The 72,089-nt window shown below is 42.8% G+C and overlaps 1 long non-coding RNA gene across 2 annotated transcripts; it reads left to right on the top strand.

Moving 5' to 3' along the window:
- Positions 1–11,686: 11,686 nt before the first annotated feature.
- On the top strand, positions 11,687–69,373 carry LOC118529728 (uncharacterized). 2 transcript variants are annotated; one of them, XR_004914266.2, is made up of 5 exons: positions 11,687–11,825; positions 53,989–54,110; positions 57,602–57,809; positions 63,478–63,616; positions 69,286–69,373. It is a non-coding gene; the product is annotated as an uncharacterized LOC118529728 (long non-coding RNA). The 2 variants fall into 2 exon arrangements; XR_004914265.2 differs by lacking the exon at positions 11,687–11,825 and adding an exon at positions 45,794–46,010.
- Positions 69,374–72,089: the final 2,716 nt, after the last annotated feature.

The following is a 72,089-nucleotide window of genomic DNA, read 5'->3' as shown; positions in this document are numbered from 1 at the left end:
GTGAAGAGGGGAGCCGATTCTGGGCAAGCAGCGTGTGCTTTCAAAAGCAAGCTGTATGCCGAGTGGCAGCTCCCCAGGTCACTTTCTCTAAAACAGCTCGGGCTCCAGGGAAACAGGAGACTTTTTAAATAACTCCAGCGCTATTCAGCCAGGATCTTAAACTCCTGGACCACAATGAGAAAAAGAAGCTGTTTGTTTCAGGTTGCCCCCAGGGCTAGGTAGACCGCTCTAGTAGGACAGCAGGTTTTAAAAAAGAGCCAGAATATTCCAGCTAATCAGGGAATAGCTTGTCGGCAAGTGGGAAAAAAAAAAATCTTTCAATAATAATATTATTAATAAAGAAAAGCCAGAGAGTTCCAGGAGGCTCTGATAACAAAGCACAAATATGTTACAATTTTTGGTGAAAGGAACTCAAAATAGTTTCCTCCCTGGTTTCCTCGGCTTGTGAGTCTGCCTTTTTCTCTGGCAGCTTAGCTTTATCTGTGTTGTGTCAGTTCGATTTGACCTGTGAGGGAAGATCTTTGCTTTTCATTTCTGCCAGCTGAACGAGTTTCTTGCTGGGCAATGCTTTCGCTTCACCCCTTTTAATGGTTGACCAGAGAGATAAGTGCCAGGGGTGAAGGAGGGAACCGTCTTATTCAGAAACCAGAATTATTCCAAGAGTCCATTGAATGGAGAGGCCTGGCTACGAGTCTTCCTTGGATCTTTCCTATCTTGGCTTTTATTAGGGACTGGGGGGCGGGGGAGGGGAGGGTACTGAGGACTGAGGCTGGGTGGGGGGAGGGGAAGCAAGGAAGAGACCATGTTTTTTTCTCTTGGATATTGAATTTATCTCTCAGGTACATGCCGCAGTTGCAGGGAAAAAAAACAGCTATTTAAAATGTCCTAAGCAGACGGGCGCCTGGGTGGCTCAGTTGGTTAAGCGACTGCCTTCGGCTCAGGTCATGATCCTGGAGTCCCTGGATCGAGTCCCGCATCGGGCTCCGTGCTCGGCAGGGAGTCTGCTTCTCCCTCTGACCCTCCCCCCTCTCATGTGCTCTCTCTCATTCTCTCTCTCTCTCAAATAAATAAATAAAATCTTAAAAAAATAAATAAATAAAATAAAATAAAATGTCCTAAGCAGACCCTCAGATCCATCCCTCTTAAATGTTACAATTTTTTATCTTTACTAAAACCCTCAAAACTTTTTTTTATAGACTAATTTTTCTGGGAAGTCAGTGTACCCTATAGTCCTGATCTCTCATTTCACATCACTCTTATTAAATAAGGGACATGGGTTCCTGGGGACAGTTAATACTCAGAAGGTGTGTATGACTTGTTCAAGATAAAAAGGAATTGAGAACAAAAACTGGAAGTGACTTAGAAACCAAATCTATATTTAACAGAACAAGTGACTTTCCAGAGTGTACCCAGCAGGGAGGAAGCTTTAGATGTGGGGAATCACTATTATTAATCCCACTGTCATGTAGGTCATTGAAGGTGATGACCTATTTGACTCAAGAGAACCCTGAGCCAGTTTATTTCCTTACCCCAGTCCTCTTGCCCCCTGGTCAAATCAAGGCTCAAGCACACCATGCTGCTTTTAAACAATTTCACTGATCTGACTTAATATTTCTATTTGCCATCTTGTAGTACACGAACAAACAAACAGATAAACGAAAGGCCAGTCTCTGACCCATCTCTTTTGCTCGTGATGTCAGTCCCTTCTTCTGTCTTCCACTGAATAGGAAGCAGGGTCTCCGTCAGCCATTTAGTCTTGGCTGTACTTGGCCAGGACTGAGTGCGGGAGACAGAACATGACTTTGTACATTTCTTGACAATTCCTTGATGGACTGTATTTCTTTAATCTTTCTGTTTGGCTCCATATCTTAGCATGGGACCTTATAAGCCAATATTTTGGTCTCTTTATTTTATGATTCCTCTTAACTTCCTTTTGATCCAAATGGAGAATGTCATGGGATTAAAACCAGTAGGGGTTAAGATGAAAACATCAGTTGTAGGACCTGGAAGAACTTGTAATTTTAGGTAGAAAGCAACAGGAAAAGCTTGCTGTGGAAAAAAATAACAACAATCCCAGAAAAGTTATATAATGGTTTGATACTTGTGAAACCGTAGCAGTGGGAATGGACGTTCTGCTGGGAGAGAAGGTTATTGGCCAGCAAATAGGAGTGATGGATAATTCTTTATTTTTCACTTTGTCATTTCCTCTAGCGTACAAGTCAGAGTAGTAACATGCTGGTGGTGGCTTCCGTTGAGAGAACAGTTTGGGTTTTTTCCTACCTCGTTCTTGTATGAAAAGGTCACTTCCTACCACTAGAGGTGAGACTATTTAAATATGCTATTCTCTTATTTTCGGTAGTATATCTATGATCTTTCCAAATGATTCATGAAAAGTAAAACATTAACATTATGGGATGGGGATTTTTCTTTCTTTCCTTTTTAAGGAGTTTTAAGGGCAGTGGCTCCTGATTCTGTAGTGTGACTTTGGGTGGATAATTACTACAGAATACTGCAGACCTTTCTTCTCCCCGTAGGGTGATTGATTTTAACCTTTCTCCTCTGCCAAACCTTTGTTCTGTGCATGACATTTCAACCCCCACCACTTCCTATGTTCTATTTTGCTAAAGAAAATTGCATTTTCTATTTCTGGATAAAGCATGGTTGTTTGTGTCAGTCAATTTAACACAATACACCAGTTCTTATTTGTGCAGAGGAAGCACTAATAAGATTCTAGCAGGAGATGGGTCCTGAGCCCATGACCAAGGCTCCTGTTGGGCCCGGAAGACGGAACCCACAATAATCCATTACTGACGAAGCTACTTAATGGTGATATAGCACCTTTTTGTCTCAGAGACCGCCAGGTAGTATGAAGTCCCGTTTCCTGCCCTATGCACTCATCCTACAAATGATTCGTGAAGATAAGAGAAAATGGTTGTGTGGCATAGTGGAAAGGACAGGCGTTCTGGAGAGTCTAACCTAACTTCTGATCCCTGCTTTGCCATTTGCCAGCTCTGAGGCATTAAACATATTACATATCCTTTCTGAGCCTCTGGTTCCTCATCAAAAATGGGGATATGGAGATTGTTTCTAACTTGCAGGGTTGGTGGGGAAATGAAAAAGGGTAATGAACACAAAGCTCTTAGCACAGTGCATGTTCCATGGGAGGTACTCAGTGAGTAGCTATTAGAATGAGATCGCTCCTATAGGGAGGAACATATTGCGTTTTGATGAAGTCAGCTGTTGAGTTGTCTCTTGGTTAAAAACATGGTTATAGACCTCCCACCCTTTTGTTCCATAGAGTAGATCAGCTGTGGGAAAAGTTTAAAATATTCAATTTCACTGCCATTTATGTCATAATTCACTTCAGCATTTCATGAATCCCTGCTAGGTGCTCTGCACTGTTCTAGATGCCTAAGTCAAGAAGTACGAGCAAAGAGGCAGTCTGATGGAAAGGAGAGAGCACAGGGCCTGGTGTAGGTAGACATGGCTCCATACTCCGGCTCTGTAGTTACTATGTGATTTCGACAGGTTGTTTAACTTCTCTGAGCCTAGTTTCTAGATCTCTAAAATCTGGATAATAACACACACCTCACAGGGCTGTGATAATAGATATAAAGCAGTTATAATCAGGGGTGATGCTCAAAATGTTTTCTAACCAGCATGGTCAGGGCACTGACGAGTCAGAAAGCACCAGCTGTAGAAAATCTGTAAACTGGTACGTAGAGCTTCTACGTGGAATATGAGCCCTGCTCTAAGTCCTGCTAGAACGGGGCCAAGAATGTGGTAGGGAAGAGCCCAGGTTTTAGTTTAGGGGTTGGGAGTTGTTTTATATATATATATATATATATATATATATATATATATATATATATTTTTTTTTTTTTTTTTTTTTTTTTTTAAATTCATGAGAGACACAGAGAGAGAGGCAGAGGGAGAAGCAGGCTCTCAAGGAGCAGGGAGCTCGATGCAGACCTCAATCCCAGGACCCTGAGATCATGACCTGAGCCGAAGGCAGACGCTTAACCATCTGAGCCACCCAGGCGCCCTGTTTATATTTTTTATTTTCTGTATATTATGATGTTTTGACACCTTAAAACCTTTCTGGCTTTTTTATTGACTAGCTCTTCAAAGACTAGCCAACCCTTCGAGATGGCAAAGGGTTCAGCCTCTGGGAGCATGCCTCTGAGCAGCTAGCCCTGCCTTGCCTTACCTGAGGAAACCCCAATAAAGGCTCTGTCCTAGACGTTCCTCTCCCCGTGTCTAAAACCTGGCATGTTCCCCATGACTCTATGCGGCATGCAGTGCCTCCTTTTCTAGGACTTGTGAGTGTAAGACATCTTGTTTTGCTGAGCCTCCCCCGTGTCTCCTCTTATGGCCGGGCTTCCATCACATAGAGCACAGCGCACAGGAGTGGACAGGGAGACAGGGTGATGATTGCCATATTGTATGAAACATGCTCTGATGAGACTCCATACAAGGATGGAGAGCACAGTGTAGGGAGCCCCCGAGTCTAGCTCAGGAGGGATCCAGGAGTGATTCGGAAAGAAGAGAGAACATCTGAACTAAGTGTTGAAGGACATACACGAGAGTGTGCAGGGCTGAGATAGCCCCATGCGGAGGGAGAAGCAAGCACCACAGCACGACAGTGCACAGGGCTACGACGGGTTACAGCATGTGTAGGGAATGGCGGGCTCGGAGAGGGCCGCAGGCGCTGGGCAAAGGATAAAACTGGAATGCACATACGGACTGGAGCTGGAAGGACCTTCCAAGCCATGCTGTTGGCTATGAGAAACAGTTGCAAAGAGGGAAACCCGGGATAGAGAAAACCCAGTGAGCAGTATGGCTGTGTTGGTCAGTAAGAGCTCGGAGGACCTGAGCAGCAGAGGGGTATCCCAGGCACGGAGATATGCTAGCCACGGAATAGGTAGAACTACGTCAGTGACTGGATACAGGGGTGAGGGGAGGAAGCCGCTGAAGACAACCCTTGGGACTTCTACTTGAGTGACGGGTGCATACAGGGATCCCAGAAGAGGGACGGGTTTTAGGGTGAAGTGCTTCTCTGTTGTTTCTGCAGCTGCATCATTCCCCTACCTACCAGGTCAAGTAAGGCTTGCTTCTTTCTTCTGGTTTTTTTTTTTTTTCTTTTTGGTCTCACAGCTGTAAATATTTCATGCCAGTGGCCATGTTTCTGTTTTATTTTGGGAATGGCACTTTAACTGGTTTTTCAGTTTAAACGACTCAGGAACTGAAGGGCCATTTTTGTCTTCAGGGATATGTTTGGTGCTGAAGATGGTAGACAGTTGGGTGTGGGTGAGGACAGATAGCGCCTGAGGTCTTGCAGCTTAGAAGTAACATCTTGTCGTTTGAGGATAACACTGCCAAAGGTGCGTGGGTGTATCTTTGAAGAAACAAAACAAAAAAAGCATGACCAGCAATCTGATCTATGCTAGGTGTCTATAAAAATCATTATTTTAGTTATTGCTTTAACTCTTACGGAACTGCCTTACTGGCCTCATTGATGGCCCCATTGTTCAAAGTGAACTTCCCCCCATTGCGTTCGGGGGGTGGTTGGCCAGCCTGTCAGTTGATTTTTTCTTTTTCTTTGGCACGGTCCTGTTACACCGATTCATTTAGAATTTTGCTTTTGTGTTTCCTCTCCCCACCATCCTTGGCAGTCGCTGGTACTCACCCCCCCCCCCGGGGTGATGGAGCACAGCAAGCCCCTGGTCCCCCTGTTCCAGCAGGCACATTTCAGAGCCAGGACGGCTGCACAGAAGCCAGGCCGTCCTGTCTCCATGCGGCTCTGTGGCACTGAACCGATTTCAATGTGACGATGGATTTATAAGACAATACCTTTCTTATTGTAACAGGTGCCTCTCCAACTTCTTGATTCTAAAGAGGTTTGCAGTGTCTGGAATTTCCCTGACAATGTGCTTTTCAGGTGTCTTAAGTTTCCAGTTTTTAAAAAAATCTGAGAACCAGGCTGTTTACATCCATCATATCATTTACTACTGTAACAATGACTAGGGGCTACATGCCTGAGCTCTTACATGGATTAGGCCCCATGCTGAGCACTTTACCTGGATCATCTGAGCTCCTCTTCACAAGAACCCCATGGAGTAGGACATGGCTACCTCCCATTCTCAGATGAGGAAATGGTCACTGGTTCAGGCTCACTCAGTTCTGAGTGGTCAAGAGTCCAGCCGTGACCCTTGTCACTGAGGATGTTCACTCCCAGCTATCCCATTCTACAGCCCTGCAAGATTAGTAAACACAAATGCTACCAATTTTATTTATTTTATTTTTTTATTTTTAATTTTTTAAAAATTTTATTTTATTATGTTATGTTAGTCACCATACATTACATCATTAGTTTTTAGTTTTTTTATCTTCCTTTATTATTTTTTATTAAGATATGTTAGTCACCATACATTACATCATTAGTTTTTGACGTATTGCTCCACGATTCATTGTTTGCGTATAACACCCAGTGCTCCATGCAGTACATGCCCTCCTTAATACCCATCACCAGGCTAACCCATCCCCCCACCCCCCTCCCCTCTAGAACCCTCAGTTTGTTTCTCAGAGTCCATAGTTTCTCATGGTTCATCTCCCCCTCCGATTTCCCTGCCTTCATTTTTCCTTCCTACTATTTTTATTTTTAACATATAATGTTTTATTTGTTTCAGAGGTACAGGTCTGTGATTCATCAGTCTTACACAATTCACAGCACTCACCATAGCACATACCCTCTCCAGTGTCTATCACCCAGCCACCCCATCCCTCCCACCCCCCTCCACTCCAGCAACCCTCAGTTTGTTTCCTGAGATTAAGAGTCTCTTATGGTTTGTCTCCCTCTCTGGTTTCATCTTGTTTCATTTTTCCCTTCCTTCCCCTATGATCCTCTGCCTTGTTTCTCAAATTCCACATATCACTGAGATCATATAATACTTGTTTTTCTCTGACTTATTTCGCTTAGCATAATACCCTCTAGTTCCATCCACGTCATTGCAAATGGCAAGATTTCATTTTTTGATGGCTGCATAATATTCCATTGTATATATACACCACATCTTCTTTATCCATTCATCTGTCGATGGACATCTTCGCTCTTTCCATAGTTTGGTTATTGTGGACATTGCTGCTATAAACATCGGGGTGCACGTACCCCTTCGGATCCCTACATTTGTATCTTTGGGGTAAATCCCCAGTAGTGCAGTTGTTGGATCGTATGGTAGCTCTATTTTCAACTTTTTGAGGAACCTCCATACTGTTTTCCAGAGTGGTTGCACCAGCTTGCATTCCCACCAACAGTATGGGGGAGGGTTCCCCTTTCTCCGCAAATGCTACCATTATTTTAAAGAAAACGAGACTGAGGCTTAGTAAGATGTAGAATCCAGGCCCCAGGTCCCTCTGACTTCAAAGCCACGTTGCTCTTCGAGGCACTAGGTGCCTCTGGTCAGACCTTGTGAACAGAGCATTTTTACTTTCAATGAATTATTTTATCGCCACCTGACCCAGAATCCTGGGATCTTCAGAGTGAGCTCAGGAAGGTGGCATTGCTTTCTGGTGTGGTAGCACGTCTGGTCTCACACCTGACTGTGCCACTCTTTCTCACCATCGAGGGTAAAAAGTACATAAAATGAGAACATTTGCATCATAAATTATTAACTGTTAAATCCCAGAGTCAGTTTGGGCTGACAACATTGCTCTTTCGCTATGTACCAGGCACCATTAAGACCGAGACGTGGGAGGATTTCTGCCTCTTTCTTCGGAGTTTACAGTCTTCAGAGAAATACAGGACAGCTATTTATTTTTGTATTTATGCAAATTATATATACATATACAATGTTAAAACATAAAAACAACATATGGTTTAGAAGCATTTCCGTCAGTGCTCCAGGCATCTCCCGATACAGAAATAGCATGGCTACTAATAACATAGGGTCCTCAGCGGATAGAGATCACAGCCTAAGCCACGTGCAGAATACGAGAAGTGAGGGGCTCTTCTGGGGATGGGTGCCATTGCTGTACTCCCATTCTAGTTTGCCAGCTTCATTCATAATAAACAATTGCATGTTAACGACGGTTGATCAGTGGTTAAGGGAAGAAACCTAGAAAGAGGAAAACTCCCTTGGAGGATCCAACCTGTCCTTTGGGTTGAAACCAGCCAAAAGCACTGATCGGTTTCTTGTAGAGCAGATTTCACACACTGGGTGGAATTTGAGGCTCACGCTTATGGATCAGAAACAGAGGACAGCATAGAACCAGCTCCTTATGAGCCTAATCACCTCTCTTGCTAATCAGGCAGAAAGGATAAAGCATTAAAGAAAACTGAAGAGGGAAGATAAGGAAGAAAGGAACTGAGAGTTCTCGGGGCTCTATCTATGTGCCAGGGTTGTGGTTTCCTACAGTCTTCTCAACAACTAGGTGGAGCAGGTACTGTGCATAATTCTTTGTTGTAGGTGGGAAAACCTAGGTTTCAGAGTTTAAGGGATTTGCCCAAGATCATGCAGCCAAGGGGTGGTCTCCCAGAATCTGTGTCCATCTCTTTGTGATGCAAGGAAAAGCTGGTTCTTTTTCCAGCCTAGCAAAAAGCTTTCCTGAAAGACTGCAAATCACTGCCAAATGGCATTTGCAGTCTTTGGGCACACCCTGCACTGATATTTGGCAAAAACCGTGGAAACCAAAGGTGAGCAGTATGGCCAGAGCATGGCTGGGGGCTCTGTAGTTCTCTCTCCTTTCAGGTAGCTGGGCAGTAAGCGCGGTCCTCGCTTTCCACACCAGGCTTCATTTGTTCTTTTTACCACGATGCAGTCCCAGGGCCTACAGTGCAGGAGGCAATTAATTTCCCCAATATTCTCTAATTGTTGGCATGGACTGAATGCAGCCAGAGAGAGTAAGCCAGGATCGCATCAAGGACTTCTGCCGGTGTCTGTGCGGAGGGATGTGCAGTTGCCATAGCAGCAATCAATCTGCTAAATAACTGGTAACATAAACTGATTCAAAGGCAAACACTGATTTGGGTCAGGGAATGGCACTCTGTCAAAGACAACTTCCCTGTGACTTCTGAGGATTTTTTAGCTTTTATGGATGGCCCTAGAAATGCAGAGTGAGTACGCAGATGCAAGAGGGGTGTGTGCACCTCAAGAGGTGAGCAATATGCTGCTCGCGGGCAGTTAGAAGGGGAGATTCCGTGGAGCATGCTGCACACAGCCCTGTGCTGCGTCTCAATTCCCAGAGGCTGAGGACCAGTAACACAAATGGTAGCATCAGTTTATTTAGTTCTCTCGATGCTTTCTTTTCTTGGTCTTTCTCAAAAGGACAGGCTATTTCTTCTCGGCCACCTGCATGGAAAGGATTGTGGGGTTCTGATTCTGTTTTGTATATTGTGCAGTGCCGCTAATTATTTTTAATCCAACGTGGAAACTGGGTCTTAAGGCAAGAGGACTTGGCATTCCCAGAGATAGCATGGACCAGTTGGAGCGATTTAGGTTATCGTACTGAAAGGGGAAAAAAATAAATAAAAGCTGTTTTTTCTTTTCTCTGGTTTTTAAAACAGTACCCAATAGTCTGTTTTCTCCATTTTGATCTAGCTTTTGGGTAAACTTGGCTAGGGAAAGAGCATATCCGGTCTAAAAAAAAACTAGGGATAGCAGGTTGTAAAACAGAAAGCACTGCCTTGATCGTCTGTGTTGACTTATGGGCCCTGGCACTTTCTAGCTGTGATCTTGGGCATTTCACTTCTATCTTTGTGGCCTCCGTTGTCAACAGTATAAAACAGGGACGGTCACAGTGATGATGATGATGAGGGTGATACCACATAACTCTCAGTTGCCTAGAATACTTTTTAGAGTGAGACAGAGGTAAAAATTGCCTCACAAGCGAAAAAAGCAAAGATGCCTGTAGATTCCTTTGCATCAGGGAGTCTATTCCCTCATTCAGGTCTCTTGATTTTTTATTTTTGCTATTTTGCTTAGAGGCTCTGAATTAAATGTTTAACAGAGGGCCTGGCATGTGGCTGTGGTTTAGTAACTGTGAGTTTCCTGTTGAAACAAAGCCTGAAAATTACTAGATAATCCTTCACCTTTATTTTTTTTTTTTTTTTTTTTTTTAAAGATTTTATTTATTTATTTGAGAGAGAGAGAATGAGAGACAGAGAGCATGAGAGGGGTTAGGGCCAGAGGGAGAAGCAGACCCCCTGCCGAGCAGGGAGCCCGATGCGGGACTCGATCCAGGGACTCCAGGATCATGACCTGAGCCGAAGGCAGTCGCTTAACCAACTGAGCCACCCAGGCGCCCCAATCCTTCACCTTTAGATCTTGTTTTTCGTCACTAGACTCAGTGCTGCCGAGGAGTTTGGGCCCCAGGAGCCTGGAAGGAGGAGATTCAGGCTCCCCTTTATATTTTCTGTTCCCTCTTTCTGATTCTGTGACAGACAGTCAGGAGGTGAGGCAGGCGCTGTGGGCTGCATTCCCGTCTGCAAGCCTCACCTTGCCCAGAGTGCTCAGCCACTGAGCTGGGTCAGGAACGTTGGCAATGAACTGTATGCAATGTGCAATTTGACTCTGCTGCACCGGCCGGAATACACCTCCAGGAGCTGAGCAGGTGAGTTCATTTGGGGGACCCTACTGGTTTTCAGCCTCTCAGCGGAAAGGACAGCGATTTCTGGGGAAAATGTAGTCTTCGAGGCAGCTCTTTTCGCACGGACTGTCAGTGGGTTATAAACATCATACAGGCAGGGCTGGGCTGCATTTTGAGCTTGTGACCTGCAGGTGAATGTTCTGCCCATCCCTTCCAATCATTCTTCCCCATGAGGTGGTATTTTTGCATTGACCTAGAGCCCGTCTACTGGTTTTCTGTGCATGGCACTGCTGTAATTTGTGGCTTCAAAATAAGTGCTCAATTTTTTTTCCGTGTATGGACATTGATTTTTCTTTTTAAACCTGGAAGGCAAGGGAACCTGTGCCTGCTATCTGAATATCTCTAATTAGGCTACTTGTGCAAATCTACCAATTGACTTTAATAGATTGGATCCAGTTCTGCAACTGTCAGAGGGGAAAGGAGATTTCCTTGCCTCTCTAGTTATCTTCTTACTCTGTCTAAATTCAGACAGATTTCCCAAATTTGAGATACTCCCGCAGGCAAGCGTTGCCGAGAGCCTGAAAGCAGGATTTAATCATAACACAGGTAAATTATCTCTGCCGTGAGAAAATCAGAGCAGTAAATGAAATGTGAGTCTACTTCCCTAGGAGATCATGTATGTTATAGCACCACACCAACCCACTCCTCTGATTATAGTTAGAGTCGAGGCTGACATTCAAGCCTTCCTTTTTTTTTCCCCCTTTTCCTCTTTATATTCCACTGAGCTTTGTTTACTTCAGCTTCCCTGTGTTCTACCAATTAAGGCCAGAATTGCCAGTTAAGACAAAATACATAGGAAAGAGAGGAGGCGGTGAGGAAGTGGACAAAAGCAATGGAGAATAAAGTTGAAAATTGCTCATTTCTTCCTCTTCACATCATTCTCCTGGCAGCCATGTTAGTAGAGGAGAGACAGAGGTTTGCATGATGGAGACCCAGTAACTTACCAGGTTTGAATCCCTGGGCAGTCTTGAGTACCGTAGCGTACCCCTTATCTGTGGTTTCACTATCCACCATTCTGGTCTCTGTCGTTTCAGCACCCCCCCCCCCAGGTCAACTCTGATCAGGAAGCAGATGATCCCCTTCCTGCGATACCACCAGAAGGTTGGTGGTAGCCTAATGCTGTGTCATGGTGCCCACATCATTCCCCACACAGGCGTTTTATCATCTCACATCACAAGAAGGTGAGTGCAGGACAAGAAGATATTTTGAGAGACTGCATCCACATCACCTTTATTACAGTATTTTGTTGTAACTGTTGTATTTTTTTTTTTTTTACTAGCTTTTGTTGTCGCTCTCTTACTGTGCCTAATCTATCAATTTGGCTTTATCATAGGTACGTACATAGAGAAAATAACATGGTGAATTATAAGGTTCCATACTAGCCTCGATGTTAGGCATGCACTGGTGTTCTTGAGGGTATATCCCATGGATACCGGGGGACTTTTGTAAAACTATGTAGGAGGCAAAGTTTATTATGTGAGCCTGTCCTCTTTCCATCTTACAGTGGTGCTGCTCAAGTTCCAGGGCACGCCTGGGCTCCTCCACGTGCAACATTACTGGGTAATATTTAGAGAGGTTTACTATGCTGGCCACTGTTCCAGGTGCTTTCAGTGGATCATCTCGTCATCATCTTACAAAAACCCTAAAAGGAAACTCACACCGTCTTCATTTATAGATGAGTAAGCTGAGGCAACAGGAAAGTATAGGACGTATCTGAAGGTCACACAGTTACCGAGTGGGACTAGGATTCAAATCCAGACAGTCTGACCTGGGAGCGTTTTCACATTAATTAACATATTCTGTGTTCATTTTAGAACACCTGGAAAATATTTTAAAAACCTAGAGAAGGGGGCGCCTAGGTGGCTCAGTTGGTTAAGCAGCTGCCTTTGGCTCAGGTCACGATCCCAGCATCCTGGGATCGAGTCCCACATCCGGCTCCTTGCTCAGCAGAGAGCCTGCTTCTCCCTCTCCCTCTGCCTGTGCTCTCTCGCTCTCTGTCAGATAAAGAAATAAAATCTTAAAAAAAAAAAAAAAAAAGACCTAGAGAAGGAAATAAAACCATCTGAGCCTTCGACTACTCTGATAAAACCACAATTACACCATTTTGTTGCATTTCATTCCATTATTTCATCTAAATATACAAATGTACTTTATATATATTGCTGAGATCATGCTTTAGATATATGGTATCTTACTTTTTTTTTGCAGTCAGCCTTCTAGTGAACATTTTCCCATGCTATTTTTTTTTTTTTAAGATTTTTAAAAAAATTTGTTTATATGAGAGAGAGAGCATGAGCAGGGGGAGTAGCAGAGGGAGAGGGAGAAGCAGACTCCCCACTGATCAGGGAGTCTGATGCGGGGCTCGATCCCAGGACCTTGAGATCAGGATCTGAGCTGAAGTCAGATGCTTAACTGACTGAGCCACCCAGGTGCCCCCTCATGCTCTTGTTATAAGTTCTTCTCTTGGAATTAATCCTGTGTAATTAACCATTTCCCTATTGTTGGACACGTAGGGTATTTCTAATATCTTCACTTTAATGGTGGAATAAAGGCCTGTTTTGCTTCAGGGGAAAAAATGAATCTTTTTAAAGTATAAAGGCAGGAAGGAGTGGCATTTTGGGGTCAGAAAGTCCTTTGATCCAGATTTATTTTCCTTTTTCAAATTGTCATTTTCACTATTTACATTTTCTAAAGCTTCGATTCTTCAAGTCTGCTTTCCTTTTACGACTGTACTCATAGACCAGAGTAATTCAGCCTTAAGATGGACTGACAGTCTGTATAGCAAATCTTATTCAAAGGCTACAGTGGGCTTCTTTTGATGGCATATTTCTTGGTTTTCTGGAAAATCTTTAGTGTTCAACTGTCTCCAGTTACATTTGTGCTGTACACCCCAGGGAGCTCCTTATTTTCAACTCAATCATACACCTGTTGTTTGATACCTGTGTGTGTGTGTGTGTGTGTGTGTGTGTGTGTGTTGCACTGGATATTCAACTGGCCAAGGGGAATGAGCCCAGTCACACACAATTCTCATTGAGGACCTGTGAGTCTAGCCAAGGATGAGCATGAAGAGCAAGGATTATGACTCTAATGATTAAGTGCTGTGGTACATATGGTTAACGGTCGTAAAGGGTTATGGGAACGCAGCTTAAGAAGCATGCTTCCCAGGGAGAACAGATTTCAGCAAAAGCTATGAATAAATGAGATGAAAGCTTAACCTGGAAAAATGATTACGAATTTTGGAGGCAGATAAGGTAGGCGAAGGGCACACCTTACAGAGGGACGATTATTCGTAAGCCCCACAGAGGTGGGGCTTGTTCAGGATACACATCTAATGCAGGATGGGTCAGCAGAGGATGGATAGTGGTTAAAGAGGAAGGCAGGAATGCATCACGGAGAGTGAGTTGCCAGCTCGAGGGGTTTTGATTGTATCTGTAGATGTCGGTACACGGATGAGGCATTTAAGCTAAAGACATGATCTCAACTCTCAGGAACTCACAAGCTCGGGATGGGCATCTCAGGTACCCGTTGGGCTACCCTTATTCATCTTCCCTTCTGTCATCTTCCTGTTTTATAACCTCATTCCTTTTAAATGCCCTGGCCTCTGGAAGGTCATTCGAAAACTTGACAATAGCTGAATATGAAGTTTCTCGACTCTCACTGTCCAGTAGAACCATTTCGGACATCTGCAGTTAACCCATTCATGGCCTGCAGCATTGTAGCCTACTCTGGAGGACTCGGGTTCCTTTTTGCCTTGGGTATGTATTACTTAGGTTTGGTCAGCTGCCGTAAAAACCACACCCACAGCTCAGTCCCTTAATGCACTTGCTCCCTCCCATTTTAGTCTAAAGCAGACCAGGGCAGAGGCGTGTGGAGGAGTGGGATGTCTGTGGTCTGTGCAGTTAGTTGTTCATGGTCCCAGCCTTCCCTAGGAATTCCATTCATGGTTCACTGGCCAAAAGTCAGTCTCAAGGCCAAACCTGATCTCACAGAGGCTGGGAAGGTGGCCCCCAGAAGAAATGATATCTGGTTTGCAATTCTTCGTGTGAGATGACAAGGTCTGAACTTGTGTGGAGTTACCATCCCAGATGCCATCTCTGGGTGGAGCGGTTCACTCTTCAAGTGGCCCGTTACAGTGTACAGGGATAGGACTATAGTTACGAAAGTCTTTTGCTTCTAAGGGAGGCATCTCCAGAACTATAAGTCAGGCTTTCTGGTTTGGGGATAGCCCATGCTCACAGCTCTTTAATAGTTTATGAAGTTTAGCTAGTTCAGTTTGGGCTGATAGTCTGGCATATGTGCCCAGATTTTCTTTTTCTGCTTTTTTATATGGAACTTATTTTTTATCTTTGTCCCTACTTGGTAAAGCTCTTACAGAGTAAAGGTGTTTATGCCTTCTCCTTTCCCTCTAATGGAGAAGTGGTGATTGTGAATCAGCATTCAAATTGTAAATGCAAAATAGAATATTCTATCAAAATAGTTTTCTCTCTTAGTTTAGTGCCATCTTAGAAGGTAAATCAGAAGCTGCTGAAAGGCTGAAAAACCGTAAGACAGTGTGCTCAGACTACATTTATAATAGAAGAAACTGCAAAAATTATCTTCAGTTTGATTTTATTTATCTTTATAAAAGTGTGACTCTGTTGTGCTTTTTGTTCTAATCTCTGTATATAACATTTGCTGTTTTCACCCTGTCCCCCACCGAATGGATCAGTCTGTCATATAAGGCATATTCTCTTCTGTTCTGTCACCTCTACACCTGCCTTATTTAATTCTATGCAATCAGAAATGTGTTATGGAGAACATCATTAGCACTGCCAGCAGACCAGCAATGAGGCAGCGTGTGTGTGTGTGTGTGTGTGCGCGCGCGTAAGATGGAAGAGATGCTTCTGGGTAAGGAAATACATTTTAGTTTCAAATTACACAGGAACTGCTGTAAGCCCCAAAGATAGGAGTTAGAACACAAAATATATTTTGTTAATATCATTGACAATTAGTAGGTATTTTTTTGGTTTCTCCCTTTATCCCCACCACCCCCTCCCCCTCCTTCCCTGATAGCCCATCCATCAGTCTAGGACATTCAGAGTAAGAGACGAGGCTCTGGGCAGCCCCCTGGCCACCAGGTGAACTTCCTCAATAACTTCCCCAACTTCAGATCTCAACTCAAATGACCCTGCCTTGAAGAAGGCTTCTTTGACCAGGGAGGCAAGGCTTGGTGCCCCTGCAGTCTGCCTCCTTAGCATGCACATTCCCTGCCCAATACTGATCATGCTGCATTGCATCATAGTACTCTTACAATTATCTTCTGGGAAATTATCCACTGTAATCGTAGCATCTAGCACAATTCCTGGCACAGGGTTAACAACCAAGATCTGAATGAATAAATGAGTGAATGAATGAATGGTGTAAACAGGAGAGCCCTTAGAAACAGGCGCACCTGGATTTCTCCTGTAATTCTTCTGGTTCATAGCTTTAGGTTTGTGGGCAATTAATTGAATCTTTTTATGACCCAGTCCCCAGAGCTGCACAGTAAAGGAGGTAGGTCCTCATTGTAGGACCTACTTTGTTGTTCTGAGGATTGAATGAGCAAGACCGTGTACATACAGGAGAATTCCCATCCCGAAGATACAAATGTAGTGTCAGTTCTGTCATCCATGGAGAATGGTGGAGGACTTGGAAGAGGACAGTGACAGAATGAACGTTGTGCTTTGTGAAAGATGAATCTGGTGGCGGGTGCAGAAGAGATGAGGAAAGGGAGTAGAGAAACTGCTGTGCGATTCTTCGTGTGAGATGACAAGGTCTGAACTTGTGTGGAGTTACCATCCCAGATGCCATCTCTGGGTGGAGCGGTTCACTCTTCAAGTGGCCTGTGAATGTGACAACTACTCAGTGAGCTGCGTCACTGAGCTCTTGGCCATTTTGCCAGCAGGTGCTGACTTGGGTTAGTCAGGCTCCCAACCAAATGAAGAACAGTGACTCACTGAGACTCTTGTAAACAATGAGTTTATTTTAAGGATATCCTTCAATTGAAACAGGAAGGCTGTGGGGATCCCAGACAGTTCTCTCCTTCTTGACGTTCACCACTTTACTGTCGTGGTGTGTCTGCTTCTCTCTGTAGACTTGCTCTTTTATTTCTCCCTGGCGACTTTCTAAACTCCTCGAGTCCAAATCCCACAGGGCAGCTCTGTTTGTCTCGGTCACCATAACCCATGTAGAGTGTATTTTGTGCTAGACCAGCTCATGGGTTCTCAGCGTGGCTGAGAAAGAACATCTTTTGGGTCTTTTCTCTCCCTGACGATGAAGGCCACTGGGGTAAACTAGAAAGGGACTTGGGGATGGTAGATAGCATGACTGGCTCGCCCAGATGGAGTAGTTGAGAAGGCAACACAACTTTCCTAATGCTATTGGAAAAACTGATCCTATCTGTTAGCATGAACATGGGCCTGGTATAATGGTGGGGGCCCAGTGACATAAGCAAGGAAAGGAACATGGTTTCAGGATCATCTGAAAGAACAGGCAATAGAAGATCGTCAGACAGAAGACTCCATGAAAAGTGCATTTAGTAATTTAAGAAATAATTATTGGTGCCTTCCATGTGCCAAGCACTGTACCAGGTGCTAAAGATACAGTAGTGAACAAGCCAGAGTCCCTGCCCTCATGAAGCTTACCCTCTAGTGTGGGAAGATAATGAAAAGGCAAGCAAATAAATCTGTGATATAATTTCAGGTGGAGATAAGCCTATGAAGACAAACGTAGTGGCATAAGGGTCTCCTGGATGTGGTGGATCACTCCCATTTACTCTTCCTCATGAACACAAAGATAGACTGTATTTTCCAACCTCCCTTGCACTCCAGCTGTGACTATCTGAGTGCGTTCTAACCATTGAAAGCTGGGAAGACATGATGTGTGCCCCTTCCAAGCCTGACCCATAAAAACCTCCCACTTGTGGTCCTCTCTGCTCTTCCCAGTTTGGCTGGCTTGGAAAAAGACAGCACCTCGGGCAACCCTGGGCATCCTTTGTTAAAAATCGTGGAGCCATGGGATGGGATACCTGAATCACTTCGTGGAAGGGAGCTTCCCTGCTGGACGCCTCCCTTATTCGTTGTTACGTGAGTGAGAAATCAACTTGAATTTTGTTAACCCAGTGGTTCCCTTAACCAGCAGTGTCAGCATCACCTGAGATCTTGTTAGAAATGTAAATTCTTGGGCCATACCCCATACATATTGAATCAGAAGCTTGGACTATCTGTGTTGTAACAGGTCCTCCAAAGGATTCTGATCCAAGCCAAAGTTTAGACCTGTTCTAAACCATGGAGCTCCTGGGGTTTATGTGTTACACCAGCTAGCATTATCTTAACTAATAGAATGATTCGAGTGGTGGGGTGGGGTTAGTAATTTGAAATGGAGTGATCATGGAAAGCAGTTCTGTGGGCTTGACAATCAAGGGAAGGAGGGGCCACAAGAAGATGTGGGGAAGATCATTTTAAGCATTGGAAAGCAATCGCAGTGAACTTGAGGGAATAAGTCTGGCGTAGTTGCAGAACAAAAAGGAGACTGATATGGTCAGAAAAGAATGATTATGGGAAAAGGGCAGGAGACGAGATCAGAATGGAAAGCTGGGACCAGATCACAGTAGGTCTAAGAGACCATGGAAAGCCTTAGATCTCTTCTAAGTGCAGTGGGATTTATTTGTTCAACCAATTTTTTTTTTTATTGTGGTAAAATATACACAACATGAAAGTTTACCATTTTAAACCACTTTAAGCATACAATTTAGTATAAGCATTAAGTGTATTAACAATACTGTGCAAACCATCATCACTGTTCGTTTCTAGAACTTTTTCGTCATCCCAAACAGAAACTGCACCCAGTAAACAATAGTTCCCCATTCCCTGTTCCCTTCCAGCCCCTGGTAACCTCTCTTCTACTTTCTGTCTGTATGAATTTGCCTATTCTCAGCTCCTCATGTAAGTCGAATCGCATAGTATTTGTCCTTTTATGTCTGGCTTATTGCACTTAACATTAGTGTTTCAAGGTTCATCCATGTTGTAGCATGTGTCAGAACTTCCTTCCTCTTTAAGGCTGAATAATATTCCATTGTGGGGCTGTATCACGGTCTGTTTATCCATTCTTCTCATGGTGGACACTTGGGTCCCGCCCCCCCCCTTCAGCTATTGTGAATAACGCTGCTATGAACATCAGTGCACAGTTATCCGCATGAGATTCTGCTTTCAGTTCTTCTGAGCCAACAAAATGTGTGTGTGCTGTACTGCTGTGTACTGAGAGCGAGGAGGTGCACAGGGTCTGACCTGGGCAAGGCACTCATTCAGGTTATTAGGAGTCAAGTAAAGATCAGTTGGGATCTTTTGGAGTGGTAAGGTATGCTCATGCCGTGCACCTCGGAGGATCGCCAGCTCGTGTCTGGGACAGTCTCCCAGAGGAGGCAGTGCTGACTCAGTCTGAAAGAAAAAACAGAAATGAGGCAGGTGAAGAAGAGATGGAGGGGTGTTCTCGGGAGAGGGCAGAGCACGGAAGCTGAGGCCCGAGTGTGTAATCCGCTGGAGAAGCCCGGGCTGGCTCAGGGTGCATGAGGCACTGAGGGTAAAGTGGGGGCGGCAGTAGATGAGGCTAACAAGATAAGCCAGGGCCTGGCTGCAGAGGGCCTGGCAAGAGATGTTAAGGAGCCTGACAGTAATCCCTTAGGGCAGTGGTTCTTAATCTTGACTGCACTTGAGAATAGCTCAACAGCTTTCAAAAACCTCCAGTGTGGATCCTGAATTCCACCCCCATACATTCTGGCTTAATTGGTCTGGGCTGGGGCCAGGACGCTGGCACTTCTGACATTTCCCCAGGTAATTCCAGTGTGCAGCTGGGGTGGAGAGGTATTGCCTCAGGCAAGGGGAGAGCTTTTGGGAGGTTTCAAGCAAGGGAGTAACAAGATCAGATTCTTTCCTAACCGCCTGCACATATTTCAGTGTAAAGTGAATTTTATGGCTGATGAGGCCTCCTTGGGGAAAGAGGCCCTTCTCTGTTCTCTGCGACTCAGTTTGTCCCACTAAACTTCACTAAAATGAAGATACTCCTTACATACCTCAAGCGCTATTACAGAGATTGCATTTCATCCCTGCTCAGAGCAGATGGGGAGTCTCGGTCCTCTGGTCAAAGGTGACAGCAACCGAGGAACCGTAGGCGGGGGCCCTTGATGCGCAGGGTCGCCGGGCGGCCATGGCCAGGGCCACGGGCCACGGGCCACGGCACTGCGTTCACCTGGGAAAGACAGCAGCAGCCTCCCAGTCGGCGTGGCTAAGGCTTCTCCTGAGCAGAGCGCTGGCCGGGGGTCGGCGGCTTCTCTGGCCTTGGCACTCTGCTGGGATCAGAGTCTTGTTTCCTTAACGGGAGACTTCCTGATGAGCGGGATGAATTTACAGTTTGTTTGACTGGAATGAAAAGCAAAAGCTGATGCAGCTGTGCGTGATAAGGATGAGGGAGCGCGAGCGGGACGGCACCTGCCCGCTTACTTCATCACAGGCTCCACGCTGTGGCAGCAGTCCTGTGCTGTTTGCTTGTTTCCATCTCTTTCTGGAGCACGAATCCCATAGCAGAGCCCTTCACCTGCTCCCTTCCACCCCTTCCCAGGAGCGGCGTGCGTGACTGGGTTCAAATAACAGAGTAAGAAACCTGACGCTGCGTTGGATCTTTTCTTAGGACACAACAGCCCTTGATTTGGGGGGATGGGGGTGTCTTTTTTTCTTCACCTTTACCACCCCTGAGGGCCTGAACCATGCCTGTGGTCACTTTGCGCTTTGAGCCCATTAGGTGGACAAAAGAAAGTGTGTTCGGTTGCCTGAGGGTCAGTTAGAATCGATTGTGCTGGGGGGTGGGGAGGAATGAGGATGAACCTGAGGAGCCTTGACACTGAGAGAGAAATGCAGGGGGGCAGTGGGTCTCTTAGAATGCAAGTTAACAGAAAGATCTGGCCACTGTCCTGTGTGGGGGACCATTTTATGTTAAAGTCTGTCCCAGAGGGGTGAAACTGCAGTCCTCTCCTACCCCATTGATAGAGCCAAGCTTGATGTGAGGTGGGGCACCCAGAAACGTCGGCACATTCGGAAGCATCCGCCAAAGTCTTGCTTGCATATCCTTGACACTGCATTCTGAGGTCACACGGACAGTTGACATCGTTGCACACCTCTGCTCTATTCCATTTCTGTAGGCAGTTGAGTAGTTGTCAATTGGAGGGGGGGAGGGCTTCTAGATCCAATAGCCTAAATGTTAAAGGGTGCAATGTTTTTGTTCTCTCCAGATTGGAAACTCACCTTGTTAGCTGGATTTATTTTTAGGTTTGGTACCATTCTTTCCCAATAAGCTGGTTCTCCGTTACTTTAAAACAACACCACGGGGTTAATAGTGCATTCAGGGCAAGTGTTTGAGCCTGTGGCTGTCTCTGGGACGGTCCTGGAGCCTTGGCCCAGCAGGGGGCCCTGTGATTCCCAACCTCAGTAACAGGGCCTGGCCATGCATGCATGCTCAGATGACGGGCCATCTGTGCCCTGCCTTGCGCCAACTCATAAAGTACCTCTCTTTTGACAAATTAAAGGTGAGGAAGCCTCAGGCTTCCTAGCTCCTTGTGAATGTGGAAATCAGTCCCTTTGAAGTCCGGTGAAGGTGAGGAAATAAGAGAAAGTGTACCCAACATGTCTCATCAGTTCCTTCATTGAACCCTTGTGAGGCAAGTATTTGTATCCGTATTTTACAGATGAAGGAATGAAAGCTTCACATGACTGAGTAACCTGCCCAAGATCACACAGCTAGACTGGAGGCACCCAGAATTCAAAGCCAGGCATGAGTGCTGGGCTCTATGCTTGGGTTTCTCGAAATGTCAGCTATTGACTTTTGGGGGTGACAATTCTTTATTATCTGCTCTGTGCCCTGTAGGGTATCTAGCAGGATCCCTGGTTTCTATTCTAGATGACAGTAGTACCTCATCCCCCCACCCCAAAGGTAACAACCAAAACTGTCCCTAGACATTGCCATTTGCGGGCAGTTGGTGGGCAAAATTATCCCATCCCCAGGTGAGAACCACTGTCCTACGTTAATATGTACGTTTTCTCAATTCTTACAACAACCCTGTACATCAGGTACCATTTCCTCTTCATTTTTCAGATAAATGTTCAGAACCTACAGAAAGTGTGAGTTGACCAAGGTCATACAGCTTGGATGAGTAGGTTGGGAATACGTAGCATCTGAGTCTCTCCTTTCTCCCTGGGTACAGAGTGTTGGATCCTGTATTAAGACCAGGCAAGTGTAACACCAAAGTCATTTTTTCTTTGCCACTTTACCAGGCATTTGGAAAGTTTAGTGTTTGTGGAAATAAACCAGAGAGCTTGTTAAAATTCATATTCATGATAGATTCAAATCAAGTAGACCTGTTGGGGGGGGCACCCAGGAATGTGTATTATAAAACACACCCACCGCGATTTGGGGCTGCTGTGGTTCAGGGAGCCTGAATTGAGATACACTGAACACTGTGATTGGCTGTGTTTGAAGTGACCCTAAGATAAAAACTGAGGAGAAAGAATGGAGGTGATTTGTGGAAGGGGTTTGGGATGAGACCTAATGTGTAAGTACTTTGCAGAATCCGGTTTAATTGCCAGACTTGGAGGGTGATGAATGTGTGTAGTACTAAGTGACCCGCAGTGCCGGCTGGGATAAGGGGTATCTTCTAGACCTTGCGATGATACGTCCAATGCTTCAAATCCCATCCGCCCCCTAATGTTGAATCCCAAGGTTGAGTGGGCTGCCTCGTTTGGAAGCAGTGCATCCTGAAATTCTAAAAACGGTTACAGTTAAACAAAAACAGCTGTGTCAATTTCCAATTTCCGCTCTATTCAGATTCACACTCTGCCTCCTCTCTTCTCTCAGAGGCTCTGGGAGGGACACGCATGCGCGCACACACACACACGTCCACACGGGCACGACGCGCACGCACACACTGTCGCCTTTCTCTCACTCACACTTGACTTCATTTCTCCATGGAGAGGGGACGTTTCTAGTTTTCCAAAAAGGAATCACAATCAAGAGAAGCCACAAGAGCCCAGACTACAATAAAATGCTACAATATGCTTTCAAGCTGGAGCAACTAAAAAGCTGGGAAGGGAAGGCGGCAGCATAATGCCTATTTTTATCTTCAACTATCATCTACCCACTTGTGGTTTCATAGCTGTCAGGAGGCAGAAAAGGACACGTAATCAGCCCACCGTTCTCTGCTCGCGTCCTCCATCCGTATGACACAGATGTGGGTGTGTGTGCACATACACAGACATTTTACAACTGTCAGAGGGTTCGCCTGAACTCACACTTGAGGCCAGGTGGTTTTTTTTTGTTGTTTGTTTTTTTAGAACCTGTCCTTTTGTCCATTATTTCTTGGCAACCAGAAGGTGAAAAGCAGGAGATTAAAACCCATTCTCTAGATGTCAGAGGCTAAGGAACTGCTACTTACTACTAGTATTATTTTGCTCTTTCTGCTTTATTTGTATCGCTGCCTTCGTAGTAGAAGAGGAAGTAGTAGTTTGGGGGTTGATTTCTGCGTCTGTTGTCTATTCTTTGCTATTTTCGGTGGTTACTGTCCTGTATTGCTAGCAGAGGGTATGGATGAGGTTGCTCAGTGTTCCTAAGCGTCCTCACAGATGAGTCCCAGGAGTGACCTCCTTTATGGTGTGCGGGTAGGATTTTTTGAAAGTCTGATGCCCTAGCATTTTCCCTTTACTTCCTGGCAGATAAGGGCCTTAAAATCTTCATGGAGAAGCTCCTTCCCACCCCCTGACCCCCAGGCTTCCCCTTTCGCTGTTGCAGTGCCATCTCAATGTAAATGGAGGAGCCGGGAGTAAGTTTGGTGCTAATTCTTCAGAGTCATGACACCGGGAATTACGTGGAGCTCAATCTGAGTGCTGCCCTGCCTTTTATTAGCCACGTGAACTTGCGATTGTTGTTGAATCTTTCAAGGACTCAATTTCGTCATCTGTGAAATAATACCTTTATTGGGTCGTAGTAAGGTTCAAAGTGTGAAAACACTCTATAAACTCCGTTGTGCCAGATAACCGCTAGCTGGCTGTCATGAGCGTCAAGGGCGGCCGAGGGGTGGTCCCACCTTTCCGAGAGCTGAAGTCACAGGAATCATCTCAGCTCCCTGGGGCCCCAAACCAGTTTCTGCAAATGAAGTGCTGTGATTGTCGAGTGTGGTTTTTGCTCCGTGCTTTACCCCCGGCCTGCGTGCAGGGCCCGGCCCGCGCCACACAGTCAGTTCTTTGTCTGAGAGCTCATTAATGCAGCCACCCCTTGCACAGAAGAGCAGCTGTTGGGTGGCGTCTAGCTCACTGAGCGGGACACACAGGTACTGGGGCTGCGATTAAGCATTTGCAAGACGACAGATTGCCTCAATGAAGTGTCCATGTGCTTCTCCATGATAATGCCTCAGGTTGAGAAAAAAAAAAAAGCCAGGACCCACCAAAAAGCGTTCACAGATTGGAAAGTGCACAGTTTGGGGGTGTTTAGCACTTCAGCACATGCTCTGTGACTGTGCATTCAAGGCAACACGTCAGAAGAAATTAGTCTGCAGCAGGCCACATATGTCAGCCAGCTGGTGGGGGCCCATGCCTGACACCCAGGCTCGGGACTCCGAAGAAAAGGCTGCTTACCTTAAAAATGCCCTTGAGTTGAGCATGTTGGCGAGATTGTCCAGGCTCTCCCGCTCCGGTCGGCTGTTGCTGAGTGCGCAGCACGAGTGTGGGTAAGGGAGAAGTGGGCAGTACCAAGGAAAAGAAATGGAACCCCGGGGCGCCTGGGTGGCTCAGTCGTTAAGCGTCTGCCTTTGGCTCAGGTCATGATCCCAGGGTCCTGGATCAAGCCCCGCATCGGGCTCCCTGCTCCGCGGGAGGCCTGCTTCCCCCTCTCCCACTCCCCCTGCTTGTGTTCCTTCTCTCGCTGTGTTTCTCTCTGTCAAATAAATAAAATCTTTAAAAACAAACAAACAAAAAGAAATGGAATCCCGTGTCATTTACTCGGAGTTAGGCAGTGAGAGATGTGCGCCGCACATGTAACACACTTAAGATGACAGTGCTGTCAGGAGGGCAGAATGGATATCTGAATTTACAGATGGGGAGCTCAAAGCTCAGAGACGTCACGTGGCTTAGAAGTCCTCTAAGGAGAGAGTCCCCCCACAGAGGTCTTTGAATCTGGAGTGTACTGACGCTCCTTCTCTTTTATGGAGCACGTGCCTCTGAAAGGGATGAGGTTGATTTCCTTTTTGAACACACATCCCAGTACTCACATACTTGACCGTCATCCTCAAGGCAGAAACTCTGACAGGCGCTATTCTACGACCAGTGTTCACGTTCAGACCTTGTTGGGTTCCTGTTCGGGAACGTTCCTTCCTTCTTCTAGAGACTGAATAACAGTGAGTTATAGCCTCTTGCAGGTGGGTTTGTCACGTGGTTGAGAGAGTGATTAGGATTCCGTTGTGAAAGTCTAGGCAGGAGATGAGCTAAGGTCAAGGGCAGCGGTGGTAGGGGCAAGGGCACACGTGAGAGAGAAGGAAAAAGACGCAGTGAGCACTGTAATAAGAGGGGGAGGGGAGGAGCGTTCCCTGCTTGGGAAGTGGTGTGGACGGTAGCACAGCTTCCTCAGTGAATATAGAAGGAAGAGGAACAGTTTGCTTGAGAGAGTGGGGGTTCGGGTTGGAAAGGGATCAGACAGAATGTGCTCCATTTAAGACTACAGGCACACTGCTCTAGGCTTGGAAGTCAGGAGGGAGTTCAGAGCTGCTCTTAGGGTTTGCAGTTGCTCAGTAAGTGATCAGAGGAACCATGTGTGATGGGTAATGTTGTGTGTCAGCCATACTGGACAAAGGGATGCCCAGATTGCTGGGAAAGCATTATTTCTGGGTTCCTTTGTGGAGGTGTTTCCAGTTGAGATTAGCATTTGAATCAGTAGACTGAGTGAAGATCACCCTCACCAATGTGGGTGGGCACTGTCTAATCTGTTGAGGGCCTGAATGGAACAAGAAGGTGGAGAAAGGGCGAATTCTCTCTCTCTGTCTCTCTCTTTCTGTCTCACCCACTCCACCTCCCTCTCCCTCTTTCTTCCTGACCTGGGACGTCCACCTTCTCATGCCCTCAGGCATTGAAGCCCCTGGTTTTCTGGCCTTCAGATTCCAGGACTTACACCAGCTGCTTGTACCCCCACCACACACTGTCCCCCTATCCAGGTTCTTAGGCTTGTAGCCTCAGACTGGGAGTAACATATTAGCAATCTGCTTCTCAGACCTTCAGACTCTGAATCACACCACCAGCCTTCCTGGGTCTCCAGCTTGCAGACAGCAGAACGTGGGGCTTCTCAGCCTCCGTCACTGCATGAGACACTTCCTATAATAAATCTCCTCTTATCTATATCTGTATCTATCCTGTTGGTTCTGTTTCTCTGGAGAACCCTGACTAATGCTCCATGAGAGCAGATAACGATGGGGAGAGTGAAAAGTGAAGAGAAAAGAACACTGGAACTTAATGCTTTAAAGGGTGTGAAGAAGAGGAGGGATGTTAGTGACTCTTGAGTAGCATCACCCCAGTTTCAAGCATATCCTTGCAGACAGCTTGATTGAAACGGACGTAAATGTGTGAGAAGAGGAAGAGGAACGTGATCATATTGTTTAGGCCAGTCCTCTCCTCCAGGTTTGGTCTTAGGAAGATCGTCCAAGAAGGCGGGCTGATGCCGAGTGACAAGTCAGTTGCTGACAGGCCTGTGTGCACAACACAGACACATGCACAGTGCACCCCTCGGCCGCACAGTCAGATGACTTGGGCTACACAGGCTGAACTCTGCTTTTTTTTTTTTTAAGATTTTGTTTATTTTAGAGCTAGAGAGAGAGCCCACATGTGCGAGCAAGGGGAGGAGCAGAGGGAGAGGGACAAGCGGACTCCCTGCTGAGCACAGAGCCCAACACAGAAGTCTACCTCACAACCCCGAGATCACATCCTGAGCCAAAATCGGGAGTCAGACGCTTAACCGACAGAGCCACCCAGGTGCCCCTGAGCTCTGCTTTGAAGGATAAATTTGGGAGAGAAAAATTCAAGCAAATGTTCCATCCTGCTTTGCCTCGCTCCCGACTAGCCTCAGTGTGTGGAAGGAAGGAAGACTGACATAGAGCAACAAGAGTGAGGCGTCAGCCGTGGCAGCCAGTCCTCCTCTTCGGCAACGCTCAGAGAGTTCTTCCTTGTGCTGAATTAACTGTCTCTTGCTTGGACGGGGATGTCATCTCCCTAATCTGTGCGGATTGCGTATGTTATCAGGGGCCGGTGCTAAAGGAGCTCAGACGGGAAGACAAAAGGCAGAGCGAGACCTCAACTCTTTTTTTTTTTTTTTTTTTTAAGATTTTATTTATTTATTTGAGAGAGAGAGAGAGAATGAGAGCGAGCACATGAGAGGGGGGAGGGTCAGAGGGAGAAGCAGGCTCCTCACTGAGCAGGGAGCCCGATGCGGGACTCGATCCAGGGACTCCAGGATCACGACCTGAGCCGAAGGCAGTCGCTTAACCAACTGAGCCACCCAGGCGCCCGAGACCTCAACTCTTAAACACCCATGCACACTTGGGCAAGTGACTTCAGTTCTCTGTGCCTTACCTGCTCCATGTGAAATGAAGGCTTTGGACTGGTTTCCTCATTTTGTCCCCACTGAGACGTCAGACAACATGTGTGAGGCTTAATAGAGCCTGTTCACACATGCACACATACAGACCTCTTCATACATCTGTTTCACAAACATCCCATTCTCACTAATCTGAAGTTACCTACACAAGGTCACAATAAGGCCGTGGTCTCTTTATTCGCTGAGTCACAAAGGATCTTACCTCCACCTGTTCCCCAGATTTTCCCCAGAACACCTCCCCACCTCCAGGCTTGCAACACTTGTGGGAAGGAGTTCTCCTTATTTGTTGCCTCTTTCCAGGAGAATTGACAATCTGACGCAGCCCTTAAGTCCACAGCCATCAATGAGGACATCTGGGCAAGTAATGAGATTCGTGCCGGAACCCGGAAAGTGCCAGGCCGCATGCTCCTGCTTTCCCAGGGTCTAGCTTCAGTCCCCGGAGACCTAAGTGTACGCCTCCACAGCTTCTCTTTGTGGACGTGGCCCTATCAACCATCACGTGTCATTTCCAACCTCTGACCCCTTCACACACTTTCTTTCAGCCACCCTGGCCTCCTTGCTGTTCTTGACTTTGCCAAGCATCCTCCCACCTCAGGGCCTGGGGACTTCGTATGTATTCCGCACGGAGTAATAGCTACTCTGGTCCAGTATCACATGGTAGCACCTTCATTTCTCTTAGGTCTCTGCTTACATGTCACTTCCTTAGAGAAGCCTTTGCTGAAGACCCCATATAAAATACCAACCTAAGTATCTTGTTTTCATACCTGGCTTTATTTTCTTCATGGTATACCTGACGTTGTTCTCTTTTGGTTATTGGCTCTCTCTGCATGCTAGAATGTGAGCTCCAGGGACTCAGGGATATTGTTCATCGCTCTGTCCTCAGCACCTGGAACAGTACCTGGCCCAGGGCAGGTGGGTAATACATGTTTTTCAAATGAATGAAAGTCTAAGTGAGCAAATAGGGTGCATGTGTGGCTCCAAGAGTTGTCTCTCTTGGTGATACACTCTTTGACCTCATTCGTGTTGTAATTGAGAAAGAAAAGAGTCCTATTTTCGTGGAGTTTATATTCTAGTGGTAGAGGCAGATTTTAAAAGTATGTACAGTCTTGGGGCACCTGGGAGGTGCAGTTGGTAAGCATTCGACTCTTGGTTTCCACTCAGGTTAGGATCTCAGGGTCATGAGATGGAGCCCCACATTGGGCTCTGCACTCAGCAGGGAGTCTGCTTAAGATTCTCTCTCTCCCTCTCCCTCTGCACCCCCCCAACTAAATGAATGAATCTTTAAAAAAAAGTATGTACATTCTTTAATTTCAGATGTCAGTAGGTGATTTGAAGAAAATAAAGCAGAGAAACGGGAACACGTGGCTGGGTTGGAATGACGGAAATTCTCTTACGTGGGGTGGTGAGGAAAGGCCTCTGGGTGAGTGAAGAACTGAGGGAATAGCAGGTGCAAAGCTGCTGAGTTGGGATAAGTTTAGTGTATTTGCGCAACCCTGAGCCAGCGAGGCTGGAGCTTAATGCATGGTAAGGAAAGCACCAGGTGCCTGGACGGGGGGCTGGAGGTCCAGTCATGTAGGATCTTGCAGGCCCCAGTGAGGAGGTTAAGACTTTATTATAAGGGTCATGAGAAGTCATCCCTGGAACCAGGTTGGCAGGTCAGAGGTGGTTCCCATTCCAGGATACACAGCATATACCTTGCCTGTAAGTCCACTGAACTTGCCACGGCTCTTGGGTCTGGTCACATAATCAAGAGCCCTGCCCTCTGGAGAATTTCCTTTCTGAGGGCGCATGATGTCCTTTTCCATCATCTGCTTTTGGTTACAACGAGACAGGCCATCACACGAGTTTTTAAATAAATATTTTTGACATTCACCTGGGAAGAGTCGAAGTCCCAATCCTCATTTCCCCCTTAGCACCAATATGTAAGGAGGGAGGTGATACTTCAGTGTCTATAATGCAGACCATGCTATTGAACTGCCAAAAATACCAGTTTGTGCTCATATAAAATGTTCTTCATCTTTCTGGATCTCTCTGGCTCTCTCAGCTCTAAATGTCTGTAGTCTTCTGCTTTTCTGGAGAAGACCCTTTCTACTTCCTGCATTGGGTTTCTAGTATAGGATTGCTTACATTTGTCTACTGGTTCAGCAAATTTCCATGATTTCAAGGCACTAATAAGAACTTTCTGGCACAGGAATTCTAGAGATGTCCAGTTTATGGAATCTCAGGTTTGGAAAAATCCTTAAAAGATTTCCACCTTTAAATGCTGTTTCTAGTAGGAACAGGTTATTGGGGTAACTGGGTGGCAAGTTATTACCATTTTGCTTACTTCTTAAAATCTTGTTATGCCTCTACTTTCATACTCTTTCAAGTGGTTGATCCAGATCCATTGCATTGTAGCCAACTGCCCAGTGGCACATGGGGCTGAGGTGGCCTGGCATTAATCCAGAATAGTGGCAGCTCTCTCAAAATCTACAGGGGAAAAATTACCATTTTAGAGAAAATAATTTCCTTAAAATCTTCTCCCAAAATTCATTCTTAAACGTTGATGCCCGCGACCGCTTGTCTGGTAGCAAGCAGTGGCAGATGACCAAGGAAATGAACAAACAGCAAATGAATATTAATGGGAAAATTCTGAAACAGTTGATCATGCCTAGTTTGACAGCTTGTTTCTTTGTGGACATGTGGGCTCCCGGTTCCACATATAGAATTTTTCTCCTAGTAAAATTGTGCGTGCTTCATCTGATGGAGCTCTCACTACGGTGATATTTTAAGGTGGTTGGCAGAGCAGGGCGTTTTGCAAAGAGCATTCTTTATCCTGGGTTCTCCTCTTCCATAACTTTGAGAACCATTCTGTTTTAGCGATCAGCTGAGGTCTGTCTCTTAGGAAGTCCCCAGATCAGATTCTGCCTCTCAGTCACCAGAACTTTAGAATGTTTTTGCCAGTTTGTACAAGGCTATGTGAAGATGTGGCTACTTCACAGCATCCAGGGGTGGAAGTCCATGTTCATTTACTCATGTATTCAGCAAACGTGGCCTCCACTGTGTTGTGCTGAGTTGTCAGCTTGAAATCACCTTCATGCACCCCTGAGGTCTTGTGGAGGAGAAGCTAGGAACCGTATGCCCCAGGATCCCCTTCCCTATGCGGTTCCAAGTTGGAGTCTGCCAATGAGAACTACCCAGGTGAGATTTAGGAGATGGGGAGAAAAAGAGGTCATGTAGGTTGGCAGTTTAGGCAGATGCACGGACAGGTGGCTGACTCAAGCCTTAAAGAAGTTTCTGGCAAGCTCCTGTGAGTTACCTGCTTTGTGCTCCAGTCAGTGGAGATAATGTGACTATTTCTGAGTCTTTGATTGAGTGTCGCCAGCTGATCAAGGCAGCAGGGGCTTCCTGGAGGTTCTTGACTTTGCAATAGCTTCTTGGGAACCACCTGTTTTCACTGCTGCAGGCAGAGATTTTCAGCGATGCTTATCAGTTCTTTGCCAACTGTTCCAATGATTGTCCAAGCTTCTGAATGTCTATATTCAAACCCTGCCTATTTGGAACACTCAGGAGATTGGAAGTTTAGATACTGGGGTGTGGGGTTGGTCCTATCAGCCATTTTGACTGCTGATGACCTCCACAGTCCCACAGGATATCATCCAATGGGTCAGATCCATCCTTCGACCAGCCTAATAATCCTCTTTGGCAGCACCATCTTTGTGAAAGACAGTCTCTTGCAATCACGTAAATCTCGAAGGACTGGGGAAGACATTCATCTGCTCAGATTTGACATCCTTGGACTTATCAGACCCCCCTTGAACCTGTTTACATTTTCAGTGTTACTAGCACTTGGGAAATAGTTCCACTTGCCTTCCTTTATTTTTCCTTTTAACTATCAGCTTTCAAGTCAAACTTGGCTGGTATCACTTTAACAGTTCTTTTGAGACTCTGAGTTAAATAGAAGAAGCATGGGCAAATCAAACTTTTTCCTAAGAATATACTCTTGCCCAGTATCTGGGTGAATTGTGGGACTTAAACCCTGATGTAACAGACATCCACAGCTGCCTCCAAGTTCGCTCAACGTGCACTTGATCATATAAAAATATTGTCATCTTAGCTGTTTCACAGAGAAAAAGCAGCATAGAAGTTCAAACAAAATAAATTTTAAAATAGATGGAAGCAGACTTGAGGGATTAGTTCTGTCGCTTGAATGTTTAATGGATGTAGGTAGGCTCAGAGAGCCAGCTGGGTCCGTCTCCACTATCAATGAATCCTGCTGAGTGGGGACCAAGGTCTCTGGTGGATCAGCGTCCGGGATGGGCACTGATGTTGGCATTTACCTCCGTCATCTATGCTCTGTGGCTAACAAGCCCCCCTCTCCTGATCAACACACTCTTGACATGTTAAAACATTCCGCCAAGTTGTAGTCAAGTCCTATTTTATTCCATATTTAAGGCCAGTGTTCCACTGTTGGATCACTTTTACGGCTCTACCAGTTTTAAAAATGTTGAAAAGCTTTCTTACTAGTGGGCAGTCACTGCTCTGAGTCTTTGTTGTGACAGACTTGGTCTGCATCCTGTGCTGGCCACTTCCAGCACTGTGACTGTGGGCACTTGAATCTCCTTGGGTCTTAGTGCACTCGTTTAAAAATGGGGATAATTCACTGGGCGTTTGTGGAGATCAAATGAGGTAAACATAGATGCAAAACACATTATGCTGAATTGATAGCTAAAACAAAGCCACGAAATAAGCAACTTGCTCTTCAAATTTCGTATTTTAGGCAGTGTGAAGAAGAGGCTGAGCAGGTGCTCCTGGCCAGTGGCATTCTTTATATTGTGGTATTTTTCTGTTAGTTCCTGGGATGGACTTTTTTTTTTTTTTCCTGTATTAGCGTACTGACTGAAGGCCTTCATGTGCTATGAAGGTCATGTCCCAGGACAAAGGAAATGAGATCCAGTGCTTTCCCTTACCACTTCTAGGAAGAGATGACCAAGGAGAATGGACTTTTTATTCCTGTCCTGTGGCCTGGAAATTGTGCTAGGCCTCTTCACTTTCCCCAGTGCAGCGAATCCTTGCCAGTACCACAGAGACACATAGTAAGGCAGGTGTGCAAGCTCTTCCTCAGGTGACCCCTCCCCCAGTCCCACAGGCTGTCTTCCATGGCTGTTTCTGGAAATCAGCAATGGGAAGCGATGCCCTTTTAATAGTAAAGGTTGCATCAGGTGGTCTTCTGAGTGCCTCTTGAATAGTGAAGCTCTTTTCCCTGTACTTTAATGTTTACAATATATGATCCTTGTCTTTAAAGTCCAGGTGACAAATAAGAGTAACCCCAAAGGCCAGCACAGGTTGCTTGGTGGAGGCTGCCCATCTATTGTGCTTTCTTAGGATTCTAAGGCTACAATTAAGGCCTTGATTGATTAACAATATCTGTAATGGGTACGGGAAGGGATAAGCACACTGTATCTATAATGCATTTTCCTACCCTATTTTATAGTCTCTTTGATTCTTGTTCAGACAGTTACTTTGTTTTTTAAGGTACAAAATGGCAGACTGAATGAATTGGGGGAGCTTTTCTTAGGAAAACGATAGAACACAAACTAAAGAGATACCCATTCCTAAGCAGAGTGTTTTATGATTTCAGATTAGAGGGTATATTGTCGTATGCGCAAGATGGTGCTTATGTCCAAAGGCAATGAAAAGAAAAATATGTGTTTAAATGTACATAATCAATATGCCCTAACTTTTACCTCTTTCTGCTAAAGTAGGGTATATATGCCTAAAATTTGCAGTCTTTTTTTTTTTTTTTTTTTTTTTTACTTTCCTCGGGGGTATTTGCATGGTGTTCTCTCCCACAATGGGGTGCATTCATTTCTTCCTTTCCTTACGTCTGTAGCCCTCTGCCTACACTGACGTGCTGGGAAGCCACTTAATGGTATCTTGCTGCTATAGGTACCCATGGGAGAAATTGGATGTTTGTACCAAGGATGCCATCTCCTGATGCTCCAAAAGTGTAAATCCTCCAAGGCCGGTAGAAGTGCTCTTCAGCGGGGAGACGGCCCCCACCTTCTTCTGTCTGTGTCATATTTCGTATCCTGTGCATTAAGGCAGCACTGAACCTAATGAACCCACAACTTCTGCTTCTGCTTCTGCTTCTGCATGCAGACCCTATCACACAGGAGACTAATCACCCAAGGGACTGGGTGAGGTCTAGAGGCCATGCTAGGCTTCTGTCCCATGGGTGTGTCCACTGTATTTCTTGCAAAACTACTGGTGCAAATTTCCAGTCGATGGGTCTGTCTCCAAGGGACATTAGCACTTGGACAGTTAGAGTTCTTTGATGTTTTGGATCATGAGTATTTCGTGATTTCAGGTTTTCTTTCTAATTCCTCACAGCCATTTTACTTTCAAGTAAAATGTGGGTTCTTACATAGCATACTGGAATATCTGGAATAGCTGGGGTGTGGAGGGAAGGTTTGGCATTTAGATTAGACAGTCTTCTTTCAGATTTCATTATATTCCCTTTTGTTAATTTCTATAATTTGTTAATTTTTTATTCATTCATGTATTCAACATTTATTGAGCTGCTCTGATGTCCCAGAGAATAATACTGAGTCCTGAACTGATAAATATGAATACTACAATCTTTGCCTTCAGAAGGCTTTCACAGTTTTGCGGAGAATGGGAGATAAACGTGAACCTGAAATGCTATCGATGAGTGAAAAATGGAAACATGAAAGCATTTTATGTCTAGAGAATAGCCCTAGGGAGGAAAAGCTTAATCTCAGGCAGATGAGGGAGAATAAATGACTTTAACTTTGCCACCCAGCCCTGGACGCCAGTCTTTATGGGCTGGTGTGGACTTCACCCAGCTCACAGAGGCATCATTAGCGAGCACTGGACTGCCAGTACGGCTTAAAAACGAAAACAAATTTAACAACATCCTGAGCTGGAGGAAATCTTAACTGAAAACTGCAAGCAATAGCTGCCTTGGCATAAGCTGTGTGGAATCTTAAAAGGGAGCAGGTTTTGAGGCCAAGATTTATGTTCAACAGCTAATGCTTTAGAGACAGAGTTATATGTAGAAAAGCTGACTGTGTTTGTCCCTTATGGATGCAAATAGGCACATCTGTAATCCAGGCTTTATTTATTTATTTATTTATTTATTATTTATTTATTTATTATTTTTTATTTAGATCCTGACCTATTACAAAAGGTGAGCGTAAGCCTAACCCAGAGTACCAAAGAAGGGTCTGTCTCCTCACCCCATTGCAGGACTGCAATATGGGAAAAGAGGAACAAGGACCATGAAAGTCAGTTACCAGCTCGCCCCTAACTGTAGGGGTTGGTTAGCTGTAAATGTCAATAGTCCTAATGAGGACTGTGGAGTAATTTGTTAAATAACTGAGTGAGCATGCCAGTCAGAAGCTGCTGGATGAGCGTGCAGCATCAGTTAGAGACAAAGGAAATCGCTTGCTTTTCTCTGCATCGAGTGGGCCCTTGGAGGCTCAGAACTAGCTGGTCCAAAAAAGCAGAGAAAGCAGAAGAAGGATAGGGGGTAGATGAGACAACTCAGCCTCCTGGAAGTCTCAGGGGCGGTAAAGAAAGAGACCCCTCGCTCACGCTGGGAAAACACACAGGACCTGAGCTGAGGGTGGAAAGAAAGGCCCGGGGTCCCCAGGGAACTTGACAGAGCGCATCTGACAGCCAGACTGAGTGACCAGCCTCACCATCTGCTCCCACACGTCTCCCCCCAACAATGGGGACTTCTGCAGACCTTCTGCCCCCTCCCCTCCCCCACCTGCAGCATGCATTTAAATGAGGCCCCGCAACTGGGGTGGGGGGGGTGGCACTCCCATTGTGATCTCTCACACCAAGGGAGCCAGCCTAGCGCTCAGAATGGGAGGCCTGAGGGGGGAGAGGTTAAAATCTCAGCTGCCCAGAGAGATGATTATGGAGCTGCTCCCAAATTAAGCTGCTTCACTGCTGGTACTTGGGCATGTGTTGGGATAATTGTGCTTGAATACTTAATGCTTGATTGACTTGGCTGTTTTGTGTTTGACCATATTTTGAAATGCGATCTCACTGTTGGGGTAGGCAATTAGCATCGAGCCCACGGGGTTGGAAAGAGTGAAACTGAGTTGCTTCTATGGTGATTTCTGCTTCTTTCCTGGATTCAGCACAGAAAGCTGAGTGTTCTGCTGGGGCTCATTTGCCTATATTTGGATCATCTGGAATTTTGATCTTAAAGAGGAAGTCTCTTCATCCTGAACGTCAGTGTGGCTGCCAACTTTGATCTTTGCGCCTTTGGTTACAGCAGAGAGTTTTGCCTCCATTCCAAGTGACCTTTGTTCCGGTTCAGCAGTGGAAGAATGAAATAGGAGAGGAGAAGTCAGGGCTCAGGAAAGGGAGATTCTTGCCGGCTATTAGAAAGGCGAGGACAGAATGTGAGTGATAAGTTATGACACAGGATCCAGAATTTCTACATGGCAGTCTGCTGAGTGGCTTTGGTGCCCTGTCTTGTTCAGTTCAGTGGGTATGTCTTAATCATCTTTGCATCCCCAGCGCGCAGCACAGAGCCTGGCTTTTAGTAAGCATTTGGTATTTATATTTGTGAAACAGGTATATTAAAGCTAGCACAATTTTTAGGAAAACAGAGAAGGGCAATTAGCCAATTTTTAAAAAATCTGTTTAATTTCATTTTCAAATGCTAATCTTGAGCACCACTCAGGCTGTGTCCCATATTATTGGAATAAAGTGTTCCAGTTAAGAATTATAAAAGGCAGACAATGTATCTCACAGATTCAAGATCACTTTTGGGGTATTTGACGCTACTGACTCCCTATTATAAAGGAAGGCCAGGTTTCTACGCATTGAATCCCATTAAAAGCAGCACAAGTAGGTACTGATTTATTTAAAGAGAAGAGGAAAATTAACTATGGAATAGTCAGATAACTTAATGTGTCTCACTAATTCCTTAGAGGAAGGTGTCCATTCCATAAATGAATGCATCACAACCCATTTGTTGAGTTTTATGAGAAAAATAAGAACCAAGGACTAATTAAATGTATTATGAAACCTAAGTATCGGGTATTTATAGGACAACTCCCTGAGTGCAGAAACTCGTGGGCTAGGTCTAAGGCCAAATGTTGATATATGCATGCGGTTGCAGTCTCTGTATTGCCTTGGACCTCTGAGGACTAGGTATTAGTGAAATGAAAGGGGTCACTGACTTTGGCTCAGGGGTGTGAAGTTCAACAGATCTGGGATATACAAACTCCATTTATTTGTAAATTGACCATGAGCATCCCTTAATCAAGGCAGGACTCCTATGTTGTTCTCATTGTTGTTACTGTTTTGAATTAAAAATGAAGAACGATTCTTGGATTTGCATTTGTTCTGTGTTCTTAACTCATGAAAGACTTTTTCCTGTCCTGGATGTTTAATCAACTCTTTCAAAATCAGTTATTGAAAAAAAAAAGTAGTTATTGATACTTCTGTTTTTGTTTCATCTGTAAAATTTCGATTTTAATAGTACCTACTTCGTAGAATTGTTGTGAAGATTAAATAATATATGGAAAAAGCTTAAATTGTGTCTGTCACCTAGTATTTACATATATTTGCAATGATAACATTTGCAATTATTTGAGCACCTTCTTGTTTGTCAAGGATGCCGTCTTATTCATATTTCTTTTCTGTTTAAGTATGTATGACTCTGCTTAAGAAGACTGTAGACTTCTCCAAAAGATAGTGCAGACAAATTTATTATAGTAAATACTTTTGTAAGGTCACATAATGAAGTATAATAATTCTCAGTCACTGCCCTAAATTTGAAATTCTAATTATACAATTATCATAAATTCCTAGCAGCTGGGGAGTCTGGGTTAAGTATTAACAAGGCTAAGTATTTTAGTGCATCACGTAAGGCAGAATAGAGTAGTGAATAAGCAAGTGGGTTTGAATCTTGGCTCTTTCAGTTATTAACCTCTTTGAGCCTTGAGACTCTTGTCTTTTAATGGAGTAATAATACCTACCTCACAAAACTGGTGAAAAGATTGAATAAGATAATATGTGTAAAGGACTTAGCACAGTGTTTGGCCTATATAGAGAGGACCCAATAAGTGAATAAGTGATGATGATGATGAAGACGATGATGGTGATGATGAAAGCTGTGATCATTATCTTAGGTCACAGAAATTGGAAGGTGGGCCTTTTTTTTCACTCCTCACGGGTAAACGGCATTCATGAGAAGCTTACTGGGGACAATTTGGCATCTTAGAGGATATGCCATGGTTTATTGCCAAGAAGCCAGAGGACATGGATTGGAACTCTGGAAATGAATGCCAGGCTTCCAGTCCCTCTTGGACGGCTCTACGGAGCTGAGGATGGCTTTGCTGCTGTGGTAGCAAAGGATGATCTCCTTCTATGCCTACTCTCTGCCCCCAGGAATCACAACTGTCATCAGAATATAAAGGCACCATTTATTGACTTCCTTATATGCGCAAGGACTTTATTTGCATTATTTTTAATCACCGTAGAAAATCCAATCTGCAAGCTAGATGTTATCCCAATTTACAATTGTAAAAAAAGTCACTTAGCCAGTGGGTAGCAGAACCAAGGATTCCGGTGGGGTCTTTCTGACTGCGAAACCTGAGATTTCACCATTGTTTTCTGGCACACGTTACCACCTAGCGCCATCTCAAACTTTACCCTTAACAAAGGTCTCTAAAAACAGTTATAAAGAAACATTTAGGAGAATAATTTTTTTTCTCAACTTGAGTTGTGTTTCTCTTCCTCCCCTACAGAGTACAAAATTATCAAAATCCACACATATACACACTTGTGAAACTATAGTGCGAGTCACTACTCTGAGTGGTGTTACATGTAGTTTGGCTGCAAGAAAATGAAACTCTGCATCAGGAAATGGTTCCTAAGACCAGTATTTTTATTTTTCACTTTTTTGTATAAAAGCAGATTCCAATGAAAGAGTGAATCCGAAAAAAAGTCTCCCAACCACAGATAGTAAATACGTATAATATTAGTTCAGTGTTCTAAAGAGGTTGCTCAAGGTTGGTCACACAGCAAGTTAGTAATGGAATCAAATTGGAATCTACCCCTTTGGATATTCTTTCCAGCACTTTTTCTTGATACTTCTACAGCTTGTCAGGCATTGGGGTTGTAGCACAGAGAACAACTTTGTAAGAAAAATGGATTGTGGAGGGAAAGTGGTTAACACACTCCCGAAATGTGTTACCTGAAGAGGGTGTCTAATTTTTGAGCCCTTTTGGAGGCAGCCCACATCCTTAGGGCTGTGTATCATGTGCATAAACAGCGTATTTAGCTCCAGGCCACCGCTCAGCCCTGAGCATACACTGGGCATGTTGCAAGGACCATTCATTCCAACTAAACACCTCTACAGGGGCAGGTGATGTAGCAAAATGTCCCTGGTGGCCTCCCTCTTTTTCTCTCGTGGTCCTCTGACTCCTTTTGATATACCTACTAACCCTCTGGCAGGCTCTGAAATCCTGTTTGTATGTTTTGTTACTGAACAGTTTATTTTCACATGAGAACTATTTTTACAAAATTCTACAAAAACTTACCTGCTAATAGTAATCACCTGTGTTTGTATAGTTCATTCCATTGAATAAAGTATCCACATATGCATTATTTTATTTTTCTTGTTAACTCTGCCAAGTGGACCACACATGTGGGTTATCCACATTTTACTACCATTGTAAAATGGGGTTGGAGAAGTTTTTTTAAAAGACTTGCCCAGAGTCACACTGGGTAGTCAGCAGTGGAGTCAGATCAAACTTAGATCTTCTGAGACCTAACAGGGCATTCATCACTGAGATGCATTTCTGCAGACAGTATTTTCACTTCTAGAAAAGATTGAAAAGTGCTTAATGTAAAGACTCTGGTCATGTAATTTCAGGCTTTATGACAGAAATAAGGCAAAAATAGACTTTGGGGGGCACCTCTTGCTTCATACCAGGGAAGCCTAAAATCTTTTTTTTGAAGATTTTATTTATTTATTTGACAGAGAGAGACACAACGAGAGAGGGAACACAAGCAGGGGTGGTGGGAGAGGGAGAAGCAGGCTTCCCGCTGAGCAGGGAGCCTGATGCGGGGCTCGATCCCAGGACCCTGGGATCATGACCTGACCCGAAGGCAGACACTTAACGACCAAGCCACCCAGGCGCCCCGGGAAGCCTAAAACCTTAATGAAGGAAGGTCATCGGAAGCATTCCTTCCTTAAGGTCTTATCCCACAGTAAACGTCTGACAAATTTTTATCTTCAGAAAGAAGGAAATTTTTTCAGTGTCAAGGTTAAACAAAAATTAATGTCAAGCCAAAAATACTCAGTATTTCTCCCACTTACCATGTTCCATAACCTCTTTATTAGAGGATTTTAAGTTCTGAGATAAACCTTAACCACATGAATACATACAGTGAAATTTATGGGAAATTCATAAGCAACTAACATGAAACAGTGACATTAACTACTGGTCATATGTTGTGCATCTGTGGGTTCCCAAACTCGGGAATTTCCTGGGTGCAATCTGTAACTGGCCCTGGTCCACAGAGGGCGTGGAGAGGCCTTAACTGTGGTCAGTCCTTCTGGCCTCAACAATACCTTACTCTCTAAGGCTGAGTCCTTGAAGCAGCTCCTAATGGGGGAGTGGCAGGTGGACCGTACATTCCAAGGACAGGGGAGGGGGTGAGGAGCCTCCAGTTGCCTGGGTCCAGCTCTGAGGTCATCTGGCAGTCATGTCCTTTCAGGGACCTCTTCCAACAGCATCGTGTCTGCTGTGGATCCCTTAGAAGATTCAGTTGCCTAACAGTTTCTCAGGTTCTTTGGAAAATGAGGGCCAGCCCTATAAATACTCTCTGGTGGATACGATACCCTGGTTGTTACGAAGCAAACAACTTGTGTACCTTGAGGAAGGAAAGGTGACGTAGCCATAATCGTAGGTTATATAAAGTTAATAACATAAAAGATAACATTGTTAATAATTGTTTATAGGTTTTCATTTGACTCCAGAGAATTTGTAATTGCTTGTAGAAGCATTTTTATGAAGGCTGCTTTAAAATTCTTGTCCGGTAATTCTAATACCCGATTACTGTCAGTGTTGGTGGCTGGCGATTGTCTTTACTCATTTAAGTTGTGATTTTCCTGGTTCTTGGTATGATGAATGGTTTTTTATTGTACTCTGGACATTTTATTGAACCCTGGATATTATTTTATGAAACTTTGGATCCTATTTAATCTTTTTTTTTTCCTTCAGTAGGTAGTCTCCCTGTTGCGATGTAGCTTGAGGGCTGGATGGCTGTATATGTCTAGCTTCCTGATGGGCTCTGCCAATACCAGCAGTGGAAGGATGACTCAGACTGCTTCCTTGCAAGAGCGCGGGGTGGGAGTTCAGCTCCCCGTTTAGTCCTCCTGACACCTTCCTGGAGAAAACGGGGCATCAGCTTGTACTGCCTCCCGTTGCCTCTATGTGGTAGAGTAAGACTGTACCCTGCTGACACCGGGGGCGGGGGTGGGGGTGGGAGCAGCAAGCTGACTCACCTTCTTTCGCTGCAGAGTGGGGCGAACACTGGGCATCCTTGACTTCAAGGGAAGGGAAGGGGGGATAAGTGCTGAGTGCTAACTAACCACTCCCATCCTCCCCCCACCTCATACTTCCTCTTACCACCTCACGGAAGCCAGGTGGGCATAAAGGTTCAGCTCGCCACTGGGCTCCACAGACAAAGGGGTGGTGGGGTACCAGATTCACTACCCGGTAGGGATGGGAGCCTTTGCAGGTCACTGGACCTCACTGACTGTCCTGGCGGGGGAATCTGTGGGCCCCCAATTACTGATGTGGGGAGGAGAGTGGGGTGAGGGTGGAAGATCAGCTCCCTACTTAGCCCTCCTAAAACCATGGGGGTGGGAGGAATGCAGTTCTTCTTCTCCAGTTTGCCGAGTAAGGCAGTATTGCCAAAAAGGTCTTCTGCTGATAGGCTGCCCATTTCCTAGTCTCTTGGCCAGGGAGAATAGGCTTTGCTTAGAGTTTTTGTTGGTTTGTTTCTGTGTTTTTGTTTTGTTTTTTGGTCTGTGCATGTTGGTGTTTTCTAGTTAGAGGCTTCTACAGCACATATCTGGGATATATGGGGGAGTGGGGGTGCCATGTGGTTCCTCAAGTCCTGAGATTCCTAGGCAGTCTGTCTTCTTCCTCCCACCTTTCGGGGTCTTTCAACTTGTTTGTGCTGTTAGGTTCGTGAATTCTTACCTGTGAGAGAGAGGACCTCTGCCTGTGTAAAAGGGAGAAATGGGGCTACTCCATCTTAGAACTAGAGGTCCTGTAACCATTTTTAAAGAACTCTCTGACATTCAGTTTGGTCAGAATATTTGCATGACCTTGCCAAAGGAGTCCTGTGGGGGTGGGGGTGAGGTGCACTCACAAAGACAAACTTGAATGACTGAAATTTTCCTTCTTCCAATACTCATTTTGGTATTTTGCCTTCCTTTCATACACACACATACACACACACATACACGTTTTGTGTTGTTGATCTATCATGCAAGGTTACTTGCACTTTTACCCCCACTCCAAGCTCATTCCAAATCTTGCCCTGTGATTCCTTGCCTTGGGTTGGATGTAAAAGTCAAGGGTATTAACTCACGTCACCAAGTAATCCCAAGTATCTACCTATTATTTTGCATCTGTTTGATCATGTTGTCTGGTATTGTAATTTGTCTTAGTGGCTTTGCAGGGAGCTTCAGCTCAGAACTCTCAACTATTCACCTTTGTATCTATAGCACCTGGGCTCAGTACCTGAGACTTCACAGGTTCTCAGTGACTATTTGTTGAATAACATGCCCATGTAAGCACATCATCCATTCACCCCTCCCTCTTTGGAAACCTTTCTTTGCACATCCTAATTTGCAGCTTCTTAATTTATTTGAGAGTGAAAGGTATGGCCTACCTGATTTTGGACCATCCCACTGTGTAACCTTGGGTAGTTCAGTATTTCAGTTATCTACTGCTGTGTAATAAGCTGTCTGAAAACTTCGTAGCTTAAAACAACAGTGATTTGCAATTTGAGTAGGGCTTGGTGGAGACAGCTTATCTCTGTTCCATGTGCCATCAGCTGGAGTGTTTTGACTCACTCTGGAGAATATACTTCCAAGATGGCTCACTCACATAACTAGCAAGTCAGTGCTGACTGTTTGCTGGGAGCTCGACCGAAACTGTTGACCAGAGGTCTTGATTATTCCCACATGAGCCTCTCCACGTGGTTACTTGGGCTTCCTCACAACATGGTGGCTGGATTTCAAGAGGTAGAAGCTGTCAGTCCTTATTAATCCATGGCTTGGAAGGCTCATAATATTTCTTTCTTTACATTTTATTGGGCAAATCAGTCTTAGACCCAGCATAGAGTTAAGAGGGAGGGAATGTAAATTCTACTTCTTTATGGGAGTTGTAGCTTGTATGTAGAAGGAGGAGCTGAATTATTTGGGGCCGTCTTTGGAGAATAACTTTAACTCTCTCCCTTCATCTTGATGTGTAGAATGTCAAATGGGCAACAATAAAACATACATCACAGAGTTGCTATGAAAATTACAGGAGAAAATGTATGTGTCAAGTTTAGAATGATTCCTGGCACATAGTAAGCAGTGAATACATTTTAGCTGCGTTAGCTAATTTTTCTTGATATGAGAATGGAGAATTGCAACAAAATAGTAAGTCAGATAAGAGCATACCTTTTCCTCCATGGAAGTTATGACATCTTCTCATAAAGTCCAGTCAGACGATTTTAATATTTCCTTTGACAACTTCAATTAATGCATCCTCTTTGATCAGCTGCTTCCTCTTAAACAACTGAGAGAGATTAAAAAGAGAGAGAGAGACCTTAAATCAGTAGCCATCAAGTGAAAGGAATAACCCACAGTTTTGTTGTCTGATGACTTTTGGTGTCTTTGTTGGAATCCTTTTTCTTTTTATACTCACTTGCGGGTATTTTTGTTCTTGATATCACTTTTCAGTTCCTCCACATTGCACTTTGAAAAAGCAGTCCTCTCAAGAGATATAATGAAGGATATTGGAATGACATGCCCTGAGAAGCTGCTCTTGGTCCTCTCTTTGGAAGCATTCATGTGCAGAGTTAATCCTTTAGGAAAGTTACAGGACCTCTGCCTGTGTAAAAGGGAGAAATGGGGCTACTCCATCTTAGAACTAGAGGTCCTGTAACCATTTTTAAAGAACTCTCTGACATTCAGTTTGGTCAGAATATTTGCATGACCTTGCCAAAGGAGTCCTGTGGGGGTGGGGGTGGGGTGCACTCACAAAGACAAATTTGAATGACTAAAATTTGAAGTCAGAAGTCATCAGCCAGATAAAATCCTAGGTATAACCAGATCACTTCCAAGTCAAGTCATCTCTGCATTTCAGCAACTCCAACAAAGTAATTTGTTGTTACCCCAGATAGGGATTGATGCAATGTCTACTACAATTATGTAAATTCATTATTTTTAGCAGTTGAAATGTTAGCCAGTTCAAAGTGCATGGTGCCTTTGTAACTATCTTGATTTTATATAAAAAGAGCTATCAAGTTTGTGCTAGGTTCTAATAGCACTGCTAATCTCATTCTTTTATTTTGATTCTGTGTCCATACCTGTAATTTTTCCAAGTGATTAAGACCACAAGTTATTCCTTCTACAGCTGACATTTCCTTATGTGATTATTCATCTCTTTAGTTCTTTTAACAGCCACGTTTTATTAATGATCATTTACCATGCAGTAATAAACTCTTTATCATTTAGTCCTTCCGGAATTTTCTGATCCTTGATTACAGTGTAACATATTGCCTGATTAATTGCTCATCATTGCTGTTTTCAGCTTCTGCATGCACTAAGGTTATTTCTTCCCTTTTTGGCTTTACTATCCCCTGAAGACTTTGATTTTCAACAACCTTATTAGTTGTCTTCAACTTCTCTCACTTCCTTTTTGTATTCCCTGAAAGCACAGAGCACATACTGACTCCTTGTAAATGGTTACCATTAACTCTTGTTTCAGTCTGGCACAGTGGTTCTTAGATTTTAGTGTGCCTTAGGAGAATCTACAGGGCTTGTTAAAACACAGATTTCTGGATCCCACTCCCAGAGTAGGTCTAGGATGGCCAGAGAATTTGTTTTTCTAACAAGTTCCCAGGGATGCCCATGCTGCCTGTCCAGGACCAAGCTTTGAGAACCACTAGCATAGCAGGTTAGCATGGTGGTTAAGAGCCTAGGTTCTGGGTTCAGCTGATACGGGTTCAGACCATAGCTCTGCCACTTAACTTTCCCAACCATGTGACCTTGGGAAAGCTAAGGTTTTATAGCTTAAACTTCAGTTTCTACATTAGTAAAATCAGAAGAGGGCCAATCTTCTAGACTTCTTATAAGGATGAGATGAGATAATCCACATAAAGCACTTAGTACAGTAGCAAGATGTCAATGCTCAGTAAATGTTAGTATTGATGTTTTTTACAAGTGTGAGGAATTAATGTTCAAGCTTAATTACCAAAATTAAGAAAATGTGCCTCTTTTCACAAATTGGCCATTTTTTCTTTGGCTCTTGATTTTCTATACTGCTGAGTTAGAAATGCTATTTTTTTTTTTTTTAAAGCTTGGCCATGTGGACAGAAAGATGCAGTAGAGAGATCATAAGATTTGGAATCAGGAAAACGCCTGGGTTCTAGTCTAGACTCTGCTATTTCTGGCTTTGTGACTCACAGCAATTTGCTTCATCTCTCTGATCCAAGTTTCCTGTAAATATCTTCTAAAGTGGTGACATAAATGGTAAGGATTGTTATATGGATCAAATGAGCTAGATCATTTGGTAGATTATTTTACTTTAAGGTTCCATGCAAGTAGTTATTGTTGTTATTTTTATTGAGAATAAGGGTCTAGAGCAATGTTATTTTGTACTTATTCATTATCATTGTGGAAAGTCATGCTTCTATGGAGTGACAATTATGGAAAAATACTTTTCCATTAGCATTATTTTGAGGTGGTAGTGGCTCTAACTAAGAATTGCTGAACACTTGCTTAGATGTGTGGATGTGTTATTTTCTATTCGTGATCTAGTTAGATCTCTTTCTTATTGACTGAAATGCTGGCTCATCTTCCAGACTTTTTACCTGGAGGGAATTAACATCCAAATGACCATATTTTAAAATGATGCTGATGGAAAGAGAAACAATTATGTTATATCTGATAATGATTGGGCCAAAAGCACGCTTAAGAAAACTTTGTTCTCATGGTTTGAGTTGCTGAGTTTTCATAGATTTTAGACAAAACTCAGGGACTTCTTGTCAGTTGATACTACAGGATTTTTTCAGAAGAGGAAAGAAGTTCCATTTAATAAAAAATCTTAAATGTTTGAAGATACCAAAATGAGCCACTCACATTTACTGCTTTTGATGCATTTTTCTCTCGAAGGAAGCAGAATGACACACAAAAAGTCCCTACATATGTCCCAAAGAAGGCCGAGTCAGAGGGCTGAGGGAGTTAAAGACAGAGAGACTGCGGGATCAGCGCCCTCCCTTTCTCAGGCCACGTGCTGAGCCACATTAAGCCGGTGTGTCTGAGTATCATAAAGAGCCTGAAAAGGACTTTGTGCGCCCAATTTATTGACCTTCACAAAGGATTATATTTAAACCATCTCAGACAGGTGAGAATCTATCCTCCATTGGGGGAAGAAATCCTTCTCTTGAAGGAGATTCTATAACCTTCCTTATTAATTCATTTCATTATTCACCATCCTTTGCTTCCTGCAGAGAAACCTATTTCAACTGCCACAGGAACATCAGGATTTGTCCACTCTGGATTTGCTGAACACAGACATCTTTATGTAGCCAACCATTGTCATATCTTCGGGGCCCCCATGTCACTGCTTCATCAATTGATTACACAATTAAACAATTTTGGGAGTCAGGATATCGTCATGGGCAAGAGCACTGAGAGTCAGGCAGTTCTGGATTAGAGTCTTGGCTCCTTCACTTTCTTGTTCCTATGACCTTGGGCAAAGTTACTTAAAACCTCTGAGCCTCAGTTTTCTTACCCATACAATGAGGGTAATAAACATATAACATATCTACCTCTTAGGGGTGTTGTGAAGATGAAATGAGAAAGATGAATGTTTTAGGTCAAGCTACATGAAATCATTAATATATGACCATTTGGACCAACAAAATAGCAATTTTACATGGTTCATACTAATAAATGGCTTAGCAAAAGGACCTGAATTCTATCAAAGATTTAACATTAATAACAGTTTTTAGAAACAAGAGAAAAAACTTTAATAATACATTATCATTAACATAATACATATAATGTTAATATAGCATATATATAACAATATATATATATTATAGTAACATTATTATTATTATATTATCATTATTATTGTCCTGATGTACAATATCCAGTCTAGGTGCTAGAGGATATTCCTGCAAACAAACCATTATGCAATGGTGAGAACACTGATTTATGGAGCTGTGTGTGATGCCATAAAAGTGTGGAAGATAGAATGTCTAGATTGGCCTGCAGAGGTCAGGGAAGGTGCCTGAAAGGCAGCAGCATTTGAACTGGGTTTTCTAGGGTCAGTTGGAGATTTCTGGATTGACAAACTGATGGATGAACATCAAGCAGAGGAAAGAGCATGAGCCTAACCCACAGAGGCAGGAGGAGATATGGGACATTTGGTGACCTGCAGTGATTCTGTGCGGCGAGAACATAAACTTGGACTTGGGCGTGGAAGGAATTGCAAGTAGAGAAAGAAATGGCTTGAAAGTAGATAGATTTTATTGGGGAAGTGTCATGAATGGTTTTTGCCAGTTCGGAAGGTTCCTCTGGAGGTTTTGTGGAGCACGATGAGCCTGGAGCAAGCATGGACACAGAGGGACGTGGAAAGAGGCTACTGCCAACTGATGTGGGGCGGTAGCAGCATGCTTGAGAGCAGTGGATGCAAATGACAGATTTATGGTTTCAAGGTCCTAGTGATGGCTGAGCTCAGGCAAGAGGGTGACATGTACGTGGACTTCTGGGTGTGTGGCTTGGGCCCTGGTGGGTGGTCACACTGTTCCCTGAAGTACAGGAAATCAGAGACGCAGGAGGAGGCAGACTTGGACGTGCAAACAGGGTGGGAGAGAGCTGAGGAGGTAAGGAGTTGGGTTTGGGCATCCTTGCTGTGGTCTACGTGATTGTGTCTCCCCAAAATCCATATGCTAAAGCCCTAATCCCATGTGATGGTACTTGGAGGTGGGGCTTTGGGGAGGGAATCAAGTGTAGATGAGGCCATGAGTGTAGAGCCCTCATGATGGAATTATACCCTTAAAAGGAGGAGGACACCAGAGCTGCCTCTCTGCCAGGTGAGGACCCTGCAAGAAGGTAGTGCGTGCAGGAGGACCTCACCAGTCTCCAGAACCATAAGAAATGTGTGTGTTTGGAGCTAGATGAGGCACCATTTACAGAGTGGCAGACACAGCTTCTGCTCTTCTTCCGTTATGGAGAAATAAGGAGTCTGCTTTTCTGACTACCAAGATAAGAATGTGTGGGAACATCTCTGCTTTTCTAGGTGAGAATGGTGGTGGCTGTTGTAAAGTGGTTGAAGGTATTTTCTAATGATTTTGTAAAACTTTGATTTTAGAATATTCTCTGCCTTTGGGAGAATCTCCTAAGTGAGGTTTATTAAGAGCCTAAGACACATGAGCAGATCTGGGAGAGTTAGCCATGGAAGACTTGCTCATTCCTAGAATTCATGTTGATCAGTAATATTGGTTCTGAAAATAGCTTAGAACTAAAAATACCTTTCAGAGAGAGAAAAATTTATAGGCCCATCAAGACGGGAAAACACGAGAAAAGGAAGATGCCACGTTTTCCTTGAGCTTTGTAATGGCATCAGCTAATATAAATCATGGATGAGTGTGGGAATAGAAAAAAGAAAAAGGCATGGCTGCTCGAGTCTTTTCAAAGAACAATCTCCCTGAGTCATAGTGACTGATTACTATGTGTAATGAAAGATAGGAATGTCAGTGATGATGGAGTTTTCAAGCCTGCCTAAGTGGGGAAATGTTGGTGTTATTGATGAAGGTGAGGAATTTAGCATGCTGAGCCCAGTGTGGATGGAAGGAAAAGGACGAGCTCAGTTTGACAAGTGTTTATTTGAGGGAAGAAAATGGAACAGCCAAGTAGGAACGTTCAGCAGGAATCAAAGACAACACAGCAGGGACTGGAGTGAGAGAACAAGGTGGAAGGTAGAGATTGGGGTGTCATTTGTACGGACATTATCCAAGAAGCAGACAGAACATTTGTAGCAGAAGAAAGAACTCAGCACCCAGGCTGAATTTTCAGAAATGCTCAGAATTCAGAGTTGGGGGACAGGAGGAAGAAGAAAAGCCAGGGGTGGAAGCAGAGGTCAAGCAAGGAGGTAGAATGCCTTACCTTGGAAGTGTGTAGAGGCCATTTCAAGGTTTCAAGACAGGTGGTCAGTATATCCTTGAGCTTCTTTTCAAGAAATATGTCGGTAAAGGAGGAGTAATAAGGTGGTAGCTAGAGCCAACACCAAGATCATACTGAGATTTTCTTTCAAGGTGAAGGAGAAACACACAGGTTGGGTTGAAGTCTATGGGGAAGGGAAATTTGAAGATGCCAGAGAGAGGAAATAAATATAACAACCATATCTCTCAGATGGGATCTAGCTTTAGAGAAAAAAGGAGGACACAGATTCCTTTGAGCTGGAAAGGACAAGAGGGTTAGTAAAAATGAAGGTTGAAGTAAATTTTTTTTAAATGACAGTGTTAGAGGGGCACCTGGGTGTCTCAGTAGGTTAAGTGTCCGCCTCTTGATTTCGGCTCAAGTCATGATCTCAAGGTCGTGGGATCGAGCCCTGCATTGGGCTCCGCACTCAGCGGGGAGTCTGCTTGGGATTCTCTTTCTTTCTGCCCTTCCCCTGCTAAAATAAATAAATAAATCCTTAAAAAAATAAATGAAGGTGTTAGGATAAAGAAGGGAAACTTTGGAGTTGCTCATTAAAAATAGAATGGGGACTTATTTATCAAGTAAGAATGCAGATCTCAGAAGAATTAAGAGATTTTGAAGTAGCTATTGGTAGACATGTTATCACCCAAAAATGAGGAAAGAACTTGGAGCTAAGTGGTGAGTGCTGAATATGAGTAGCAATCACAAAATAATTATTTGTTGAGTTCCTTCTATGTGCCAGGCACATGTACTTGAAGTGAGAATACAGGTTTCTATCTCTCACTAGCAATTCTCTGGGACCAAGGCTCAGGGATACTGAGAGTCAAGGGAGAGGATTTTTTGGAGTGGAGGAGAGGACCACACCAAAGAACATGCCGAGCAGGCATCCAGAGCTCTGTGCCATTAATAAAGCACTGTTCCAGATTCTGGCAAAACTTACCACCTTCAACACTCCTCAGAAATTGTATCTGGGTGTTAATAAGCTAGAGTTAGGAAAAAGGAATAGTTCCCAGAAAGGGGGAAGAAAATTAGCATTCTTTGGAAAAATAAATAAATGGATATTTTTTATTTTCTTTTAAAGATTTTATTCATTCATGAAGGACAGAGTGAGAGAGAGAGAGGGAGAAGCAGGCTCCCTGCTGAGCCGGGAGCCCAATAGAGGACTCCATCCCAGGACCCTGGGATCATGACCCGAGCCCAAGGCAGACGCTTAACTGACTGAGCCACCCAAGTGCCCTAAATGGATAATTTTTAATAGATATCTTTGATCTTCTCAGCAGTTTTATTATGATTCACTAGGTATAGCTTTCTTTGTATTTATCCAAAATATTCATGAGTAGTAGAATGGTTAAGTAGATTATACATGGTGTTTACACAGTGGAATACTATGCAGCAAGGAAAATGAATACACTGTAGTTATACACAACAGCATGGATGAAGTTCACAAACAGAATGTTGAGGGAAAGAAGACTTACGCAAAAGAATTTATACAAAATTTTTTTCATGTATTAGAAAGTTGATCTGTGATGTTAGAAGTCAGGGGAGCTTCACGTTTGACTTATGCGAGAGAGTACCAGGGGGCTGGTAATGTTCTGTTTCTTGATCTAGGTGGTTTCCCTTGTGCTAATTTATTAAGCTGTATACTTCTAATTTGTGTGCTTTCTATAGTATGTTATACTTAAATAAAAAGTTTTTTCTACAAAAATGCTTGTTAGCAATGGGAAGGAAAAAAGAAACCCATTTGCATTTAGTTTGAAGAAAGCAAATTGAACATCTATTGAATATCACTGGTATGATATTCCATCCTTTATTTTACAGACTAGGAAACAAATATCTAGATCTATTAAATGCCTGATTCTAGGTCTCAGAGATAATTAGTAACAGAGTTAGAACTGAAGGCTGTTCTTGAATTCCAAATCAAAATCCAGAGCTTTCCACCAGTCTGTCATAATATACACGTAATATACATAAATCCTTCTAGCTCTGGGACCAAAGGCTGCTTTCATCCATTCATTCATGTGGCATCTATTATGAGCCAGCCATTGTACTAGGCTCAAGGGTCTGGGGGCTGCTGCCCTGCAGCCCAGGGAGTGCTGTAATACAAAATATAAACAGACACTAAGGAACACATGTAGGGAGCTGTGAGATCCTAGGTGGATCCGGGGTGCCATCCTAGAGGCATATTTATATGCGTACTAGATATTCTGAGAGGCGTATGTTTGGCGGTGAGGTGGGTGAACTGGTGTAATACTGTCTGGATTGAAACCTTGAGCATGTCACTTATGTGCTAGGCAGTGCGACCAAGCTAGATGCGTTGAGGTTAGTCACACAATCTCTCCGTGCTTCAGTTCTCTCTGTTATCAAATGGGGTTCAATTACAGAAGTTAATATATGTAAATGCTTAGGAAGGTGCTAGGCACAGCCAACATGCACTAAGGAGGAAGGGGAGCTCAGCGGGAAAAGTCTTCCCCAGCAGATAAGGAGTGTTTTATTACTGACATTGTTTAGAATTGCCAACATATGGTAGTCAGAAAAAGCAGACTCATTTTTTGGCTTTATTATTGTTTTTAAAATCTCTATCGACAGTGCAACTCCTTATTGCTTGCATCTGAAGCAGCTCCTCCCACTACCCCACCCTCGGCCTCTACACCACCAGGTACATAGTAGGCCCTACATAAGTGCTTGCTAGCGTTATTGTTTAGGTGTGGAAGGCCCCGGAGGAATTCCCCAGAAGAACGGGGTGGGATGGAGGCCAGCTTGGGGAGGAGGACTTCCTGACAAGGAACCCTACTTGCAAAGGCAAGTAGGTAAAAAGATAGTGTTCATTCAAACCATCAGTTAATAAGCCAGGAAGAGGACAGGGCTTACCTGGGGATAGTAGTCCTACCATCGCTGGAAAGGAAAGTGAATCATTGTGAATCTTTTCTTTGATGGGCGTCATGGAAGGCCACTCACAATTTCACATGAGCTCCTTCTGCCTTCAGTTCAACATTTTCCCCACGCCTCAACATTGTACGCGGTTGCCTTTCTGCTGTAGAGAGTCAAGGATGGCTTGAAGATATTCGCCCTTGAGAGTGTAATTCTGCCAACAAGCTATTTCTGTGCAGTGCTTCTTACCGCACCAATATGAGAGCCTACTTTGATGATAAGAATAATCAACTGCTTTGTCTTCTAGAGGGTTCTTAATGCCAACAGTCCGTACTTCTCTGTGAGTGCAATTAAATAAAGGGAGGGACAAAGCCCAGTTAAATAATTCATAAAAGCACAACTACAGAAAGAAAAATTTAGCTTGGTTTTTCCATTAGTGACCAGGCCACTACCAAGGTAAGGGACTCCCTTACGCTGAGGACTGTCACACCATCATAGGAGTTCACAGCAGAAATGTAAATCATCTTACTGAGGAGTCCCAGGAGGACTGGCTTAACCTGCTTGGGCTGCTATTGCAAAATACCATAGACCATAACCAACAAGGAATCAGTCCCCTCGTACCTGTTAAAATGGCTGTGATCTGTGATCAATTAGAGAAGAAATAACAAATGCTGGGGAAAATGTGGAGAAAAACAAGGCATTGTGCACTGTTGGTGGGGATGTAAATTGGTGCGGCCACTGTGGAAAACAGTAGAGACATTTCTCAAGAAATTAAAAATAGACATACCACATGACCCGGTAATTCCACTTCTGGGTATACATCCAACGGAAAGGAAAACAGAAGTTAGAAGAGATACCTGCACCCCAAGTTCATTGCAGCATTATTCATGGTAGCCAAAATAGGGAAACAGCCCAATATATGGAATATTATTTAGCCATGAGAAAGAAGTACATTCTGCCGTTTGTAAGAACGTGTGAGACCCTGAAGACATTATGCTAAGTGAAATAAATCAGAGAGGTAAAGACAAATACTGTGTGATATCACTTACGTGTGGAACCTAAGAAAAGCTGAACTCATAGAAACAGACACTAGAATAGTAGTTAACAGGGGCTGGGGTGGGGGAAAAGGGGAGATGTTGGTCAAAAAGTACTAACTTCCAGTTATAAGATGAATAAGTTCTGGGATCTAATGTACAGCATAGTGATTATAGGTAATAATACTCTTATTATTTACTTGAAAGTTGCTAAAATAGTAGATCTTAAATGTTCTCACTGCAAAAAAGAAATGATAATTAGGTGACATGATGGAGGTGTTAGCGAATGCTATGGTGGTAATTATTTCGCATTATAGAAGCGTATCAAATCAACACATCGTATACCTCAAACTTACACAATGCTGGATGTCAATTATATCTCAATAAAGGTAGAAAAAATATGTAGGGTTTTGGTAAAATTGGTCATCACTTTGACATATTGATAAGAGAAGTTGCAGAGAGCACTGTTATTCCAAATAACTGGCACACAGCACCCGAATCTTCCCGGAACTTTTCACAACATCTAGAACATCTGGAAAGGAAGCAAACTCCCATTTGCATAATGTCATCTCCTTCTTTCCGAAAAGCGCCCCTGTTCTCCAGCCATTGGATGTGGGATATTATTGTAGTGGGGGCTACTATTCGAGGATATCATGAAATGTTTGCATGTGTAAGAAGAGATTTTTGTCTTTAAGAGGTTGTGTCAAAAATACTGTTTTCTGGTCTCGGCTTTGGCCATTGTCTTGCCATCTTCTGTGGTCCTGGTAGGCACCGTGATGCCTCCCCACCTTCCTCAGGCTGTATGAGTCCGACAGCGCTCAGTCCTTATCTTTGTTACCTCGGTACCCTGGGAGGCCACGACAAGTGTTTTGTTTTCGTGGTGGAGATTCTTAGAACACTTAATCTTCAGAACAACCCCGACACCATAGGTTTTATTAAGACCTGTTTTCACACTGAAGGAACAGACTCAGAGACGTAACACAACTTGGCCAGGGTTCTTGCTGCCAGGAAGTGGTGGACTTGGGATTTAAACCTCCATCCATCGATCAGCTACCAAAGCTTATATATGCTGTTATGTGGCAGCATTCAGCAGTATCCCTATTTGTGGAGATTGAGTTCATGGTTTCTAATCTGTTATCGATTAGCTTAAATTGTTGGAAACCTATTTCAGATACTGAACTTAAAATCTGTTTCTTTTTATTTCTGTGTAAAATTGCCCTGTGAGAGCTATCCAGAATGTCCACTTCTTTTTTTTTTTTCTCCTGACAGTCACTTTCAAATACTTGAACGAAACTCTCAAATATAGTTAGGGATGGATTCATAAAGAGGTGGAACCTGAAGAGGAGCCATAGCATTTGAATTGATGGGAATGAAAGAAACAGACATTACAGGTAATCAAATATGATAACAATAGAATGATTTGTTGAGGGCTTATTGTGTCCAGTATTGTGCTAGTCACTGGCTATGCGTTATCCCGAGTCATCCACATGGGATGATTATGCAGAAGGTGGATGCTGTAGTCATTTGATAGATGCAAAAACATACTCAAGAGATGTGCAGTAATCCATTTCACCCACGTATTAAGTGACAGAGATTTGAAGCTGGACCTCTGTGATTCCAAAAAATATGTTTTCTTCACTAGCCTCGGCCTGGGTCTTGGCTATGTAAATTAAGTTACAAAAACAGTGTAATCTGTTTATAAGTCTGAATTCAGTGGAGTACAAGGCTGGGAAGGCCTTCTTGTTTTTCAGTCACCATATAAAAACGCTCTGCCAGTTTACTCCATTCTTGTCCTCTATTAACATTTTAAGAGGATTCCATTGCTTTTTAGGCCTTTTTAGTCAGGACAAAGCCCAGCCCATGTAAGTCTCAGATTCCAATCTCATTTCTTTCCCTTTGTCCAGCTCAGACCCAACAACCTAAGGCGGGTACCTGCAGTGAAGAAGAGCATGGTGTACTCATTTAATCTTTTTTCCCTACCTCTTTCTCTGGGGTTTCAGGCAGGGAGCAAAGAAATGGTGGTGGTTCCAACTGATGACGTTGGAATCGTCTTTGACCCCTGCTGCTTCCCTAGGTAACCCCAATCAGCTGCCGATGCTGTCAGTAAGGGCAGCATCCGCCAGTGGACTGGATTTCGGGAAATGAAGGACAGAGGGGAAGCAAAGTTAAGGTTTGGATGACAGGGAAGATGGCATTTATGGAAATGGGCAAGCTGGAAGAGAGTGAGCTGATTCAGGATAGGCATAATCCAAAGGCCATGGTGGAAGCTTCTACATGATGACTTAAATTGGAAGGACAGTTAGCTCTCACTTTATGGAACTGGGGTGTTCCAGCTGGTGGTTCTAAAATGAACCCAATTGTTCTTGTTAACTGCTATTAGAAAATCAAGGATGTATCCCCACAAGGAAAAAAGAAAATTCTCAGTTGACTCAATTAAAAACTTTTGGTGAAGATGTAGTTGAAATGGTGGCCAGCTTCCTAGCCCCTGGGGGATTGTTGTCCCACTTAGTGGTTCGCTTCTCCTTTGCTGTGATTTTTCGGCTCCTTGGTTTCCCCTCGGCTGTCAGTCCCAATCCTGCTCCCTTTGGGATAGAATGTAGTGTGGTGTCTGTTACTGGAGAAATGACTGCACAATCCTAAAGCACCCCGAGTTTTCTGGCTGGCTATAGAAGATGTCACATTTGCATTCAGGTTTTGCATGCTTACTCTCTGCTCTTTCTTACCTTTGGAACATCTCTAAAAATAACAACCTACCGGGAGCACCCATGAGGGTAGCTGTGACCTGTATCCTTTTATCTTTCCATGAACAAAACTCTAAGAAAATGGTCTATAGACATGGCATCTTCTATTTCATCAGACTCTTAGTTGTCCTGTAGATTTGACATTCCCTGTGTCTGTATAACATTTATTGGTGTGTCTATTATGAGAAAGCTCTCTTTTGAACCAGTTATAAGAAAACCCAATTTGGCAAATGGTAAGTTATGTCCCTACCTCTGCCCCCTGAGCAATTTGATCTCGGGCACCACAGGAAGTTGCGGAGGTTTGGAAGGAGAGCATGAACAGAAGACACCAGGAGATCGAAGAACTTAGGAACACCTTGGGAAAGAGAAGAGGCATAAGGAGGGAGGAAAGGGCTACTGGCAAAGACGAAATTACTTTAGAAATATTTCTGCACTGGTTTCTATGCGGGAAACCTATAATACCAATCCCATTGAAAAGACTGGGTCAATAGAGTTACCTCCTGAACTCTCAATTTATAGCACCAACATTTTCTCTAACTTTGTTACAGCTGAAGGCAGGAGTCATGTTGATACAAAACACTATTACAGTTCTTCTTGAAAAGAAGAAAAAGATTTTCACAAATGCTTCCCTTCTCATTTATTGTCACTACCATTTTTCCCCAGACTACTCTCATTCTCGGCCCACGTAGGAAATCAGAAGATAATCTAAAATTAAATGATGATGGCTCAGAGCTTAAAGCACTTAAAAAGAGAGAGGGGGAAAAAAACCACATCACATCTTGAAAGGGCTGGGAATGAGGACTGGAAGATTGCCAAGGAAGCCCAGAAGTGCTGTTGACAAGTGGGCCTTTGGTACTTTGTGTGACCAGAGAGGACCTGTAAGACATTCTCCTTCCTCATGCCCTGTGGTAGTGTTTGAGGTCATGAAAACCTAGGAGGGAGTTGAGAAAGAATGGAAAGCAGGTATACACAGAGCACTAGTGAGTTAGAAAACCAAGTTGAACACTTGATTTACTAGTTACCATGTTGTAATATAAACCTACTCAGCATTTCTTTCTGTACCTAAAATGACATCCTCATAGAATATGAAAATTAAAACCAAATTATATATACGCACACATGTATATCTTTTACATATATATACCTATATATTTGTGTGATACATATATATATACACACACACAACATATGTATCACACACCCCACGTGCACATAATTCTTAATCAGGACAGGGGTTAACATATAAAACACTTCTTATAGTAATGGTATTAACTATTTTTATTATAGGATATAAAGCCAGCTCTTCAGCTTACTTTAGCTTTAGTCCCACTTGCCCATATGTGATGATATGCAAATCACAAAAAGGGCCCTCCCGTTTAGCATCTTCCATTTCTTGTCAAGTTTCTCTGACTGTTAGAAGTAAAAAAAAGCATAGGTGTCAGTCTGACAAATCAGAATTCAAATATGTGCTCTGCCACTCATGAGCCATAAAACCTGGGACAAGTTACCTTTCTGGGTCTCAGAGTCCACATCTGGGTAGTGGCATTATTTATTATTTCACAACACGGCTGGGAAATTTAATGAGGTGAAAAGTATGTAACAGTGCTGAGCAGATTGCCTGGCATGTAAGAGACACTAAATCAGGGGCTGGCAAACTTCTGCCCAAGACCAGATAGTAAATATTTTAGGCTTTGCAGGCCTAAGTACTCAAGTTAGTCATCATAGCATGAAAGCAGCCAGAGACAATTGTAAAAGAATGAGTATGGGTGTGTTCCAATAAAACTTTATTTAAAAAGGACATGTGGGTCACTTGGGGCCTGTGATCTGTAGTTTGCAAATCCAAGCTCTGTTTCTTCCTCTTTCCCCAATTTGAGATTCAGGTTTTTCATGTGTGTAATGTTGAAAATAGCACCTACCAAAATGTTAGTTTATTTATCGAGCATCTGTTGTGTACAAAGGACCGAGTAAAGTGCGATGAAGAACAGAGTGAATAAAATTCGCTTTTACCCTTGAGGGGCTTAAAGAATAACAGAAAGTGTTTAACTTATCTAAGTTTGGTCCTCCTTCTTAGCCAGGAAATGCTTTAAGAGTATTTATTTCATGGAGTTATTATGAGAATGAAATAAAGCATCATCTTTAAGTGTAGATGCAGTAGCAGCCTTTGTGGAAAATGGTCATGGGACTGAACCTTTCTGCTATGAAGAGCTGTAAAGCTGGACAAAGTATGTGAATAAACTGTTTTCACACATTGGACAACAGAGAGCACGGGGCTGTGATGCTTGAGATCAGGAAAACACCATATTTCACTACAGCTTTCTACCTGAGACCACCATTCAAACTTAAGCACAAGTAAGTGAAGCCCAATTAAAAACAAGTTGAGCCTACTTTTTGTTTTTAAGTGTGTTTCTTTTTAAGGTAGTGGTTTCACTGGGTGAAGGCAGGAGAGAATAGAGTTTGCGGGCTGCTGATGTCGCAGGAAGTTACAGGTCAGGTTACTGAGGAGGAGGCAGATGCACACATAAGATGGCTTCAGAAATCTGCATCAGGGTCCCCTGGGGGTTTTGGGTGACTAGAAAGCTGTGTATGCATAGATCAAGATTCAGTAAGATTAGACAGAGAACAGCTATTGGATAACTGTGAACTGAACAAAATCTTGGAGGTTGCACAAGAGAGGAAGATGGAGTTACAACCATCCAACATGGAGGGACCTCATAAGCACCCTGGACATTCAATTGAGACCCCAGAAAATGTATAGCTTAAGAGTAAGGTTATTCTAGCTCTAGAAGAGAGGCTACACTAGAGTCATCATAAAAAAGCTTAAAACCAAACCTTGATAGGATAAAGCTGACCTGTCAATAAATTAAGTGCCTGCCAGAGCAAAACACAACAGTCTTAAAATTCAGACTTATATAACAGCATAGAATCCATAATTGAGTATACATAATATGTTTGAAGACATGTGAGGGAGTAGGAAAATGTGGCACTTAACCAGGAGAAAAATGAGTCAATAGCAACAGACCCAGAAATAACACAGAGCTTGAAATTAGCGGACTTGTTGCTTTTTTTTTTGGCCACACCCACCTCCCAGACCCCATCCCTGACCCCTAGCAACCACTAATCTATTCTCTATGATTTTGTCATTGCAAGAATGTAGTAAGTGAAATTATACAGTTGTCAATCTTTGGGGATTGGCTTTTTTCACTCAATATAATTCCCTGGAGATACATTTAAGTTGTTGCATGTATTGATAATTTGTTCCTTTTATTACTGAGTAGTATTCCATGATGTGGATGTATCACTGTTTATTTCACTGTTCATTCATTGAAGGACCTCCGGATTGTCTCCTCCTTTTGGCTATTACAAATAGATCTGTGAACATTTGTGTACAGAGTTTTTGTGTGTATATAAGTTTTCATTTCTCTGGGATAAATGCCCAAGGGTAAAACTGCTAGGTTCTAGGGGAGTTACATGTTTAGTTTTATAAGAAACAGTCAAATTCTTTTCCAGAGTAGCTTTGTCATTTATAATCTCACTAACAGTGTATGAGTGATCCAGTTTTTCTACATCTTTGCCAACATTTAATGTTGTCACTATTTTTTATTTCAGCCATTCTAATAAGTTACGTGAGATGCACTTTAAACACGAAGACATAGATGGGTTAAAAGAGAAAAGAATCATTGATCGGGGCGCCTGGGTGGCTCAGTTGGTTAAGCGACTGCCTTCGGCTCAGGTCATGATCCTGGAGTCCCGGGATCGAGTCCCACATCGGGCTCCCTGCTCGGCAGGGAGTCTGCTTCTCCCTCTGACCCTCCCCCCTCTCATGCTCTCTCTATCTCATTCTCTCTCAAATGAATAAATAAAATCTTTAAAAAATAAAAAAAAAATAAAAAAAAAAAAATCATTGATCATAGTAAAGATGCAGTAATTGTGTCAAGGATAGGCAAAGTAGAGTTCAAGGAAGGGAGTATTTACCAGAGATAAAGAGGAAGATTTCATAATGATATAAATAATTAATTATTATTCATTAAGAAGGCAAAACAGTCTTAAATGTGAGTTTACCTATAACAGAGCCTCAAAACATATAAATCAAAAAGTGATAGGACTGAAAGCAAAAAGAGATATATCCATTATCAGAGTTGGACATTTTAACACTTCTGCTCTCAGTAACTGGTTTGACAAATAGACTAAGAGCTGTAAAGATATAGATTTAAACACTGCTATCAGCCAAGTTGACCTAAAAGATAATTATAGCACACTATTCAACAATTGTAGGACACTTTCTTTTCAAGGGTACATGGGATATTTATCAAGGGAGACTATTTGCTGGACCATCAAAGTGTGTTTATAAATTTAACATTATTGAAATCTTTAAGCATACTTTCTGTCCATAAAGAATTAAATTAGAAATCAATAACAAAATATTGACATAATTCTCAAATATTTGGAATAAGAAACACTTCTAAATAATATATTCACCAAATAAAAAGAATTACAAAGGTAATTAAGAACTATTTTACTAAATGGTAATAAAAACAAAATATCAAAATTTGTGGGGTGCAGGTAAAACATTGTTTAGATGGAAATTTATAATGGCTAATCTTATATTAAAAGGAAGAATGGTTGTTGTGGGTTTTTTTGTTTGTTTTTTTTATTTATTAGAGAAAGAGCACAAGCAGGGGAAGCAGCAGAGGGAGAGGGAGAAGCAGACTCCCCGCTGAGCAGGGGTCCTGGAATCATGACCCAAGCCGAAGGCAGACGCTTAACCGACTGGGCAACCCAGGTGCCCCAGAAGAATGGTTTTAAATCAACCATCCATATTTGTACCTTAGGAAGATAGAAAAAGCAAAGGAAATTATACCCAAAGTGCACAGAAGGAAGGAAATAATAGAAATTAATGAAACAGAAAATGAGCAGATAATAGAACAAATCAGTGAAACAAAAAATTGATTATCAGAAAAGATGACTAAAATTGAGAATTTATCTTTCTCAACTGGGGTTCTGCAAGAGAATTAGACTTAAAGAATATTATTGGACCATTTTCTCTATTATTCTAAGTAAGTTACATAGCCAATACTATTTTAGATCAAAAGAAAAGTTTATTTCATTTTATATAATAGATACTTCAGAGCATTAGGGCTTAATTCTTTTGTGGAATCCTAGTTGAGAGCAGTTGCCCCCAGCTATAGTGATAAAAATTGTCTTTATTTTTCTTGTTTGTTTTAGAGATTTATTTACTTATTGAGAGAGAGAGAGAGAGCTGGGGGAGGGGCAAAGGGAGAGGGAGAGGAGAGAAATCTCAAGTGAACTCTCCACTGAGTGTGGAGCCTGACACAGGGCTCGACCCTATGACCCTGAGATCATGACTTGAGCCAAAATCAAGAGTCAGACGCTTAACCGACTGAGCCACCTTGTACTGATAAAAATTACAAAAGAAAATAGAAATTACAAATTACCAATATCAGAAACGTAGAAGGGGCCATCACTACAGATGCTGTGGACATTAAAAATTAGTAAGAAAATACTGTATTTATGCCATGAAAGGAAAAAACAATAACACTACAGCTGTGTTGAATTTAAATAAGTTAAATTTGTAATTTAAGATTTTCCTGTAATTCCAGATGCACTGGAATTATTAACTGGAAGACTTTAACTTATAGTTAAGAAAGAAATATTGCCAGTTTTACAAAAAGTTGTTTAGAAAAAGGAGTTGGAACTGCTACTCAACTTTATGAGGTGAACATAGCCTTGATGTCACAGTCCATTATCATGCATTAACATATATGTATATGCAGAATTTTAACAAAATATTAGAAATTGAATACAGAAATTATGACAAAATATTAGAAATCGAATCTGGAAATACATAGTCGGATAATATATATGACAAAGTGGGATTTATCTCACAAATGAATGCAAGGTTGTTTCAACATTTGAAAATCAATTATTTAAATCAATTTAACAAAATTAATGAAATCAATTAAAGTAATATATCACATTAACAGATTAAAGAAGAAAAATTCTGTGATTAAAATGCAGAAAAAATACAAAATTCAACACCCATTTATAATAAAAACTCAGCAAAGCAGGAATAATAAAGGGTCTCTCAATCTGATAAAAGCTACAGCTAACATATTTAAAGGTGGAGGACTGATTGTTTTCCCTATGATTTTGGAACAAGACAAAAAGGCTACTCTATTCTATTCAACCTTGTGGTCAAAGTAATGGCTAGTGTAATAAAGCAAAAATAAAAAACGTACAAAAGGAAAAATGGCAATATAAATATATACACAGAGGGGCGCCTGGGTGGCTCAGTTGGTTAAGCGTCTGCCTTCAGCTCAGGTCATGATCCCAGGGTCCTGGGATTGAGCCCCACATCAGGCTCCCTGCTTAGCAGGGAGTCTGCTTCTTCCTCTCCCTCTGCTCCTGTACTCTCTCTCTCTCTCTCTCGCAAATAAATAAATAAAATCTTTTTTAAAAAAAAATGTATACATAGAAAATTTTATGGGATTTATCAAAAAAGATCCTAGAACCAACATATGACTTTAGCAAGGCCACAGAATATGGCGTTAATCTAGAGAAATTAATTGCATTATATGTAATAGCAACACATAATCTTAAATAGAAACTATTTAAAACACCCACTGCTTGCAACAGCATCAAAATGTTAAAAATTAAATGGAAGTATGTGCAAGAACTCCTCATTGAAAACTAAAAAAATTACTGAGCAAAACTAAAGATCTACATAAGAGAATAAATAAATGATATACATGAATTGGAGGATTAATTACGTTAATGTAAATTTAATGTAAGATGTAAAATTCCCTAAACTTTTCTAGAGATTTTCAGTGTTATCTCAAAATCCCAAGGCTTTTTTTCTTCTAAAAATTGGCAAGCTGATTCTAAGATTATTTGGAAATACAAAGGACCTAGAATAGGAAAGAAAGAGAGAAAGAAAAGGAGGAAGGGAGGGAGGGAGGGAGGAGGGATCTTGAAGAGGAGAAACAAGTTAAAAGGTATATACTACCTGATTTCAGAACCTATCATGAAGTTAAACTAATGAAGAAAGTGTGATGGTGCCTACCAATAGATCTTTAAGGTTTATGAAACAGAATAGAGAGTTTAGAAATAGACAAACGGTTATATAGTCAATGTGATTTTTGACCCAAGGAAGATATATAAATGGCCAATAAACATTTGAAAAATTTCACATTATTAGTCATCAGGGCAATGCAAATTAGTATGAAAATATCATTATACTTCTGGGATGGCTTAAATTTAAAAAGCCTGACAACACTAAATGTTGGCCAGGATGTGAAGCAATTAGAATCCTCTTCCATTGCTGGCAGGAGTACAGAATGGTACAACCAATTTGGAAACTGGCTGTTTCTTATAACTTAAAACATGCTTCAACCTTATGACCAAATAATTCCACTATAAGTATTTAACCAAGACAAATGAAAACATATGTCCACAAAAGATTTTTATACAAATATTCATTGCCGCTCTATTAATGCCCCAAACTGAAACAATCCAAATGGCCACCAGCAAGACAATGAAAAAATTGTATTATAGCCGACAAATGAAACTGTGCTTAGCAATTTAAAGGAGAGGATAGATTTGGACATTTCTCAGGTAGAATCAGCATCAGTTAGTGACTTGATTGAAACAGCAGTGTGAGATAAAGAGAGGCACTGATGACGGCCTTGAGATGATTAGGAGAAAGTGAGGAAAAGGCTTTTACTTCAGGATGGGAAGGATATAAATGATTCTCGGAGATTTGCTTAGAAACTTTTTTTTTTTTTCAGTGTGGAGCAAATTAAGTTTCTTTATTAATTGAAGGTTCCAGGTAGTCAGAATTCACTTGTTTCCATGTTTCAACCTCTTTGTGTCTTTCCTGGGCTAATTTTCAGTGACTTCAAAGGGTGTTTTGGCAGTGTGAGTGTACCAAGAATGGTCTCAAGTGTACTTAGTGTGCTTTAGTAATACCTGTTCTCTTTTTTAATTTTTTTTTTTTAAGATTTAATTTTTAAGCACTCTCCACCCCTAGCATGGGGCTCAAACTCACGACCCCGAGATCAAGAGTCACATGCTCCACGGACTGAGCCAGCCAGGCGCCCCTCCCTGTTCTCCTTTCTGATGACGTATTCGAAGCTCAGGTATGTGTGGGATACTAGTGGAATGGATGCCTCTTAGGTTGAGGGGGTTTGGGCTGAGATGCACTATTGTGAATGTTCAGGAATGTTGGTGAGAAAGGAGGGGCAGAGCATCATAGAGTCTGTATGTCAGGTCCTTCGGGAATCGGTCATCACATTCCTTGAGTTATTTTCTGTAAGAGAGTTGTTTTCTTCTTTCCTACTGGGTGAATTTCTTGAGGGTAATGACTGCCTTATTCATCTTCTTATATTTCCTCCTTGAAGTTTATCATGAAGTGAGGTGGCATTCAATGAAAAGATGCTGAAAGAGGGAGCAAATTTGCCTCTGGAGATTTTATTATCACTATTTCTTCTGAGATACAAAAGTTTTGTTATTAAAAACAACAACAAATGTAAACAACAGTTACAAAGTGAATTTTTAAAGAACTTTCCTCTCAAGAGAAGGGGATGTAAGACAAGCCCAGTATAAAAACGGAAAGACCCTTGACTAAAAGGGACATTTAAAAACCAGATTGGCAAGATAAGAGAGAAAAAGGAGAGGGAAATCAGATACCCAAGCTTTCTGAACTCAGAAAGGGAAAAAGCAGAAGAGATAGATCAAAAAATCAAAACTCCATTAAGGGAAACAAATGGGAAGTAAAGGGAATAGGGTGTCCCTGAAAGATACAGAAGCATTTTGATTTAGCTGTTGAAACAAAGGAAGGTCGCACGAAAACAGGGAGAGGTCGTACAAAAACAGAGGGAGGTTACCTGAAAACGGCCCACTGGTACTGGGTAGCGAAGCTGGGATTGACATTCGCTTTGATCTCACCGTCCACTTCGTGATCTGCTCTCTAGATTATGCACCTCTTGATATCTACCCATAAACTGTGATAAGCAGCTTGGAATAATGCCTGCCCATGAAGGATCCATGCTACAACTCAGCCACCTTGCATTTTTCTAGCCACCGTCCTGTCCCGTCAAACCCTTTAACACTGACCTTGAAACCACGTTGGCTTCCGCTGTTCAATGTGTTCCCTTCAAAACATGGTGCAAATTCCGGTATCTTCCATATCTAACTAGGGCGATTAGTGTGAGGTGTATTCTTTTGAGTATACAAGAATGGATATGAAGAAGGAAAGTAAAATAATTACTACTTTAATAGAATATATGGCTCTCTTCCTTGAATATTATCTGGCACTGGAAGGCCTCAAACTATTTACTGTGGTCTGAGAGGCCACTTCTTCTCTTCCAGTGTCACCTTCTACACAATCAAAATAGGTTTAGATTTTATTTTTAACTATAAATATCCAAAGAGAGTTGATAGTTTTGAATGAAAGATGGTACATTAACAGAAAATGCTTTCAGAATGAGGTTGTCCTGAATTATATATGAAACATGCAGATATTTCAACGAAAGCAAAAGTCAGCTTACCCTGGGCAGATCATTGAGGGTTTGCTTCATCAGTAAACAAAACTTCGGGTGAAGAAAATCTGGAAGAAAAGAAGCAATGATTTTATGCTTTGGGAGTTTAGTCATTAGTTTCGTATTTGCTGCTATAAAAAAAACTATCACAAATATGGTGGCTTCAAAACCCACCAATGTATTATCTTATAGTTCTGTAGGTTAGAAGTCCAGCATGAGTCTCACTGGGCTAAAATCAAGGCGTCTGCAGGGCACTGGTCCTTTCTGAAGGCAGGAGGGGAGAACTCGTTCCCTTGCCTTTTCAGCATCTATAGGCTGCCCACACTCCTTAGGTCTTGGCTCCTCCCACCTCCCTCTTCCAAGCCAGAAATGGTGGGTGAAGCCCTTCTCCCCTCCCATCTCTGACTTTCCCTTCTGTCTCCCTTGCCAGCTTTTAAGAACCCTTGTGATTACATAGGGCCCACCTGGATAACATATTTTCAAGTCAGTTGATGAGCAATCTTAATTCCAGCTGCAACCTTAATTTCCCTTGTCATGTAACATAACATACTCACTTGGGATTAGGGCCGGGGCATCTCTGGGGGATTATTATTCGGCCTGCCACAGCTGGCTTGTGATTTCTGCCTCTGACACAGCATGCTATAGGATGGCTGTCCCTCCTGAACTTGCACAGTCCCTGCTACATTTGCTTTAAAAATACACACGTTCCAGCCCATGTACAGAGTTGACCCTGGCACATCATAGGAAAACATTTGAGGCTATAAAAATGAGCAAAGTGTTTGTGAGCTGCCTTGTTAATCTTTTTTGGTCTTTTACCCACCAAAACTAAGTTATGAACACTTGACCATCCTGCTAAGAGATTTACAATAAATTATTTAGTAATTATGTTTATAGTTAGTGCAAGTAAGGGTCTGGTTAGCTTTTGTTAAACACTCCCTGTGACACTTTATTGACATTTTAGTTGCTTTTAAATGACATGTAATGCTTTTCTGAATTTCGACTGAATTCTCTCCTTCTATGGACAGGTGGGTATAAACAGTTTTCTTAAAAAGAAAAAAAAAACTGTCTTGATCCAGTTTTGAGGCCCTGGCTACAGGCAAGTCAGACCCCCTCCTTGAGCAGCTGATTTCACTTCCCCTATCAGGTCTTCACACTTCAGGGCCTCTAGGCCATTATGCACCAACCCTAATGACCCAGGGGCTGGGTACCAGGCCACCAAAACCTCTGCCCTGGAGCCTGCAGAGCTATTCAAATTAGCCAATCCACAGGAGTCCAGGGCGCCTGGATGGAACCCCATTCCATTTGCCATCCATAAGCTGCCCTGCTAGCCTCCGTTTGCCATCCATAAGCTGCCCCTGCTAGCCCCAGCTTGCTGTTACCTTGTCGTGGGTGCAACCCCGCCTGACAGCCTTCTCTCATTTGGAACCCTAAGTCACAAAGACTTCTGCCTTTCATCTATCCGAGTGTCCGTGTGCTGTGTCCCGCCATCAGAGAATCTTTAGATCTTATAAAACAGTGAGCCGTTCATCCATCTACCTATTCTTCCATGCCGCTAACACTTATTGCATGTTTAGTGTGGGCAAGCCCTATGCCAGGCCGCAGGGGTGATTACGGTGGTCCCTGTACCCAAAAGCTATTAAAGATGCAGATTTCGTTTCTACCTGAGTTCCAGCATATCACCAAGTGTTTCCTTCCATCCGCACTTTTAAAAATCATTTGCTGCTGAAATTAATAGCTCTGCATTGCTTTTGCACAACCCAATCAAGGTAGCTGGAAATCTGTTCGCATATGAATTTTAGGAATGAGACATTCCATTTCAGCTTATATGGATTTAATTTGCCACAACACTGATTGGATATACTCTTTTGAGCCCTTATAGCCACTTGAAGGTACTGACTATTGCCAAGAGTTCTCTGCAAGATGCCATTGATACATGAGCTCCTAAGAAGAAAAAAACAGAAAACCTATTGTAGTTAACATGATGAATCAGCCATGTAATAAAAGAAATTCAAGCAATGTTTTACCAAATGGTGTCCTCTGTAAAAAGAGTATTTTTTTTTCTATCACAGGCAGCAAGAATAGCATTTGTTTGAATGACCAGTTTCCTATCTTGCCTTTGTAGGGCAGCCAAAGCCATTTTAGGATGGTGAGAGACATGTCGCCAGCACATTTGAAACGCGTCTCTGGTGGACAGGGAACTGTATGATTCACACTCAAAGTTCTCTGTTGCTCGAAAGGGATGAAACCGCTTTGACTTCAGGAGGACCGGAGGTGTTAGGAGCTGCTTGGCATTTTGACTGTGTTTTTTGAGACGAATATGTATGTATGACTGCCTGGGGAGAAACCACACACAGCAGAACCTGAAGCGAATACCACCGGGTGATATATTGTCCCTTACCATTAGTCATATCATATGCAGTGTAAACAGAGTGAAGCAATTTGCTACTTTCCTGGGTTCCATTATGTATATGTGTTTATTTAATCAGGACTAAATGATATTACGTGAAGTTCCCCTTGCCCTCCTGAGGAATCCAGATTCAACACTTTCAGCGCTGTTCAGTGCTGGAGAGCGAAGAAAGTGTAACCATAGTGATGGAATGGAAATGATTTTCTTTGTTCAGAGGCTTCAATATCCAACAGACATTACAGTTTTCAAGGTCAAAAATATATTAGGATGAGATAAAAATTAAAGAAAAATGTGCTGGCTTAGCTACAAAAGCTAATTTAGTTTATGCATTATAAATTATGTTAAAATGACTAAAATGAGATTTCTCAGCAAGAACTAAATGTGTGGTTTCACAAAACTAATTTCCAAAGATGAACATGATTACAGAATTTAGCTTTAAAAGCTTTTCAGGCCATCAGAAAAAACAGCAAAGCTATCAATTATCAGACTTTAGTGGTGCCTCTGTCAGAAATATAATGGTATTTTTAGCATTCTGCTCAGCGTTTACTAAATTAAGAATGTCTACAAACAAATCAATTAATTGGGACATTATTTAATTAAGTAAAACATGTGATCTGCCAAAGAACCTTAAGCAGACGATTATAACATCCCAGTAGCCTTCTTTTCCTATTGAGGGAGATAGCAGGCCAGCAGTAAAAAGATGGAAACTACAGGAAATGAAATGTTGATCAAACAAGCAAACACAGCCTCATGCTTTTCTGATTCATACTGCATACTTATGTAATTTTAAAAAGTGCTTGTTTTGAAAATCTGTGATTTCCTGGGAGAAGGTCACTGCTATCTGTCAGTCATTCCAGTGCTGTTAGGTGGATGTGTGGCATTTGTGAGGTGGATTATTTTTTTTTTTTTTTCTAGCAATGCATATATAAACATAAAAGAATCTGTATTCTCACGCATGGCACACTTAAGTTCCTGGGTGTCAGGAAGTTCCTGGGTTCGTGTTTTTTGCTTTCCATAAACAGTTCAGATCCAGTGAAAGGTTATTTGGGACCTCACTATCAGCCAGGCACTTTCCCACCAACCATCCCATTCTACCTTTCAGTGGTCCTGTGAGTTAGGTATCAAGACCCCAGTTTTACAAGGGAGTCTGAGGCTCAAGGAGGTGAAGTACTTTCCCTGTACTCATACACCTGTTAATTTCAGAGCTGGGATTTAGATCCATGGCCTGTGATACTGAGTCCTGAACACGTCCCATTATTCCAGCGTGGACTAGACCGGATTTAAATGCAGTTGCGCGCTAAGATGCCACCCTCTTGGCCAACAGAGTCCTTAAAATAACATTGTCTCCAAAGAGAGTGAAGCAATGATTTGGTTGGGGAAGGAGGGAGTGGAGCCGTGGGTTACTGTTTAGGCAAGTCAGAGTATCTAATTGCCTAATCCCATGAGGCAACATGGGAAAGGTAAGACTGCCTATTCACCTACAAACAACCCGGAGTAACGTTCTATCCTTACTTGAAGTAATTGCAAGTGCGAACCAAGAGGAAGTTAAATGAAGTGAGATGGAGAGCAGCGACGTGATACTGGGAGCAGGTGTGCAATAGCAATGCTGTGACCTGTTAGAAACTTTAAGATGAATTCCTCCCCGTTTGTTGGTGAACATTATCTTCTCGCGCATATCAGAATAATGAGCTTGTGTATTGGGGAATATCTCATGAGCTCTATCAAACACCCTTGAAATAATTTTCAGAACTCATTTGATCTGAGCCAGTATTATTGCTCCTACCCAGGTGACTGTCCCCATGCAGGCCAGTCGGTCTTCTGGAGCCCTTTGTTCTTTCTTTTTTCCCTTTTCTCCTCTCAGATCCGGGTGTGTCCCTGCTACGATTATGCATCTGAGCTTTCTTCTCCTGCTGGGTTTATCTTTCTGAAAATTTCTCACACAAGACATGAATGTAAGTCTGCAAATCAGGGACACCTGATAATCTACGAATGATCAAGAAGCCAGGAGAACATGAAAGTGCTTTCAAATTCTTGTCTCCCCTAGATATTAATTGTTAAGTCAAAGCTTTGTTAGTCCCCGCATTTTTATTACTAAGTAGTAGATTAAACTTTTAATGAAATGCCATGTGGGAAATTGACAACTTTTCCACTCAATGCTAAAAATAAAAGAACTTACTACGTTCGTCATCAAACTGGAGAGAAAGCATCTTATTGCTCAGCCCATACCTGATGACCGAGGCGGGTGTTGGCTCTCCTGGCTGGAGCTATAGGAAGGGGCACAGACGGACTTCACTCTCTGCTCAGGATAGACAGCGTGTGGGCAAAATGCTTTGCTCTAATTAGGGTAATTTTGCATGCAATGGGGAGAAACAACCCCTTAAATATCAGTGTGGGATTCAATAGCAAAATATGTCTAGACATATGAAGCCTTCCACACTGAAAGAAGTTATTGAAAAATGATTCATTTTTACATCCTCCACCTGCTGCCTGATTCTTCATAATATTGATTTGTGAGAGAAAGAACTTTCCCAAATGATAGCACTGAGATGGGTTGCTAATAAGATACATAATTTTAAGCACTCAGCCTTATTGAGCATCAACTATGTGTTAGATGCTGTTCAGAAAAATCAGAGTAACTGTCTTTATCTTAATTCCATTTTCATAAAAAATTTTTTTGTCATTCATACTGTTCAGAATTTAGGATCACTTAAACATGGATGATGTTTGATCTTTTTTTTTCAGAGCAGGAAATTATGACTTTGAAAATGTGTTTTTCACGTAAGGATAGATATCTATTATTATAAAATTAAAGTTGTTTTTCTCTGTTATCTCACTAATCTGGATACTTTAGAGACAGTGTTTTAGATATTCTCCTGCATCTGTTTTGTTTTTTTTTTACCTGTAATTACAAGAATAAGGTCTAACAAATATTTTGTTTTTCTCACATATCGAGGAGTCAGAATGTAGTTGGCTACACTTGTTTGTGCAGCTTGATGTCAGGGGCAGCATCTCCATGATTTTCTTTACCTTTTCCTGACAGTCACAAGGTGTGACTGTGTGTGTGTGTGTGTGCGCGTGCGTGTGTGTGTGTGTGTGTGTGTGTGTGTGTGTGTGTGTATGGTTACTGTAGCCTCTAGATGGCGATGAGGCAGGGAAGGAGGTGATACGTAGAGAGTAGAAGGGCAGGTGTAGTGCTAGAGATGTATGCTTCTTTTATCATACAGCGGAGCTTTCCAGATACTCCAGCAAACTTCAACTTACACAAATCAGTTGGCTAAAACCCAGGCATCTGGCCATTCCTGGCTTCAAAGAATCTGAGACGGTGAGTGTTCAGGTCTTTAGGAATGGATCTTAGGTTACCTATCCAACAATGCCTGACGCCTCTTGCAACCAAATTTATATTTTAGCAAGTAGGATTGATGCTGTGACTGAGTGAGATAAGCTATAACTTGAGGCTTTATTGTATAGGAAAAGAAAATGGACTTAAAATCATATCATCTGGGTTTAAATCTCAACTCTGTAGTTCCCATGTTATGATCCTAAGCAAGCTGCTTACTTCTATAAGCATCAGTTTCCTTGTCTATAAAGGGAGGTAAGAATTCCTCTCTGGAGGTGTGCTGAGGATGAAAGGAATAAGATGTCTTAGAGTATCAAGTACAGATTTGAACAGATAGAAATTCATAAATTCAGTTATTATTTCTTTCATTCATATAATCAGTTGGCCAAAATAAACTTTATTTCAAGGAAGCAATCAAGAAAAGGTCACCACTGGTCAGGTTTGTGTCTGTGAGGCCAAAGATGCTGTAGTTCCTTGTTCCTGAGGAGGGGTGTGTGTGTGTGTGTGTGTGTGTGTGTGTGTGTGTGTGTGTGTGTGTGTGTGTGTGTTACTCCAGCCTCTAGATGGCGATGAGGCAGGGAAGAAGGGAAGAAGAAAATGAACTTTTATTGACCATCGCCTACATTCTTCTCTTAACCTCAGGTTGTTTTTTACCTGATGAAGCAGACATTCCTTTTCTCCCATGTTACACCAGGCTATTAAGCTACAAGTAGAATGGCTTTGACCTCTTATATTTCTAAGTTGCACGTATTACACCATTTTTCCATCTTATTCGGTCTTTTATTTCCCTGGGAACCATCATCAGTTCCTGGAGGCTGGGCGGAAACACAAAGACAGTTTTGTTAAATACTGCTCAGGGTCACACACCAAGTCTTTCCTTACTTTCAACCTCCAACTGATATTCCATAAATAGGTTGGTACCTAATTATCTCTCTCCTGAGAGTATATTTCCTTCCTATCTCGACTTCTTCCATCCAGTCCCTATCGGAGAGAAAAGATAGCCATTACTCAAGACTAATTTGGAATCTGAACTTTAGGAACTACTGTCCACTTCTTCAAGTGTTGCCTCTTCTCTGAAGTGCACTGTGCCATCTTTCCTGGTCTGTCCAGATGTAGCCAACGTGACATATCCAGATTCTCTGTGGGTTTATTCCTCAGACCTGTGATCTGGAAACCCTGAACCTTGTTACATGCACATTATGTAACACTGTCATGGGCACTCATTTCTAAATATGAACATGTGAACATAAATTTATGTCTTCTGGACAAGGAAATACAATCTCTTTTATCCTTTGCTCTTTCCTCTATCCATCTCTTTCTTCCTCCAT

The sequence above is a fragment of the Halichoerus grypus genome, chromosome 14 (genome assembly GCF_964656455.1).
Source record: "Halichoerus grypus chromosome 14, mHalGry1.hap1.1, whole genome shotgun sequence".
Taxonomy (NCBI): domain Eukaryota; kingdom Metazoa; phylum Chordata; class Mammalia; order Carnivora; family Phocidae; genus Halichoerus; species Halichoerus grypus.
This window is presented reverse-complemented; position numbering and strand designations above follow the sequence as displayed.